The sequence below is a fragment of the Ostrinia nubilalis genome, chromosome 5 (genome assembly GCF_963855985.1).
Source record: "Ostrinia nubilalis chromosome 5, ilOstNubi1.1, whole genome shotgun sequence".
Classification (NCBI taxonomy): domain Eukaryota; kingdom Metazoa; phylum Arthropoda; class Insecta; order Lepidoptera; family Crambidae; genus Ostrinia; species Ostrinia nubilalis.
The window spans coordinates 17,221,560-17,282,507 of NC_087092.1; the positions used below are offsets into that span (position 1 = coordinate 17,221,560).

General features: G+C 39.1%; 1 protein-coding gene across 1 annotated transcript; it reads left to right on the forward strand.

Moving 5' to 3' along the window:
* Positions 1 to 39,483: 39,483 nt before the first annotated feature.
* LOC135072180 (uncharacterized) lies at positions 39,484 to 60,634 on the forward strand. Its single transcript, XM_063966136.1, has 4 exons — positions 39,484 to 39,488; positions 43,259 to 43,708; positions 45,080 to 46,907; positions 60,416 to 60,634. Exons 1-4 carry the CDS (start codon positions 39,484 to 39,486, stop codon positions 60,632 to 60,634), a joined length of 2,502 nt encoding a protein of 833 aa, XP_063822206.1.
* Positions 60,635 to 60,948: the final 314 nt, after the last annotated feature.

The following is a 60,948-nucleotide window of genomic DNA, read 5'->3' on the forward strand; positions in this document are numbered from 1 at the left end:
CTCATTGGAAAATTAATTTTTCGCATTTCAGCTGGCACGCGACGCATTGTCCCGTTGAGGCGACGCAAATGGAAAAATGGACAGCACGAGCGGGACAATTTCCGCGTGGGACGGACTGACGCGTTTGATTCAGGCGTTTTGTGGGATTGCACGTTTTGCGCACCGGCCCTGATCCGTAATGGATGTGACGGTTGAGCTAATTTATAAAGTAACTTAATTTTTAAAATATTTTTTATCTATTGCTGTAACGTAGTACCTACCAATGGAAAGGAGGCGTCAGATCATTTTTGCGGGTTGCTCTTGATTCACGATTTTATGACCATTTGCACGTCAGGAATATTGTAAGGCCCATAAGTGTGGCTTAGTGGCGAGAAAGCTGAACACTTCTAAAGGTTCAGGATTCGATTCCCAGGTGGTTACGTATCACTTTGCTTATTGCACTTTGATCACGATATTTCCAGCTTGAATTAATCTGATTTCCCGAATTAATTAGGATCAATTTTGTGCTTTAGTTAAAATAATTTCAAAGGCTCGGGAACAGAGCCTTTAGAAACCCAATGGAAGGAAGTGTAAAAATTCAATTATAAGCCCCAACACCAATCACAGCATCTAAACGAGCGCTATTTATTCCAGTAAAACCTTGCAAATAAATCTATCACAAAAACTTTCCATTAAACCTCACTTTAGCTAAGACACAAAAAAACATATTCCCAAAAAAGTTCCTCACTTCCACCACACTCACAAATCAAGTTACACTTAACTCAAGAGGGGTACAAAAGACCCGAAAATCGGGCGAAAAAAGGGGGGCGAAAGACGCATAACAGTAACACATTTTCGTCGCAAGGCTAACGATTCGAAGTGAACTGTCCCATAAATCCTGCGCCTGATTGATACATGGCGGTGGGATGACGCCCATTCTGTAATTTAGTGCCCACTCCGCCCCCCAGACTTACAGATACGAAGACTTTTGTTTTGCATTAATTCCTTTTGCTGCTATCCGATTTGTTTTTAAAGCGGGGTTCTGATGGGACTCGCGCTGGGGAGATTGATGGTTTGATGGGAGATATGAAAATTAATGCGGTTGCAATGGAGTGAAAATTATAACTATATTTTTGTACTTCATCTTTCTCAAGGCTCTATATCATGTAGTATGTTCAATTTTGCCATATCACGTGTAAATTCACGTCATTACTAAAGAGTAATATTGTGAAGCGATCATTGAAATCGAATGTCACTTTGTCTACGACGGATAGAGAAACAGAGATTGATTTAAATATTTTGACGTTTAAGAACTTGTGAGCCATTTCATTTTTTATAAAAGTTTTCTTAACTCAAAGGTGACTGACTGACATAGTGATCTATCAACGCACGCACAGCCCAAACCACTCTGGACGGATCGGGCTAAAATTTGGCATGTAGGTAGATGTTATGACGAGGCATCAGCTAAGAAAGGATTTTACGAAACTCCACCGCTAAGGGGGTAAAACGGGATCCACGCGTACAAACTCGCGGGCGGCCGCTAGTGTATTATAATAGTACCATTTGAAGGAACCAAATAAAAAGTAACTCACACCAAACATTAGTGTACATTTTCAGTTCCCACAGCCGTCAAACGAGCTGTCACATAACAAAAGCAAAGATTCGCTACAAAGCCAGGTCCAGCGCAGAAAAGCGCCTAATTTCGCACACAGGGCCGCATTCAGCCTCCTTGAAAGCTAATCTTAGGACAAAAGCTTTATTAAAGCCCGCCCCCGGGTGTGGGACGAAGCAGCATTGTTTATTTTAATTTTTTCGCCTCGCAGAACCACTGTCTGCTGTTTGTTCCGTAAGGAGGTGTGTATAGGGCGCTCTAGAAAGTTTTGTTTATTAAGGTTATTGTTACTAGATGAATTGAGAAAGAAAATTTAATGCCCGTTTTCACCATCAATCCCTAATTTTTAAGTGACCCCTATGGTAACACATAACAGGAATTTTGTTTTCATAGGGGTCACTTAAACATTAGGGATTGATGGTGAAAACGGTCATAAGTCTCTCAAGGAACTGCACTGTAGATGTTTTTCGTCATGTTTAATCGCAGAATGATAATTATGTAGAGATACCATTTAAACTTTAAGTCCACTTTTGCATGCATGCCGTGGTAAACTAAAACTACACTTAATTGATGAGATATACTCGTGAAGTGTAAAACAATATATCGTGTAGGTAGCATTGTACCTACGAGGTAGTTGGTACTACGACTACGACGCATAATGCGTAGTATGTCTGTAGCATCCTATGTTAGCTAAGTAATAAACTACAACTGCAATTTTGTATTCCTTTTATCAGTTTTGTTTGGTAACTAAAAAGAGTACCTATTAATTTATCTATCTACAATTTTATACGCTACTTGAGAACGTATAGCGAAGTGATGACGATCTCGATTCCGAGTCGAATTCCATATTACCGTAGTTTAAAGGCACTTACTGTAGTAGCTCGTATTTTAATACCTTAAGAACTTAAAATACATCTTTATGTAACAAAAAAACTTATGTAACCGTCAACAGCACACCCTGTATCCCAAGTTGCAGTCTCGAAGTGATATGCAGTTCATTTTCAGCGACCGCGGATTAGCAGCGACGCGTGCGCGCAGACGATGCGGTCGCGAGGACTCGGATAATTAATATTTTTACAGCTACAAACATAATTTGTGCACTTGAAACAAAACAATGACCAAACGGACAGTTTTGCAACATCTCCAACTCATTTTCTTTGGCTACTCTTAACAGGGGATTGTACAGTTGAAAACATTAGACTGTATTTTTGTGGCAAAACTGCATCTAAGTACTACAACTACTTGGCTAGATTGCACCATCTTACTTTAACAGTTCGTTTCAGCCGAATGACGTCCACTGCTGGACAAAGGCCTCCTTCAAGGTTTTCCACAATGAACGGTCCTGCGCTGCCCGCATCCAGACTCTTCCCTACTACTTTAACAGTTTAACTATAACAATCACCGGCGTTTTTTGTATGGAATTTGACAGGTTTTTGACGTTTGTTATAATCAAAGTAAGATGGTGCAACTCATCCTTAATATATTACAGTATTTAGCTTGTTATGCTTGTATTGGTACAAAGTAAAATTTACAATATTTTGGTCTGTTTCACAAAAACCGTTCACAAAATAAATTAATTTCCAACCAAAAAATTTACACTAAGTATTAATTTTTAAATCCCAAAGGGCCTTGAGAAACTGTTTTAGATAGGTACCTAATGTTTGGTCAAAAAACTATCGTAAGTTAGGGTTATGAAAGAAAAAAACCAATGCTATGTTATGTTTCTGTAAAAACTTTCTGTAACAGACCGAATCTAACAAAATCTACATAGAAAGAAAGAAAAAAAAACATTTATTTTGCTTCTAACTTAAAAAATATAACACACAGATAATAAAAGTAAGTACAAGTGGTTAGAACCAAAATTGGCCACCGCTCAGCATGGGTCATGCTCTGAAGTATTAAAACATAGCTGAACAAAAAATTATCCATGGCTTATAAACAGACAAAAAGCTAATAACTTTATTTCATGATAAGGTTCCAGCATCATGCAGTAGATAAGCTAAGGGCTTCATTACACCCACGACAATGGATGGGGCGCCAACAAATCAGCGCTTGAGTGATTTGTAGTCGCTCAGCATTCTGTGCTACGCGAACTTGTGCGAAGAAAGTTTCTTTTTCAGCCAAGGAAAATACGATACAATCACAAAAAATTCACTAGCTTTAATGTCACTGGTGAATTTCCACCAGTAAGTTTTCAATTTCAATATTTTCATAAGATTGTGTGTATTTGTGCTGCTTTTTTCAACACTGACCCACATCACATCATGGTCCCTATGCAGTGTAGGAAAATAAATTTTGTACCTATTAGGACCTGAAAAATATCTTTAAAGTATTATGTACTGATGGTAAATAAATGATTGTATTGTATATTGATGATATGTAAGTAAACGATAGTGTGTCCAAAGCCGACATGTAGTGTAGATCTCATTGATAAAGCTTCAAGAAAATTCGTATTTAAGCAGTAAAATCACGATTTAATTGATCAGTTGTATCATAAATTGAAAACATTTCTTGAATCTTTTAATTTTTTTGAATTATAAAGTGTAACTTGCGTATCATATTTTTATTGGTTGTTATTTTCTAATATTGACTCTAGTCTACAAAGTTATACCAAGGATTTAATCATCGTCAATTTTAAATAGAGAATTTTGTATCCGTAACCTTACATCCCAATCCATAATAAATCACGATACAAACAGACAGACAGCCCGTCGACTGATTTTATTCCGGTTAAGTCGGCGGACCGCGTCTGTGTTTTATAACCCTTACTTTATGACATTTACGTAAACGCCTTGCGTAGAGCGTGAGTTAAATCTTCAAAACAACATATTTTTACTAAGGGAACAGGTTTACTTGTAAATAAATTGATGGTTAATTTGGCACAGTGGCTGGATGCTTGTTTGCTATGCCAGGTCCCGGGTTCAATCCTCGTATTGTTTGGTAATTTCTATAAAAATATTAAGTACCTCTATGCTTATTTAACAGTCTAGTATTTAGCTTTACATAATTCAGAAATAGAGCGTTGTCTTAAATGACCAAAATTATTTTTTCATTTATGGGCCTAATATGAGACATTTAGCGAGTGTTCACCATAGCATAAAGAATGTTACTAGTTGATTAATTACTTATTTATTCAGGATACTGATTTATTATGATATAAGGGCATTTCTCTGTAAGCTCGTACAGGTCCCATACAAATTCTGTCCTGGCAATTATTTTTAACATTTTCCAAAAAACCGTGATCCATTTCAAAGAAAATTGACTATTATTTTAGTTAGATAAGGAGTCCCACTGAAATTATTAATATTTTCCGAGTTATTAGCGATTTTCCAAAAAATCATGACAGGGGACTGTTAATTGAGACAGAGGACTGTTATACTTTAAGAAAAAGTCATTTTAAATTGATAAATTACACTGGTCAACAAAAAAAATAAAATTGTTTGTTTCCTGTGATTTTTTTTCTGTTTCTATCTCAAATTGACGCATATTTTTTAAATATGGCAACAGTTTTTCTCTAACAGCTTTTGTTTTTAAGTTATAGCTCTCTACCCTTATTTAATATTTTTACTTAAATTTTTGATTTAATTGGACAAAAAAATATATTTTATTGGTGTTTTCGATATTGCTTCGTTATGAAGATGTTGTGTGCTTAATCCAGATGGCTTCTGCTATGTTTGTGGTAAATATAATATTTGAAAAACATCGAAAACCTCTATCGGACTTGATGAAAACTGCGTAACATCGACACTTTCATATAAATATTTGAAATTAAGTAATCAAGACCACAAATGGATCATTTGTGTTCTGAGAATAGGTAACATCTTTTAGGCCAACAAGGGGCTACACAAAATTCCCGTCCCATGTGTCTCTGGAATAGTCGTAACAAACAATAGCATCGGTTACAAAAAAATTGACCAGTGCGGCTTCCCGAACACACAAAAATTTTATAAACGTTTCTTTAGTTAGCCAAGACCGTATCACCGTACTTCCACCACTTTATATTAAGCTCGGCATCTTGAAACATTTTGTGAAGGCGCTTGACAAAAGTGACGAATGTTTTAAGTTTCTTTCACGCAGTTTTTCAGGATTAAGCACAGAAAACTTAAAAGCTGGTAATTTTTGATGGGACTCACATTAGGCAACTGGTGAATGATCGTAATTTTAAGAAATCAATGAGTGAAGTCCAGTCCTAAGCTTAAAATGTTTTTTTTTTTTATTATAAGTAATTTCCTAAGCAAAAAGAGATTGTTGAGCGCATGTTATCCAACTTGCAAGAGCTAGGGTGCAACATGGGCATAAAAATACACTTCATGTATTCGCATTAACATCGATTTCCACAAAATGTGGGTGATTTTAGTGAGGAGCAGGATAAAAGTTTTCATTGGAATTTTCTGACAGTGGGAGAAGGTTATCAGGGGCGTGGTGCTCATATATGAATGGCAGACCATTGCTGGAGTTTGCAACGAGATCTACTTAAACTTGCCTATTCAAGAAAATCTTAAAAAAGATCATTTGCTAGTGTTCAATAGAAATTTTATTAGCACAATGTATAATTTTTCGTAATTTTTTGTCAAAATAATAAAATTCTATATTTTAAAAAGTAAAGCTGTTGGCGATCTCCCAGTATTTTTTTCATAATCAGGGCCATAGAAATACCCAATAACAGAAAAAAAATTAAAGGAAAAAAAACATGTGTTGACCAGTGTTATTTATTATTTTATAGCAAATCAATAGTTAACAAAATGTCTTTATAAAAAATTAACAGAAATAACAACTTTCCTTAATAAACATTCGTATCAAAAATTAACCTTAACCTCTGAGGCACTGAATTCCGAGTACCACCCGTTCCTGCTATTTCATCATCAAATCTTTGAGGGGAATTTGTGGTCAATTCAGGTTCAGCAGATTAAAGATTTTCCGTTATAATGCTCACAAGAACCACTGTTGCAAAAGCAGCTGATACTTTTCATTGTTAGTCATCAACATCATTTCAGCACTGGACGTCCACTGCTGAATATAGGCCTCCCGCCCTCCCCCAATGACTTCCACATCGCACAGTTGGTAGAGCGGCCTGCATCCAACGCCTTCCTGCTACCTTTATGAGGTCGTCGGTCCACCCACAAGGTGGCTCGGTGTCGCTTGTCTCTCGCTGCGTTTTCCGGTACATGGCCTCTACTCCAGAACCTTGCTGCCTCATTGTTAGTGTTTTATATTTATTTGAAAAGCCGAGGATGGACCAGGAATAAATACTTGCGACCTGATGCACATATTAGTGCAATTTCAGGCAGAGGACTGTTGCCAGGGGACTGTGTATTTCGGCTAGATTTTACAATATTTACGAAAATGATGTTAAATGGTGTTTTAAGAATCTACCGATCAATTGAGACATAAATATTATATCAATTTATACTTTATTTAGAGATTATTAAGTAATTAACATGCATATTATGACTTACCAGAGGACTGTGTGTGGTGGCGATTCAAGCGCGTGTTCACCTCACAAATAACGCTCTGACACAAAAAAAATAGGCATCTCAACGCCGCATTCGGCAAGGTTGCCTATTTTATAGCAATTGCATTTCATTTCACTCAAAAAAAACATCGTAACTATTATAGTTTTTTTATATTATGAATTTAAATTTTTGGCAGGGGACTGTATTAAAATTCTGGGGACAAAGTTTACAGGAGTTTACTAAATAAATAAAATGGTAATGAGAGCTTGTTTTACGAAAATAATATAATTTCATTATTATTCTTTATGCTATGAGCTGCCAGATGTATGTAGTTTCAATATCTTCTTCGTAAATCTCATTTCTAGGCGGAAATGCAGTGATGGGGACAGCCAGGGGACTGTATTTTTCGGGCTTCAATCGAGTCTAGAAAAAAGCTAGAAATAGTTATGGTTCTAAAAACAAAGGGCCCGTAAAGTTTTGGGTATAAAGTTTCATTACAAGTGTGTTTTTTTAAAATATTTTAATTGCTTTTTGAAAAAATCGGCCGGGACAGCCGATTACGAGCTTACAGAGAATCGCCCATATACATATATATGATATATTCAGGATATTAATTTCAACATTATAACACCTTAACACTTGAGGACTCGCGCCTTAATTTGTAACATTCATACTCGCTACCGGGTGCGCTGGACCCAGTATATAAAATCCTATGTATTTTTCAAAAACTCTTAATAAAGTGAAAACTACTTTATTAGAAGGATAATAAGATATAAACAAAGACAAAATAATAAACCAAATAGTCATATTTATTGCCTTTTTCTAAAATAACAACTTATTTAAAAAATGGAAGGTTTTTTTGGCAAAATGAAGGTTATTTATGAAAATTTTGTAATTAATTATTTAAAAAAATACCTTGTTTATTTTCGTAAACTACTATGATTTGCCTACTTATACCAATTAACAATTAATGAGAAATTTGTATAGAACATTAAAAAAAACACTTTGTTTACCGGGTCCAGTGGACTCAAAAACACATTTTTCGTCTGTAGCAATCACATGCAGTGGGCTATTTGACGATTATGACCGCTATTGGCCGTGCTACAATGTCGTGGAAAGGTACTAAGAGCGACAACATCGCAAACGTCAAACTTTAAAAGTTATTACACAAATATTGAAGAACTGGGTCCGTTAGACCCATTAGCGAGTCCTTAAGTGTTAAAGTTAGTACTTCTTGCTTCGAATGCTCCAATCGAACTGCTGTCCGACGGCATGCCAGCGATAAGGCAACTTCCCCTTCCATTCGTCAAAGTCAACCGGCTCAAAACGACTTAGGTTTAAAGAACATTTATTTCTCATTAAAAACATTACAGTCACTTACATGAGAAATTAACAAATTTTATATAGGTAGATAATTATCGACAGCATGCCCCGGAAGTAGTCAAAATCAATACTTAAATAACAATTCGTTCGTTCGTTCGTTCGTTTCAGCCGAAAGACGTCCACTGCTGGACAAAGGCCTCCCCCAAGGATTTCCACAAAGACCGGTCCTGCGCCGCTTGCATCCAGGTACCTCCCGCGACCTTCACCAGATCGTCGGTCCACCTAGTGGGAGACCTGCCCACGCTACGTTATTACATATACGTTATAAATAACAATTACTTGATTTTTATTTCTAAAATACTAAATAAATACTAGGGTTAGATGATCCCTGCAAAAACCATTAAAGCATCAATACAGCCTAATACAATTGATCATACAATAGGGAGATATACATAGATAGAGTTTAAAATGCACTTACATAACCAACAATTTTGACGAGCGAGTAATATTTTCCACAAAACAATGGCGATCATGTTTCAGCAATCACTCATACAAATCAATCTCGTAATGTTGCAACAAAAGATATCAAATTATTATGAAATGATCCGTCAAAATGGACCATTGTTACACATTTTATTACCTTTCGCATAGGTATTTTGAAGCCATCATCGCGTAGTTGTTATTCAATTTTGGACCTAATGGTATGGTAATTTACAGAGGTTTCTCACGGTGTAAGTATGGGCCACTAACGATATATCAAAAAAATTAAGAACAATGACATAATGATACAGGACAGAATTGGAACAAATTAAAAACCACTTAAGAACTCAAATAACTGTTCTGATCTAGATTATTCGAAAACGAAACTCGACTATAACAAAATAAAGTGTCTATTACATATGCTTTCGCTAAACTTAATGATTTGGTATGGAACCAATCCCAAAAGATAGGGTTAAAAAGAGTTTTAGCTTTCATTATGACGATTAACTCCCCTCTAAACGAAGGTATAAGTACAGGAATTCTACCATGAAAACATTCATGAAATGTAATAAACACTTGACTCTTAACTTTTTATTCTTGCAGAAATGGACAAATTACTGTGTCCACTATGCTCTTAAATACGTGACACATTAATATTATTTTAAATATTTTTATTATTACACCAATGGATACCAAAATAGAGTCGCACTCAATCTGACATTTTAGCTTTCAATAATTTAAACTGTAAGTGATGAAGCTCTAGAGATAGAACTTTTGTAAGTTCTAGCAGCTTTGTTGTACACTCTAGTGTCAGACATCAAAATTAATAAATTACACGAGCTCTAATTGACAAATAATAATCAGCAAACTTGGCACAGAGTCTGCCCGTGAGTAGAATGAACTGTAGGCCTCACAGTAGTATAGCTAACATAGAAGAAACGGTTGACTTTGTGGAGATATTTTAAAGATTTCCTATTGAAATAATATGGAAGGCGCTGGATGCAGGCTTCTACCAACCGGCAATTGTTGAACTCATTGGGGGAGGCCTATGTTTAGCAGTGGACGTTCTATGGCTGAAATGATGGTGATGATGATGATTGAAATATCTAACGTGTAACAATGATCCAAAAAGAAAATGTTGTTATTATAGATATATCCAAAGACAATATTCTGATAAAGTCTTGGCTCCTGGGCCACCACAATTCCAAGACCTGTACTTTTCATAGAAATCATTAGTTTAGCAAATACATTTATGTAATTTTTCAGGATAAAATCATTACTGAAAACATCATTAGAGTCGAGGACACTTAATGAAAAATCTTCGCACAGTCAATCATCATCATCATCATTTCAACCATAGGACGTCCACTGCTGAACATAGGCCTCCCCCAATGACTTCCACATCGCACGGTTGGTAGCGGCCTGCATCTAGCACCTTCCTGCTACCTTTATCAAGTCGTCGGTCCACCACAGTCAATATTCTGCCTTAAATTTTCTGTCTTAGCTGTTCTAGCTGGACTGTAGCTGTAGGCTGTGGTTAACAACTAACTGCATTACTTCGCTCGCTTCTTGAATTTTCATTTTAAATCAAACAAGGCGCAGTGTATTGTGAATTGGAATTACTACAACTGATTTTTAATTGAATAAATGGCTTACAGTTTAATCTTTGGACAGAGTTTTAATTGATTTTCAAAATATTTAACTTTTTATAAGAATTTTATGATTTAAATAAGTACTAAAAATATCATTTTATTTATTATAGTTGCAACGGGGCGTCTTAGCTAGCTCAGTCTGACACCCCGCTGTTTAGTACTAAGTCCCAGTTCGCCTTCTGCGATGAGGGATGTGTACCTATCCAGGATGCCTACAGGGATATTTGACCAAGGAAACGCACAATCAATAACACAATGGCACTTTATAATCTAGGTTCCACAATGGTTTACTTATTCTAGTTTCACTGACTCTAAATCGCTATCGTTTAATAATGAGCAAGTTTACAAGTACTTTACAAGTTATATCACAATTTACTAATTACAACAAGAGGAATAACGACGCGCCCGGTTCGCGTCCCGTTAGCTAGCTTTCGTATCCGCGAGAGGGGCGGCGCCCTGTGCGAGGTTTATCGAGTGTTAGTCTGGATACTTATAACTAGGGGGGTAGGATGTGGTCCGATTAGCTCGAGCCAGAGACCGAAGCCTCAATAGTGAGCGCGACCACTGGGGAAAGGCGTTGGACCTACGGGGCGAGGGGGTGTGAAGTTCAGGAAGGGTGGCAGCAGGATTGCTACCGCGGGTTCGGGATGAGTATCTCATGCACTACTCGGTAAGGACGAGAACCGGTTGGCTATCAACGATAGAACGTCTCGACACGACGCTTTATGGCAAGCCGCGGATTAATGACGAGGTATCGGATCAAGCCAAAGTCGAACAGTTAGGGTTAGTAAGGAACAATGTGGATAGCTATTCGCTAGGGACTCTTTGCAATGCAGCCGAGGGAACGATAGACGCGCGCGCGAACGTCTGGCTGTTACAATGGCTCCCGAGCGAATGCTAGGCGCCCGCTTTTTTTTTTTTTTTTTTTTTTTTTTTTTTTTTTTTTTTTTTTTTTTTGAAGGGACGCGCGCTGGTAGCTTGAGGAGCTTTTCCAGCTTCACCGGGCAGAGTGGCGAGTACAGAAGGTACTCTAGCCGTTTGGCGATCGTCGGTGCGCGTGCCGACGAGGCCGAGTGTGGGCTTCGCGAAGCGAAGCCTAGGCTCGTCCGCGTCGGTCGCAGACCGACGTTCGCGATCGGGCCGTATCGAGCGCATAAGGCGCCCGATCAGTGGCGAACCCAACTAGAGGGTTGCCCACCGCGGTGTTGGACCAAAGTCCAGCCTACGGCGGGCTCACTCTAGTGGGCCCGATCGAGGGGACTACGGACGCGGCCTGAGGGCGCCACGGTAGGCTCGGACCTCGGCTCAGGCCGTGTCCGGGGGACGGATAGGGGAGAACCGGCCCGGTACATGTCTGTACCGTCCGAAATGGAAAGCAGGGCCTCGTACTCGCCGGCGAGTACGGTGTAACGAGCTACTGTGTTGTGGAGTAGTTGGCGTGCTTAAGGCAGTGATGTCTGTGTTCAGAAATTCGGTAATAGGATCGTCCGGGTCGTCTAGGACATGCCTAGGTCGTCGGTATTGGGCAGCGACATCTTTCTGGGGTGTATACGTGGCGGCGCTAACGATAAGAGGGTTCTTGTGGTTGATCGCTTTATCAAAGTAGCGGCGAGAGGCTTCTTTCATAAAGTGATCAATCGATGGGATCTCGAAATCTCTATGGAGATTCGTGTTACGCACGAACCACGGGGCATCCGCGGCTCGGCGTAAGAATTTGTTTTGGAGGGTCTGGAATTTCTTAAGGTCTGTGCAGGAAGTGTGAGCAAACACCGGACTGGCGTAAGTCAACACTGGACGGATGCAGGTTTTGTAAATTGTCAACTTATTTCTAAGTGACAATTTACTTTTCCTTCCAACTAGGTGGTAGAGTCGGTGGATGTAGTGGTTCGCACGGCTCAAGACACGTCTGAGGTGCGGAGCGAACGATAATCTCTGGTCGAGAGTGACACCTAAGTATTTGGCCTCACTTTTCCAAGGAATAGTTTGGTCAAATAAGGTGAGATGGGTGGGGACATTAGGACGAGTGCGAACCGGAGGACGTTTCGCAGACAAAGCCCTAGAAAAGTACACTGCTGCACTTTTTTCGGGATTTACCTCGATACGCCACTTCCTGAACCATTCGCCTAATTGTGTGACTGCGCGTTGGAGCGCCAAGATGACGTAATTCCGATTACGTCCGGACTTGTAGAGTGCGGTGTCGTCCGCAAAGAGGGCTAAATCCGTATTCGGATATTTGGGGATGTCATTGACGTACAATGAAAAGAGGATGGGCGAGAGCACGGAGCCCTGGGGGACTCCGGCTCTTATGGGGCGGGGGGAGGAGAGGGAGCCATCTACTCGGTAACGAAAGGTGCGATTCGATAAAAAGTCACGTAAGATGTGCACGAGACTGTCCGGCACACCGAGTTCGTAAAGCTTGTAAATCAAGCCATTGTGCCAGACTTTATCGAATGCCTTCGCTACGTCGAAGAATAGCACTCCTGTCCCTACGGGTGGCTTAGCAGTGAGGCCGCTAAGTATGTGCTCCGTTAAGCGGTGCACCTGTTGTACGCAGGAATGTGAGGCGCGGAAGCCAAACTGTTCGTTTATTAAGAGATTATTAGAAAAAACATAATCTCTTAATCGAGAAACAATTATACGTTCGTATAACTTACCCATGGTCTTTAAGAGACTGATGGGTCTGTAGCTTGTGGGGTCAGCCAGTTTCTTACCGGGCTTCGGGATGCCAATGACTTCTGCCTCTTTCCACGCGTCGGGAAAGATGCAGTGAGACATGGCCGCGTTGAAAATAGCAACTAAGAGGTATACTAGGGGGGCGGGCAGGGCGCGTAAGACTCTATTAGAGATACGGTCCGGGCCGGGGGCTTTGTTGGGACGGAAACCTTTGATTATCGTTCGCACCTCGTCGACGTTGGTCGGGTCTAGGGTTGTGGTCGGAGGGAGGGCGGCTCTACGTTCGACTTCGCTGTCCACCATGCGGAGGTGGGCAGAGTCTACTGGGAGGGTACTGGGGGAGCACTGTGCTTCTAGACTGTCGGCTAGACATTCGGCTTTGGCGTCGTCGTCAAACGCAAGCGTTTGATCGGGACGTAAAAGCGGTGGCGTGGACGCTACGGTGTCGGACTTAAAGGCTCTCGTCAACTTCCAATAGGCTTGGTGAGATGGCGAGATTTCTTTAAGTAGGTCATCCCACTGATTGTTACGGAGTTCCGCGATACGAGCCTTGACAGCGCGCTGTAAGGAACGTAGGCGGGCTCTGTTTTCCTCGGTTGGATAAGCGTCATAATCGCGAGTGGCTGCGTTCTTTGCCCTCAATAGCTCTCGCGCGTCGTCCGGCAGCCTGAGACGGTGGTTAGCCATCGCAGGCACTTGCCTAGACGAGTCGCCGATGGCGACCGAGATGTGACTAGTAAGGGCATCGATCGCGTGAATAGTTTCGTGAGGCGAAACTATATCGTCGGGGATTGAGGACAGTTGTGGGCTCTGACAGTTCCCAAGTTTTACCTTGAGTTTGTCCCAGTCCACAACTGTCTTCATAGTGGGTGTAGACTCAGGAGAGCCTAATTGGAGTACGACCGGGCGATGGTCGGAAGTGAGCGCGTGCATGGTTTCTATAGAGTGTAGGCGGAGGCCTATATTCTTTAGAATTGCCATGTCAAGAATGTCGGGCCGATGCTCGACATTGTAAGGATAGTGAGTGGGCGTCATAGGGACTAAGATGTCAAAAATGAGTTCCTCAGAGAGTTCGCTTAGCATCATGCCGTTGGCAGTGGATGTTACGCAACCCCAATGAGTGTGTTTGCTATTAAAGTCGCCGCCAAGAATGACTGCACTATTCATAGCAAACAGGGCCTCAAAGTCGCTCCTTAAGGGAGTCTTGTTCGGGGAAAGGTAAACCGAGCCGATGAGAATGGGCTCGTGGCCAGTCATGGCTAGCCGACAGAGTGAGACTTCTAGGTTAGAGAGAGAAGGGGGATCGACTAAAGCACAGTGCAGAGAACGCTTATAGTAAATAAGCGTGCCGCCGCCACGTGTGGGCCTATCGTGTCTAATGATATTGTAGTTCGCTATCCTAGGATTGCGAATAGAGGGTGTTAGGAGGGTCTCTTGAACCAGAAAGATGTCGACCTGGTGGTCGGTAAGGAACTGAGTAACCTCGTCCTTCTGCTGTCTAAGACCGTTAGCGTTGAAAAAAGCTAAGGTGATTGACCGGGGTTTGATCCTAGCGGTGGGATTAGCCATTACGGAGCGTGGAAAGAGGAGATAGCGTAGCAAAAGTCTACGTGTTCGGCGAGGATAGATAACCTATCCATAATGTTGCCTTCGCCATTAGTCGCGCGCAGTTTTGCGGCGATCACAAACATCTCGCCGACATTAATTTGGCCAAAGAAGTCTCTGACCAGTTTAATGTCAGCCGCAGGTGAATGTGACGGCTGGGGCTTGGCCTGAGGGGCCGGGACTTTGTGGGCCGGTGCCTTAGGGGCAGGGGGACTTGGGTTAGGCGCCTGATGGGTAGGTGCCTTTGCCGTGGCCTTAGGGGCTGGGTGGGGTTGAGGACCCTGCTGGGGCGCGGGTGGGGCCACAGCTGTTTGGGCGGGTGCGGGAGTAAGGCTGGCTGCCTGGGTGTAGGCCAGAGGCCTAGCCCAAGCATTGGGCCTATTGGGACGGAGGCTAGGAGCCTCATTTGCTACCGCAAAGTTGCGAGTAGCATTGATCTGCCTGGGGGCAGAGGGGATGGGGACACGCGGCTGAGTGCGTGGGGCCCGGGGACAACCGCGATAATTCGCAGGATGACCCTGAGTACCACACAGTATGCAGCTCGGTGGTTCGGTGGCTGTGGCCTTGTCACGGACACAGTCGGCTGTGCCGTGATCGCCTAGGCACTTAACGCACCTAGGACGGGCGTGACAATTACGGGCAGCGTGCCCGTAATGTTGACAGCGGTGGCACTGGCCGGGAGCGCCGCGCTTACGGGGTGGCTCGACTTTGAGCCCGGAGATAAAGCAAACCGATTTCAAATTGAAAATCGATTTAGCTTCATCGGAATAGTCCAAGACAACTTGGACAAGGTCAAATGGTTCACGAGTACGAGTCCTGTACAGACGATGAACCTGTTTGACAGGGAAGTTTTGGGCCTTGAGGTCGGCCAAGATGGAGGCGGAGTCTAGCTCCTTGGGAAGGCCACGGATAACAACCCGCAGCTCCCTTTCCTCCTCGCGGGGGAAAGTATGATAACCGATACGGTTTTCATCTAGGAATCGTGTTAGGGCTCGGTGCTCGTCCGAGGTGGACAAGGACACCTTAATACCTACGTTGCACGACTTAGCGTGCGAGAAGTTAATGTGACGCTCCTTGAGCGCGCCGGAAATCTTGTTCCAGGACGCCTTGTCCTGGACAAAGACTGGGGGGACTCTGACAGTCCGCCCGGTGCTCGACTGCGAGCCGGAGGGCTGGGAAGATTGCGAGGGCTGAGAGAGGCCTGAGTTGGCCTTCAGCGCCTTCGCAGGGGGGGAAGGAGGGGGAGAGGCCGCGGATTTGCGGGTCCTCTTCGGACGACTGACGGTGGTGAAGCCACCGTCGTCGGCGTCTGAGACAGAGTCACATTCCATGTCCCTACTGGGGGCATGGGATTGGTGATCTATCACAATAGAGTGCTCGTTCGTGAGCGGGATTGGTAGCGGGGCCGAGTTAGGATCGCACATGGCGTCCTCGGGACATGACGGGGAAGCAGGCTCCTCATAGACGGAGCTTGCGAGGGATTTTGCCCGTATGTGGGCTTTAAACCCGGAGAGAACCTCCGGGTGAGTGGCCCGGAGGAACTTTAATAGTTCCTCCGTGTCCATGGCATGGAGGGTGTATTCGCGACGCGTGAATCTACGCCGGTTCGCAAGTCGCAACCACCGAGAAGAGCCGGCAAGAAACTCGGTGGTTATAGCGGTGTGTAAGTCCCGCACAGTCGGTGTAAACCGAGCGGGGTGTGTCGGAAAAGTGAGCCCTAACCAATGTAACTACGCCGCAACGTAGCAACGCCGCGACGTAGGGTGAGTACCTACTCCTAGCAGTCCTTCAGGAGGGCCCCGGTCGCAAAAACAACCAGGGATACGCTCCTTCAGGGATGGAAAGTAGGGAGGGGTAGGGGGGGTCACGCCCGGCAGTGAAAAGACTGTGAAACCGAGTGTCTCAAGGGCGAGGAGGAACGCCTCACCCTCTCAAACGTGCCTTCCAGGAGGCCAAGGTTCACAGCCTAATATACCGGCGGCGGCAGGAAATTTCAGCGCCTTGAAAAAGGCACTGTCGGTCGCTCCCAATCGAACCGAACCGCCTTTAGAAAGGCGTTTAACTACGCTTGTTCGTTATCACCGTTAGGTATCCCAAGCGCAGCCGCGGGCAAGCCACGTAATTGTGACAAAACACCACAGAAACAAGACTCGCAGAGCGAAGGCGATAAGCTCGAGGAACTCGGAGCGCAGCGCATGCGAGCGGGCGGGCGAGGCGGAGCGCACGTCCGTACCGTGCGAGCGATGCGAAGCGAATGAAGAGCGATGCGAAGCGAATGTAGGCGCCCGCGGTCGCCGCCGTCTCTTATATTAGCTCGGTCCGTGCGGCGTGCGGCCGCGCAGCCGTAGGGTTGTCAAAATCTCCGTGCACGGTGCTAGGGCTGTCGATGCGTCGCGGGGCGCGTCACATCCTCCCTTGTTTTGGAGATTTTTACCTGGAAAAATCACAAGTCTGGTACATAAAGGTTCTTTAAGAACAACTAAAAGTCATGTTAATAATAAGTTATTTTTGGGTAATTTCATAACGAGTATAAATTAAAATGTAAAACATGACTGAACTTGTACTTGATCATTAGCCCAATAATAACTCTTCATTTAAAACATGACGGAACATTAATTACTTATAACAATATTAGCTAACTTGGTTATGAAACAATGTTATTAAGGTACGCTTAATATTTTTTTTTTTTTTTTTTTTGCTTACAATGAACTAATTAAGTGCTAATTTTATCTAACTTAGTTTTGAAACAATATTATTAAGATACCTTTAATTTTTTTTTGCTTACAATGAACTAATTAACCGCTAATTTTAGTTAACTTAGTTTTGAAACAATGTTATTAAAATACCTTTAATTTTTTTTGCTTACAATGAACTAATTAAACGCTAATTTTAGCTAACTTAGTTTTGAAACAATATTATTAAGATACCTTTGATCTTTTGTTTACAATTAACCAATGAACTAATTACCTAAACTAGTTGTTTACTTTGTTATTACGAGTATTCAATTATTCCTTGAAATATTTCTTTAATACAATAATAGTATGCATGGTACTTGTTATTATTATTTCTAGTTTAAATTATTTAAATTAGTATGCTCAGAATAGGCATCTGATTAATGTTAATAATTTCTATATTAATTATTAAAAGTTATACAAGACAATGGCAGTTAAGGGGTTAAGTTTTAGGTACAATAAACAATATTTCCTAATGTAAATGGAATGCAGCTTGGCGCGGCGCGCAAACATTAGGCAGGTAAAATCTAGTTATGAATCATCTAGCGAGCGAGTGCCGGCCGTGGCGAATAGAAAAAATGCGTTTCACTGATAATATGCAAATGAGTTCGCTCGGTGAATCGTTCTTACAATGTTTGTATACTATTTAAAAGTTATCGAGAAACTGGTAGTACTATTGGTGCGTAACAAACCGGTTTGTTATTTATGTGAGTTTAGGTTGCGAGTTACGAGTAAATAACAATGCGATTTGCGTCAATAGTTATTTAACGAGATTAAATAGAACAATTGAACGATTTAAATTATACAGGGTTACTTTCTAATGATAATTAATACTTATAGGTTATTATGTGGTATTTAACGAGATTAAATTCAAGAACTGGATGATCTAGGTTATACAGGGTTGCTATGTAATGTTAATTAATACTTTTACATTATTGACTTGTTTTTAATATTGATGAATTTACTTTAACGAGAACTGACTAGACATTTACTATGTACTTTTTATCTATCTATTGGAAACGTGACTTAGGTATAAAGTTAAGCTACGAGTAAATGTTACTGGCCTTGTTCAGCTGGATCTGGATTCGGTGGTGTTCGCCTCTTCATGCCGCGCCTCTTCTTTCTCCCCGGCCGCCTCCTGGTCTGGTCCTCAGCTCGGGTCGGCTCCTCTCCAGGGTCGGACTCGCGCCAGTTCAGGTCTTGTGTGTAGTCGACGGTGTCGACATCGAGGATTTCGGTCCAGTCAGTGGACCGGTTCGATGATCTGGACAGTGGTCTACTCGGGTATATAGACACTGCGCTCCAGGGTTTGCGTGCGTTGTTAACTTGACAGGTTTTGCAGTTCTTGACGTACGTTGACACATCTCTATACATACCGGGCCAATAATATCTCTGTGATATTTTGTTCAGTATTTTTGCTGTTCCTAGATGGCCTGCGGTTGGTGTATCGTGGTTTTCCTTCAGAATCTGGTCTTTTTCATTGTTGTTTATGCATAGTTTCCAGTCTGATGATCTTTTTGTTCTTGGTCCGTATGCGTGATTTATTATTTTTCTGTATAATTTGCTGTTTGACATTTTATAGTCCTTGTTTCCGGTTTTTTGTATTTCTTGTATTTTCTTTTGGATCCAGTCTTCTTTTGTTTCTTGTTTTAAGCATGTTACGTGTTTATTTATTACTTCTTGACTTTTAGGGTTCCGTGAATAGTCTTTTTTCTTGATTGGTTTTTCGTGTGCGAGTTTGATCTTGTGTTTTTTCTTACTTGGTGTTTCGGCCATTTCGTATGTAGGTACGATGTTGGCTTCTGTGTTTTTTCTTGACGTTGTTCTCACTTGTTCCGCTTGTTTGATACTATCTTTAGGCCATTCTATTTTGGCTCCTATTCTGTTCAATATGTCCATGCCGATCAGTATAGTCGTGATTTGTGGATGATATAATACTTGGTGGTTAATTGTTTTTCCTTTTATATTAATTTGCAAGTCTAGTGCTTCTTTAATTCGAGTTGTGTGCCCATCTGTCATGCTAGCTGTTATGCTTACTGTTTTCGGTTTCAGGTTTCTTTTTACGATTTTCTTGTACACTTGGTCGTTGATGTATGATCTTGTGGCGCCGGTGTCTACGAGTGCTTGATATTTTTCGCCTAGTATCGATACATCTACGAAGGGACGGTTATCTTTAAGTTGCGGATTTGTGTTCATTGTCATGGACTGTGTGTACTCACTTGTTTTCTTACAACACTGTTTACTCATTTTGCCGATCTTGCCACAACCGTTACAAAATAGTATTTTCTTACTTCTGCAATCTCTCATTGAGTGTCCTTGTTTTCCACAGCTCCAGCAGCAAGTATTTGTGTTGTAATTGTGTATGTATGATGCCGTCTCCTTGTGTCCTTGATTTGTGCTTGTTTCGTGGTCATAATTTCGTGGTTCTTGTTCTGTGAAGCTGGTTTGACGTTCTGCTGTGACATTTTCATAGTCGTTTGCCAGTTGTATTAATTTGCTTACCGAGTTTGCTTCTGATTTCTTGATATAGTACTTGTATTTAGCGTTCATGTTTTCATAGATTCTATTTAGTTCTTCCTCTTTTGACATTTTTGCGTATCTGCGCATGAGTGTTTGTATTTCAATAAGGTAGTCTGTGAATTTTTGGCGGTGATGTTGCCTATAATTCACTATTTTAGCTAGGAGGTCACTGTCACGGTTCACAAATGTCAACTTGAAGAGTTCTATGAATTCGTTCCATGTAGTAAACGAGTTTTTATTATTTCTATACCACAGCACAGCTTTACCTTTCAGGAATCTGGGGAGCACTTTGAGCACTTTATCTGGCTTGACCTCGCCCGATGACATGAGTTCGTCCAGTTGCTCTAGGAACTCCACTGGGTCGTTGTATGTGTCAAAACTTAGGTTCCATCTGGCCGTTATGCTTTCAGTCTGATCTACGGTGTACGACATGTTTGGTTCTTGCTGCATCTCTGTGTCTTCAAAATCGGTTTCTGACTCACTGTTAGACTGTTCTTCGGAGGCTTTACTGGCGGACTGGACGGGTTGACGGGACTGCTTGGTTCTGAGTACTTCTGTGAGGTTCTGTCTCAGTTCTTGTACGGTTCTGTTCTCCGTTTTTATATTTCTTCTTTTGCACTCGTTCTCAAGTTCTGTCTTCTTCAGTTTGTATATCCAAGATGTCGGTTCTGACATGTGTGATTATCAATTTGGTGCGAAGTTTTGCTTTCCTTGTGGTCTTTCGCTTCTCTAGCGATCTGGTGATCCCTGTAGGTTCCGTGGGTTATTCAGTTGGGCGCCATTGCAACGGGGCGTCTTAGCTAGCTCAGTCTGACACCCCGCTGTTTAGTACTAAGTCCCAGTTCGCCTTCTGCGATGAGGGATGTGTACCTATCCAGGATGCCTACAGGGATATTTGACCAAGGAAACGCACAATCAATAACACAATGGCACTTTATAATCTAGGTTCCACAATGGTTTACTTATTCTAGTTTCACTGACTCTAAATCGCTATCGTTTAATAATGAGCAAGTTTACAAGTACTTTACAAGTTATATCACAATTTACTAATTACAACAAGAGGAATAACGACGCGCCCGGTTCGCGTCCCGTTAGCTAGCTTTCGTATCCGCGAGAGGGGCGGCGCCCTGTGCGAGGTTTATCGAGTGTTAGTCTGGATACTTATAACTAGGGGGGTAGGATGTGGTCCGATTAGCTCGAGCCAGAGACCGAAGCCTCAATAGTGAGCGCGACCACTGGGGAAAGGCGTTGGACCTACGGGGCGAGGGGGTGTGAAGTTCAGGAAGGGTGGCAGCAGGATTGCTACCGCGGGTTCGGGATGAGTATCTCATGCACTACTCGGTAAGGACGAGAACCGGTTGGCTATCAACGATAGAACGTCTCGACACGACGCTTTATGGCAAGCCGCGGATTAATGACGAGGTATCGGATCAAGCCAAAGTCGAACAGTTAGGGTTAGTAAGGAACAATGTGGATAGCTATTCGCTAGGGACTCTTTGCAATGCAGCCGAGGGAACGATAGACGCGCGCGCGAACGTCTGGCTGTTACAATGGCTCCCGAGCGAATGCTAGGCGCCCGCGGTCGCCGCCGTCTCTTATATTAGCTCGGTCCGTGCGGCGTGCGGCCGCGCAGCCGTAGGGTTGTCAAAATCTCCGTGCACGGTGCTAGGGCTGTCGATGCGTCGCGGGGCGCGTCACATAGTCGTTCCATTTTATTACCATAGGTACTTATTCATTTGTACCGTTTCTTTCGGTGGACCGACAACCTCATAAAGGTAGCAGGAAGGCGCTGGATGCAGGCCGCTACCAACCGGGCGATGTGGAAGTCATTGGGGGAGCCTATGTTTCAGCAGTGGACGTCCTGTGGCTGAAATGATGATGATCGTTTTTTTTCGTGGTTAGTTTACTACTTATACTACTCGTATGAAGTCTCATTTCGCAACGTTGTAAGTCAGAGTGATGTGGTGCTAACTAATTTTAATCATTAAAATGAATCTCAAACCTTGAAATTATAAAATGCATGCAATAAATCAGCAAATACGAATGATGTCATTGCAACACCAAAATTAAGGTCAAATTTTAAACCAATAATTTCACAGAACTGGGCTAGACTTTCAAGAACTCGACGTCATTGCATGAGTCAACAAGATGCCAGACAAGATAATGTTTTGGTTGCTGATGTATTGGAAAGGGAGATTGATCATCGTCTGCAATCCTCGTTAATTAGGTTCATTGGCTAATAAGATCAAATTCGTAAGTCAGTCTGTCAGTCAATCAAAGTTAAGACAAGTAAAGTAAGTTACAAAAATCACGGTTAAAATGCAGAGGGACATGGAAACACCGTGGCATTTAATAGTTGGGTCATTCCATCGTTTCGGGTGTTACGTTCGTACACACATATTCAACAATTTCTTGTATTTTGAAATAGTATTTTAATAATATTAGTGCCTTAATCTGTCCGTTTTTAGTTGTTTTATCTAAATAATAAAGTTTGTGCAGCTTAGAATGTAGGATAACGAAAATATGAGTCGAAAAGTGTGCGTTTCGGGCGTTACGAGATTTTGCCTCTATGTTCTGACTGTTGCTGCATTTACTCGAAATTTAGCGAATTTTCTTAAGGAATCATACCTAAAACTTACAGGACTTCTAAAGTATGAAATTTGCAAACCATGTAACATACAATCACTGTTACATAAAACGTTTTACTATTTTTTTATAATTTTTTTCTTTGTTTCGGGTGTTACAATGGTTCTGTTTCGGGTGTTACGAGTACGAAAATGCAACGCGTTTTATCGATAAAATCGGTGTTTTATTAGTCTCTAGGTACTACAAAATAAGGAGTACAACAAATAAACACAAATAGAGCGAATTCTGGTTTGAAATTACGAAGCAGCTTTTCTTAAAAAATATACAAAGTTCAAGTTTAATTTTTCCTCAGAATATAGCTTTTTCTATTGTTTTTGGCTTGAAATAGCATTACTTTAATTTCTAATTACGATATTTAATGGAAATGTCAAACATCGAGACTTTTTAGCAATACCTTAATTTTAGTGTTAAGTCGACATTTCAAAAATATCTTAAATAGAGAAATATGCCTCCTTTTCCGACGCCAGCGCTAGTGGGAGGTCGAAGGACACTCACAGTAATACTTTTTGACTTCTCCAAGCAATATACACACATTATCGACATATAAATAAAAATGTAATACCCGAAACGTTTCGGGTGTTACAGTTTTTAATCAAGAAAGAAACATACTAAATTAGTATCATGCTCAGATATTAGTTAGTATTTGAAATCATTACTACCATGACCTTACTTTCACCAAATATTGTTATCCTAATCCATGTGTAAGGTACAATAATAAAACAAATACCTGTTTTTTTGTTTCGGGTGTTACATCGCCGAAATAACAAGAAAACACACTTAAAACTTGATGATTATCAATTTTTTTGGGACTATGGCACTATCTACCAATACTATGATAAATACCCTCAAATCATATAGTGGCAAAACGTTTCACAGATTGATAGTTTTTTTTTTAATCGTATTACCAATAATTAGAGAGAAAATGATCATTAAGACAGTTGACTTAAGTATAGACTTTGAAGACTAATAACTTAAAAATTACTTGTTTCTTGCAGATTTTTTTTGTTGCACATTATAGTTTGGAATGTTTACTTTCAAAATTAATCAGATTTAATGCGAAAAGAACATATTTAGTTTTTTACCCTCGGTAACATTTGTCATGGAATGACCCAGTTGTAAAATTTGTGTGCTTACCATTTTACGATACGTACGCAAAAAACACCGGTTATCGTTATAGTTACGGTTAAAGTAAGTTGGTGCAATGACTTGCACCAACTTACTTTAACAACTTACATTATGGCTGACGCCATAATGTCAATGTAACGAAGTCGCTAGCGAGCACACCAAACGTAAACTCATGGTAAGCACACTGATCTGCTGTGTCAACTTTAATAGTATAAACTATTAAGTCTTTATAAACCCTTTCGACAAGTTCACCTTGTTCTTAAATAGACACAATATAGTGGAACAGGTGTTGCATCATTTGCAGCCACAATATTGCATTTTAAAACCTTACACGTGATGTACATTGCACAAGAATGAAACAACATTCTATTTTTACACTTAATTGTGTAAACAAACAAAATCTTACAGAGTTAATGGGTTAATGACGTCACTTAATTACTTGTTACCGGCGCTAAATCCACGTGTAAATCATACTAGAAGATAATGAGGTATCTTTTGCTCAAATGCAAAAGATGGCAAACTTTCTGTAAAACGTTCACCTTGATTTTTAAACCACAGCGGAATTTAAAAGTTTTTTTATAAAAAAAGCTTTTCCTATCATAGCATCTCACCTAATGGCAGGTTGTAATTGTCATTTTAAACTTTTTGATTGCTTTGAAATCACTAAAATGTCAATTGAGTTAGTAAATACAAATTCAATAAATAATTAATATAGTCAGAGCCCTACTTAATTTACATTTTGAGAGCTTATGAAAAACATGCTTGATTCACAATTAATTACGTTGCTTCAAGTGACTATTTAATTTTGATGGTGTTTTTAATTCAGTGCATTATATTTAGCCGCTTAGTTTTAATAGAATTAAAAGCTAAAAGCTACGTGATTTAGGCTGGGTAGCACCATCTTACTTTGACTTTAACAAACGTCAAAAATCTGTCAAACTCCATAAAAAAACACCGGTTATCTTTATAGTTACGGTCAAAGTTAGGAGGTGCAACTCAGCCTTACTCTAGGGTCTCTATAAAATTTGTCAAAGTCTATAAACTTACTTATACAGACTTGTTGTCTGGTATATTGGGGTTCCCTCGGCAAACACCGGACCCTCTTAAGTTGCCGTCTGTCTGTCATCACAATATGTCTCCCCTTTGATTTGAAGGGGACTTTCAGATGCCTTTGTTCTTGTTTTGATTCGATAACTATTAATTAAAATTATGACGAGTGTTTACAGAATACGCTCTAAGCTAAAAGGTTCAATTTTGACTGTTGTCTAAGTCAATATCGAATTTAAAGAACCTACTGAAATATAAGTATTCATCATAGCAATAATGAGAGTTCTGAAGTTAAGAACTACATTTTTGTGTCTGCTTGTAAGTCAATCAAATCCTTTTATATTGGAAAACAGCAATAAAGAAGATGAGTAGAGGAAACATTTTTTACAAGTACAAGACACTATAAAGAATTCTATCTTGGTATCGGCGGCTTATTTCAAATCAATCATGACGACTTCTACTTTCTATGAGTTTTGACAAAATGTCAAAAGTTGACAACGTATCATGTCGGTGGTTTATATGCAGAGTGCATTAAACGCTTAACAAAATAATTAGGTATTTTACATCCATTTAAGCCACTTAAATACCGCAATCTAAAACAGTTAAAATAGGAGCTATTTTGCGAGAAAACTGTAATAATTTGACTCGCCTGTACCTGCTTATAACAATCCGCAACCCTCGTACGGACGACTAAAACCCGCCTACACGATTTATACAGGGTGTCAACCCGGTTAATTCTTAATCGATCCAACACGGTGCAATCGTAGCTCTTTCCTACACAACACGTCTCGAAAGTGCACGACTGGCGGGAATTCCGGACCGGCTTAATTTAGTGACCGATAATTAAACCCCCCCACCCCCCACTGGACCTCCGAACATGCTGAGACGTGTATTTTTGTCTAATAAGAGGACTGGAGGGTGGCGGGCACAGAGTATGTGACGCAGATGGGTGAGAAGCTTTTTGGGCATAGAGTAAAGAGTTTTTTGGATGAGTTTTTTGCAGCCGAGCTAGTCGAGTTTAACATCTCATTACTGTGTGAAATATCTCGTGTACGGAACAAAATTCGTACTAATTTTCGACAAACTTTTGTATTTTTTATTGAACTCTAAACTTTAGTTAGAGTTTGCGACTTGATTAAACATTATTTCGAAATTAAATGCATCCTTAATCTGTGACATATTTTTGATTTTGTATTTTTGTGCAACAAAAACTAATGGACATAGACAGTTCTATAAAAACGATATTGACAAAAACGCGTCCATTGTATTCAGATGACGTTTGATTTTAAATATTCACTTTTAGTCCGTTTAAAATAGCATTCCATGTGTCAATCACCATTAAAATCTGTGGCAAGCAAAAAATATTTATGAATGCAATCAGCCGTCATAGGCTCGATTGACCCATCGCTGAAAACAGTTTTCGGCTTTTATTTATTTTTGAAAAAATACCACGTCTCGTACCCTATCAGGGGCAATTAAAATGGAACATGCCAGTTTTTCAGTGACCCTGTATTGAGTGAAATGAGGGAACGACTATTTGAAGAGTAGATATCCATTGCTGCTTTGACATTGTGGTTTGCGAGTTACGTCTACAAAAATGGGGGATGGATTGGCCAATGTGAAATAAAACTTATTACTGGGCAGAACACTGTAGTGTAGAGCACTATTTACACAGCGCTTTACAGATTTTTTTTTTATTTTTGAGTTACACAAAGCACACATTTTATTGAAATTACTGGAATATCTCTTGTAAATAAACTATGTCAAGAATAGGATTTAGCTTACATTTAGGTTCGCTTCGTTTATCATAAAACTTACTAAATGACAATTTTGTCTAGAATAGGCACTAATGCAATGCGCTGCTTGGTGTAGGTAAGCGTCCCTTAAATTAATTACACGTATTTATTTAAAACTTTACTAAAATAATAAAATAAGGTACAAAGTGGGATAGAGATCTGGATAACATTCGAAATACTTACAGGTATATCATAGACCATGTTATGTAGATAAATCTCTAAGAATCCCATTGTAAACGAATGTTAAAATATTCACACATAGTTTTGATGATATTAAAATACTACCCCTTATTATTTCAAATGCTCACAGTCAGCATTACAATACGGTGTAAGTGGCAGCTAGTCTACAGATCGACGTGATTGTCATTGTTAATGCCGGAAAAATGTTTCGACGCGGCGGTTTAGACATGACAGACTCGGCACGCGATTCTACAAAAAGTACGCCTGTATGATTTAACTCCAGTTAAATATAATTAAAACGAATGAAATACGTAGCTGTATTGAAAATTGGCAAGCATTACAATTAACACTTTTCGGTTGCTAGTACTTTGTGGCTTGCAGTATCAAAGTCCTTTTTTCACGTAACAAACAAATTACTTTGTTACTAGATGGCGCTGAGATTGTGATATATGGTTTTAGTCAGAGCATATTATTGTACGAATATTATGTGTAAACCGGTACATTTAAAAACACCATAATTAAAATATTGAACAGAACAAACAAACAACTTTTCTATTTTTTTTTTAATATAAAATAGGTACCTTGAAAATGAACTGCCTAAGGTGGGAATCGAACTCTACACGACTCTTGGAATGAATTGAAAGTGTAGTTTTTTGAAGAATAACATATTTATATAGCCTAAAAATAAATAACATGCGGCTAATAAAGTAACAACATAGTTATTAATAGTAGAGACACTAATTATTATCTAGACCGGACCGTGTCGCGGTCATCAAAACCACATTTTCGCCTAAACAATACAATAACGCGAAAATGTAATTAGAAATGTGACGTATTAATTAATTTTAATGAGTACACAAACTTTTAGTCCGCCAGCCCGAAGCTACGGTGTTTTTGAACGCGTTTAATATATTACTATGTGCATCCGATTGCGACATGTTTCAGCTAGCATTTCGTTAAATGTAAATATAAATTATTGTGACAATAATTTATTTATTGGGCTCTCTGTGCTTATGGTGTTTTATATGTATGGAGGAGGTTCTCAGTTTGGTTGGTATGATATTTTAAAATAAATGTTGGTGTTAAATGTACCTATTTAAAAATATTATAGCATATTTTACTGAAAGGTAGACAGAATATACTAAGCACTCTAGATTTCTGTAATATTGGTTCAAGATTACCAATGAAAACCTTCCACTATCGGGAGTAGTCTTTACCTTTCGAAAAATATGCGTATTTTAATATGGCTCATAGAACCCCTTTCTTGGCAATATACTCGTACATATAGGTTAGTGTTTCTTTTCGCATCGTCAGATTGATTCACGCCTGCAATGTAAAAATCATAGTTTTTATCTCAGTTTTGGAACAGCGATAAAGTTCTTCTGTAATAGACAAAGTGACTGACTGACTGACATAATGATCTATCAACGCACAGCCCAAACCACTGGACGGATCGGGCTGAAATTTGGCATGCAGGTAGATGTTATGACGTAGGCATATATTAAGCAAGGATTTTACAAAACTCTACGCATACGAAGTCGCGGGCGGCCGCTAGTTTATTATATGACTATAAAGATCAAGAGTCTCATGCAATATACTTAATAAGCACAGGCACCAAAACCTGTAAGTCACTCCCACAACATAGATTTGTTTTTTCCCTTTTGTGCCTATGTCCGAGAGTCCTCCACCTGGACATGAGCTCCCCTGGCTTACCTGGAAGTCTTTAAATAGACTTCGGACGCAGGTTGGCTGTAGTAAGTACAATCTGGTCAGGTGGGGATTCTTGGATGGCTTAAACATGGAGCATGGTTTTGTTCCCCAGTCGATGAAACACCTGATGTCGTGCCCTGAGTGCCCAAGCAACTGCACTCAGGAGGATTTGATGGTGCTGCTGACAACGCCACTCTTGTGGCGGAGTTTTGGGCTGACACTGTGTAGGTTTGTTGTCGACACGAAAAGAAGAAGAAGAACATAGATTTGTTTATAATTGATTATGCAATAAGTTAACAATAATATGCAATAATATTTCCCGCGGTCGTCTGCATTCCGGTTGGCAGACGAACAATCTATTTTGTTATTTTTAGAACTGCATAAGTTTATGAATTCATCAATATCTGAATTTATTAAGTTCTTATTTTAGACCAGAGGGTCAACGAAACAGATTACAAGTGGAGTCAATTTAGAGGGGATATTAGCTCAGCGGTAGAGCTTCGACTGTAGATGCAATTTCATGCATTTCCTGACGAAAAAATCTCATATATTTGCTTAATGATATATTTTGCTGTTTATTTTACTGTTTCGAAAGAAAACCAACATAGAAATCGATGTAGTGATGTAATTTGTTTAGAATCTATACTTAATTTTATAAATGCGAAAGTAACTCTGTCTGTCTGTCTTGCTTTTACGCCTAAACCAATGAAGTGATTTTGATGAAATTTGGAATATAGTTTGAGTCCCGAGAAAGGACATAGGATAGTTTTTATCCCGGTTTTGGAGACAGGGACGCGCGCGATAAAGTTTTTCTGTGACAGACAAAATTTCACGCGGCCGAAACCGCGGGCGGAAAGCTAGTTTTGTGAATATATTATTTTCTTCGTAAGACAGTCTTGGTCACCACCACCACCAATTCTCAGGTCATATCACCCAGGTGATCAGAGTGAAATAAATCTTATTAATGGTTTATGGTTCAATTCAATCATAAATGACGGAAAAAATGGTGAGGTTTTAGACGGAGTACGCAATACACTAAATACCCACTCCCATGCTATCACCGCAGTCAAATAACAAAACAAACAATAATCCTACTAATATTATAAATGCGAAAGTTTGGATGTCTGGATGGATGTTTGTAACTCTTTCACGCAAAAACTACTGAACAGTTTTGATGAAACTTTACAGTATTATTCTTTATAACCCAGAATAGCATATAGGCTATAATTTATGACGATCTGTGACACTAAATTTCACGCGGGCGAAGCCGCGAGCGGAAAGCTAGTCTGTATAATAAAAGGATGTTCAGTTGACCCTTGCACCCGCCCGCCAATGTCATAATCATTTGACGTGACACGCGACTGTCGTCAGGCACACGGCACACGTCGGGCCCGGGGCGACGTCGGGCCGACTTTGAACCGGCCAATGCATTAGTAAATACTGCGGGGTTAATTTGCAAACCAATTTCTGACAATTTTGTTTGGGAAGAACTCGCTCTATCATGAACGCCTCTATAGGACTTTACACAACAAGCTCGCCGACAGCAAAGCGACTTAGGCTGGGTTGCACCATCTTACTTTGACTTTGAACGTCAAAAATCTGTCAAACTCCATACAAAATACACCGGTTATCGTTATAGCCATGGTTAAAGTTAGGTGGTGCAACTCAGCCTTGGTTTCGGCGGCTTTAATTCAAAGGAACCATATTGACAACTTGAACTTTCTTTGACTATTGACAACAGGGGGTGTAGGTACAATAATTCAGTCATTCCATTCTAAAATATCAATAGTTAGTTAGCTGAACATATTTTAAGCGTTGATGTTAGTACTAAGCATTAGAACAGAAAATTATAACCAACATTACCGCAATGTAACATAACACCTTCAATCCGTCACGGATAAAATATAGAAAAGTGAAATTAGTACACTTGACAAATAGATTTTTAATAGCTCCTACTAGTTTATCTGAGTAGCAACGTGACTGTTTTAAAATGTTTTATTATTTTTAAATGACTACTCCAAAGTCAACAAGCGTAATAACAACAAAAGTATCACTTAGCTCTTTTTACGTCGCCATCAGAACAAATTACGTACAGACCCAATGACGATTAGAATTCACGTTAGAGACAATACGTAATGGGGGCAGAAGAAATCTGTATCAAAACAAAGCAGAAAACACAAAGTAAAATAATAATTATACTACGCACCCGGGGCTAGAGATAACCGCTACCTTTGTGAAGCAAAAGATTTGTTTTTTATTCAATTAGTCATTTAATACGGGAACGTCTAGGTCCGTGATACGGACGTTTCCTTTGAAACGTTAAAACGCATTATAAATTGAATATAATTTATTTGTGATTTTTGTCTGGAACGGAACACCGTTTGATTTCACGTTACATAAAGGAGGAGTTTTCAGAATCCTGTTATTAAACTTGGTGATTGCATTTACTATTATGATTAGATCTTTATAGGGAAAAAACATTATATTTTTTTCAAACGAGATGTAATTAGGGCTCTAACTAAATATACCAATATGCAATAGTGTGTCAGCTTTAGATAATAGTTATGGAAACGTAAAAATATGAGCTGATGTTATATAGTACGTTACTGTTATATCAAATTAAACAAAGTTCAATGCAAAGAATTAAATCCCATAAAATGTGGATCAAGTCAGTGAATAAATAGTTATAACAAAGAAACAGAGCATGGCTTTCAGACTTCATTTACACCAACAGTCGGTGCATGACGTAATAATGAGATAATTCCATAATTCCTTAAAGCTTAAAAGGAAATTACGAACTGTCCATTTCACCTCACATTTAGCCAATTAAGTTAATCTTTAAAAAACAGCGTACATCGTTAATAATTAATTAATATCAGATTTAAAGGCGGTCGGAATGAAAGGCCAAAAACCTCCGTGTAAGGTTAAAGCACAAATGATTGTACTGACATCTCATTAGCTTAGCGTGGAACGATTGGCCCCGGGCACTATTGTTGGTGGCCCAAGTTGGAAGAACATGGCGGTTTTAATCGCCTACATACGACGTATTAAGATACAAATGAGCAGGTTAAAGTGATTTGATTTTACGTAATATGTAAAATTGTCTTGTACTGATTTTACTAATCAAAATCAGTTATAAAAATCTGTAGCGTTTTTAGCGCAATGACGATAATGTAAGTACATACAACTTTTAAGAATGTTTATGCAAAATGTTGAGCAAAAGAGCTTTTGACTCCTATTGCGAACTCTATAGCCTTTATTAACTATTTCAATGTACCTTGTTGTCAATTATAACGTTTAAATAATTTATATTCTACTCTATTTTAATACTAAGTTCAGAAGGGTATTAAAATCGTGCTTGCAACTACAACCACTACACTACGAGTATAGCTATCTAGCACATACGATATAAGTACATGGCATTTTGTTTCTCACGAATAATTACATAGATACTATAGTACCTATGCACCGTGGTATTCCATACCAGTATCCCGTCCAACCGCACACAAGCAAAATGTTAGTAAAACTCGCCACCTCCTTTCAATTGGTCCACAGAAAAAGGTAGAGCACACCACATATCTGTATTTTTGCCGATCAAAGGAACATTGCGGGTGACGTGCTTTTGAGCCGGTAATCAAATTAGCAGTGCTTCCTTTTTGAGCGAAAAATGTGTCTATCAGACCCCCCTATCGGGAGATATGATCTTACGTAATTTTGGGGGGTCTAATAATAACAATTTTGCTAGAAACTTTACTATTGGATGATGTAATTTTTTATAGAAAATACAATTATTCAAGCTAAACAAAACATAGTCTCAAATTGGCAGAGTTTGGAGCCTAGATTTATAAGAGTTATCATATTCATAAAAAACTAAAGAATACGGTCGTAAGTCACTTATTACAACCCTCTGTACTTACGACAATAATATTTGACCACTGTGGGACTTAAAATCTCAGTTACATTAGTGTGGCAACCCAGACTGTTCAGTCTAGTTAGATATTTTAGTGCATTTAAGTAAGTGACTTGAATACGAAACACTACTTATGTGAACTACTTATATCATAAAGCCCATTGGTTTTACCCATTCTCTAACGCAAACAATAAAATTTCAACATCATGTGGTCCAAGAATATAAACGGGTTGATACTTAGCCTAGGCGCAGACCACCGATTTTAGTTGGCCGATAGTTGGGCCCGATTCTGATTTGTATGAAGAATCGGCCGATATCAAATCGGTGTAATGTGCGCACTTTCATACATGTTCTCCTACTGATTAACAGCCCGACCCAACTAGTTATTAGCCAACTAAAAGTCGGTGGTCTGCGTCTAGGCTTAAGCTATAACAAAATTTACCTAACTAAAGACATCGTAAATTTTGAATAGCCTTAGTTACCAAAATTCACCAATACATTGAATGTTTGCGGACTAAACCCACACAAATCATAACCCCTATTACTTTATTACCATAATATACTGCGTCATACCTACAACCCGCGTCGTAAGATCCTTTAAGCCCTAAATTTTGTAGCTTACTGATTTAATGACGTCACACTGTGTCCTCTATCGAATGTCAACTCGTATCATTTTACAACCTCCGGCGAATAACGGCGTAAGTGCCATTTAGGCGTTTTTAAGTTTCAACCCTAAATTAAAGGACATAAAATACAGATTCGCGTGAAAGATTTCCGTTATAGGTATGGCAGGGTGTGGAATACAATACATAGGTTAGATATTTGAGTCACGAATCCATTTTATGACTAATTCCATAACTCGGTATGTGAATGCGGGATCAGGTACGGTACTAGTGTTTACATTCTCGTATCTCCCGGATCTAGGGAGGGCCCGTAGGTCCTTAGGTTTGATTTAATGGAACGATTATGTGTGGGGTGCATTGTGCTGATAGGCTGAGGCTCTTTTTTTGTGTATAACTTGCTTTTACGTGTGGCTTTGTTTGCGTATTTGGAGAATGACCAATGATTGATAGTTTGATAGAAAAATGTAATGACACAGTACAGGGCGTAGGACGTCAAAATCAAAATCAAAAATAGGTATATATAATTTATTCAATTTAGACCACAAGTGGCACTTATGAACGTCAAAATATAGTAAATAGGAAAAAAAGGTAGCCCTTATGGGGCACTTTACATGTATCCTTCTCCTTAACTTTTGGGCCCTACCAATCAATCAATTTGCTAGATAGACCGATGACCTCAAAAAAATGACTAACCAGTACTTAATTTTCATAGGCTGAATGATGATGATAGTTAATCATAAAAGTTCCAAACATTTTACCTCTACACTGGTATACTAAGTATGTAGGGTTATTCCATGACAAATGTTACCGAGGGTGAAAAACTAAATATGTTCTTTTCGCATTAAATCTGATGAATTTTGAAAGTAAACATTCCAAATTATAATGTGCCACAAAAAAAATCTGAAAGAAACAAGTAATTTTTAAGTTATTAGTCTTCAAAGTCTATACTTAAGTCAACTGTCTGAATGATCATTTTCTCTCTAATTATTGGTAATACGATTTAAAAAAAAACTATCAATCTGTGAAACGTTTTGCCACTATATGATTCGAGGGTATTTATCATAGTATTGGGAGATAGCGTCATAGTCCCAAAAAAATGGATAATCATCAAGTTTTAAGTGTGTTTTCTTGTTACTTCGGCGATGTAACACCCGAAACAGAAAAACAGGTATTTGTTTTATTATTGTACCTTACACATGGATTAGGGTAACAATATTTGGTAAAAGTAAGGTCATGGTAGTAATGATTTCAAATAGTAACTAATATCTGAGCATGATACTAATTTAGTATGTTTCTTTCTTGATTAAAAACTGTAACACCCGAAACGTTTCGGGTATTACATTTTTATTTATATGTCGATAATGTGTGTATATTGCTTGGAGAAGTGAAAAAGTATTACTGTGAGGGTCCTTTGACCTCCCACTAGCACTGGCATCGGAAAAGGAGTCATATTTCTTAATTTAAGACTTTTTTGAAATGTCGACTTAACACTAAAATTAAGGTATTGCTAAAAAGTGTCGATGTTTGACATTTCCAATAAATATCGTAATTAGAAATTAAAGTAATGCTATTTCAAGCCAAAAACAATAGAAAAAGCTATATTCTGAGGAAAAATTAAACTTGAACTTTGTATATTTTTTTAAAAAAGCTGCTTCGTAATTTCAAACCAGAATTCGCTCTATTTGTGTTTATTTGTTGTACTCCTTATTTTGTAGTACCTAGAGACTAATAAAACACCGATTTTATCGATAAAACGAGTTGAATTTTCGTACTCGTAACACCCGAAACAGAACCATTGTAACACCCGAAACAAAGAAAAAATTTATAAAAAAATAGTAAAACGTTTTATTTAACAGTGATTGTATGTTACATGGTTTGTAAATGTCATACTTTAGAAGTCCTGTAAGTTTTAGGTACTATTCCTTAAGAAAATTCGCTAAATTTCGAGTAAATGCAGCAACAGTCAGAACATAGAGGCAAAATCTCGTAACGCCCGAAACGCACACTTTTCGACTCATATTTTCGTTATCCTACATTCTAAGCTGTACAAACTTTATTATTAAGATTAAACAACTAAAAACGGACAGATTAAGGCACTAACATTATTAAAATACTATTTCAAAATACATGAAATTGTTGAATATGTGTGTACGAACGTAACACCCGAAACGATGGAATGACCCTGTAGTTTCTTTTGTATTTATTTCGTGAAATCGTGGCAAGGTGTTTTAAAATAAGTTCAATGGGTTAATTTTGGCGTTAACATTTTACGACTTCTTAAACAATAACAAACAATGGACAATGACATTGTAAATTGCTGTAAGTATTACGAAATTTCTTTTATTATGTTGTGCTGATGATGTAACGAAATGATAGCTTTCAATATTTAAAAAAATATCAAACTCGTCATACAAAATACTAAGATTGTATTGTGAAGTAAAAAAACATTTTCTTTTATTAGGATTTATTATAGGTATTCATAATAGGCAAGTATTTATTAAAACTTCTTTTTGGTAATTTTATTAATGTCATACTTATTTTAAAAAATCGTCTATGGAATTTCATATAATTATTAACCTATTTGATTTAAAGCAAATTACCATAATTATCCAGGCTCTTCCCGCGACCTTCACCAGATCGTCCGTCCACCTAGTGGGAGGCCTGTCTACACTACGTCTTCCAGCCCGTAGCTGCGAGCAGCTCAGGACCGGTCGTTATGGAAATCTTTGGCGAAGGCCTTTGTCCAGCAGTGGACGTCATTTGGCTGAAACGAACGAACGAGCCATAATTACCCGATGATCAATCAATTTAGAACGAAAATTAACCTTGATTCAGCTTTATTTATTTGTATAACTTTTTACATTCAATAATACTTAAACGAGTTAAGTCACGATAAAATAGAGCCTAGTTCTGAACAAAGCTGTTATGTAACCTGATCATTGCGTGCGAACTCATCATTTTTTTCATAAGTGCGGAATGCTAGACTCTTTTATAGCTAAGTGCGAGTTCACTTTCACCGGACCTCACTTCGGGTGTGGTCAGAAATATAATATCTTTAGAGCGCCAATATTCGTGAGATTAAACAAAATATTATGAGATTTTATTCCTTCGTTTCAGCCGAATGACGTCCACAGCTGGACAAAGGCCTCCCCCAAGGATTTCCACAAAGACCAGTCCCGCGCCGCTCGCATCCAGGCACCTTCCGCGACCTTCACCAGATCTTCAGTCCACGATTTATTATTCGTGGATTAGATGGAGAGGATTTAAGATAGTAGTAGTTACAATATTTTAAAAATTTTAGGTACACTATTGTTTTTGAATTATTTTCAGTACTAATTACCTAAATCCTCTTCACACTGAAACTATGTCTGAAAGTACCCTGGCTGAACCCGTAAGAGTATTTGTGAGCTAAGTTAAATGATTTTTATTTAAATTATTAAAGTTTTTCGCTTTTTGACAATAACTAATCATATCTTAAACCACACAATTGTATTGCACTGTTCAGGAGTCAGCCAAAAGAAACTTATTAATATTTTATGTAAAGGACTATAAAATACAGCACATTTATTTAAAACACAGTTGATGATAATTAGCTAATGTCGACTTTCTATTGTCGAGCACTAGTGCTAAATACAAAATCAAAAAAGTCTCACAAGTAATCCGGTATTATCATCTCTTTACAATCTATAAAAAGGCGTCCGCATCTCTGCGCGCGCGCACTTCACTCGCCGTCTCCGTTCTCTCAACTTTGACCTTTACGTCACTTGCAGTCGAGCACATTCGCACTTTCGTTCAATTGCCTTAACTACTAATTATACGCTACCGGAAACGATGCAATAGTGATTAGTAGGCAATACGTATTATGTCACGTGAAAGGAGATGGATAATATTTTTAGTTATTATGCCTTACGATAGCATCCGTTCTACATTCGACATCAGTCAGTCAGACTTCCTAGAGCATTGCGTAGAATTAATTAAATATTTTAATAATACACAATTTCAATACGAGTAATATAAAACATTGGACCCTTCCGTAAATAAGGCTTAAATGTCTGAGAATTATTCAACTCTCTAGTTTCAGAGTCACTTTATTTTCTTCTTAGTTAACGGCAAGTTTAAATCAAAAACTTTGGCTAGTTAAAAAAAATGTAACTACTGGTGCGTGTGTGTTCATAGAGTCTAAACATCAAGGCTGTGATACTTACCAGATGATATATCGCTCTTGAATAAAAAAGTACAGTATGAAATTCTTTTTTATTCCCGATTTAATTTTCATACCTTTCCGTTATCAATAGTTTATGCTAACTTACCTAATCACCATCATCAACTAGTATAATAGCATTTGCTTGATTTAATGAAAACATTGAGTTAAGTTTCAGGAAAGAGGTTTTGAGAGATTAACATACTGAGCTTAATTGGCACGAATTAACATGTTCAAGATTGTCTTGGTCTAGTTTACAGATTGACTTAAATATCGTATTACCAAATAAAACATGCTAATGACTCAATTCACACGAATTCCTCGCAAATTAGTTGTAGCTATCATGCTGACTTGAAAAAATACAAAACTGAAACCACAATTCAATGTTTTTCATTTTATATAACTTAACTAACTGTGCCTGTGACTTTGTGCGCGTGAAAATAGTTTGAATAATACTTCTCATTTTGCAACATTTTTCTTTACTGCTCCGCCCCTATAGCTGTAGGGTGAGGTTTTATAGCCTAAAATCTTCCTCGATAAATGGGCTATCCAACACAAAAATATTTTTTCAAATCGGACCAGTAGTTCCTGAGATTAGCGCGTTCAAGCAAACAAACAACAATCGTGTAGATTAACCTACATCGTATTTAACAAATGCTTAACTTCTGCAAGAATAAAACTTCTTTAAGATAGATACTCGTATGTGTGATACAAAGTGTATTACAGTACTGAGCATTGCCGGTCACTTCACTGTTAGACTACTTACTTTTTATAGTATTGGGAAATATATGAGTGCTTGAAAGCGTTGCAATCATTTTGGACTGCACTGCCACTGGTCAGTAAGCTAGATGCCTATCTGCACTTGCGACTATTTACGCTGGACCGATTAAGCGCAATCCTATCACTGAAATATCAGAGAACAGGTGAAGTCAGTAGGCTCACATATTGTATAAATTACTTTTTTTCAACTATTGCACTAGAAATATGCAAGATTTGTAATCAGATTCTGTCTCTATCACAGAGACAGACTATTAACATCACGGAGTCAGTTATTATGAAATGGTCATGGCAGTCATCTCATAAAAATTGTTTTGTCTATGGGTTTAGAACCCAGTTGAACAGGCGCATCATGACCGGATGAATGAAGACTAGTCAGTCATCTACCATGGATTGTTCTCATTGAAATATTATCAGGTGATCTGTTGGCTCGTTTGCCTTCTGTCACATAAAAAAAATATGTGTCTCCATGTTGAGTAGTGTTTCTATGAAGCTTTTTATTCAAGGAATCTACTCTATGCTACTCAATTACGCCAATATAGTGCATAAAGCAAAGTCCTTTCGACACCGTATCAGTATGTTCCTCGTTGAGCAAGCAGAAAGATCTTTTACACTCTACTTGGTTTCAAGGTCGGTCCATTGTTTAAATTGTCTGATAAACGCATTACAAAACCGATATTTCGGTGAAGATCTTAAAAGCACTTACGACATTATGCGGACAATAAAAGAAATGAAAAGTGAGGCGTACATTTCGAAAGTATCGGTTTGGTGATGAGTGGTTTGAGTTCGGGAATCTTTACCCGAAGGGTTTAGGTTTGGTTCCCATGTAAAAATATGATAAAAAATATTCATTTATCGATAATTTTAATATTAGATTTGACATTAGTACGAGTTATTCTATCAATAATATTTTACTTTTCCCTGGTGGAAATTGTAGAGCTACCAGTTTATACGTACTTATATGGGTACGATTTCTTTCAACATCGGATCGAAATATTTATTTTATTGTTTATTGAAAAAGTGTTACGCTAATTTATCTTCACTCGCAATTTTCATGTAAAGACTTTTCAGTCGACTCTAGTTTTTTATAACGAAAGTTTTTTGCCTATTTATTTTTATTTAGATATTCATAATAATGCTTTAGATACAAAAGTGTATTATAAAAGCATTTTACCCAATACCACCTATCAACAGCACAATGAACGTCCCAACAAAGGAATACCGTTAATGAGTACTGCAAAAATTAATCACGGCGATAAATTAAAATAGTTGATTAAATACACATTAACACATGCCGCGGACACGGGTTTGATATAATTAATTTATTTCTATCGTACGCGGTAATAATTAACAAAAATATGCGGCTGAAAGCTTTTACGCGATTGTGGTAATTTGATTGCATGAGAGCAATTAAAAATTGCGGCATTACGAGTGCTAAGATGAGGTTTGTGTTTATTACATAACATTAAATTTTGACAGGTGCTAAATCAAATTACTATCCAAAAAAAAACTAAAACTATGTAGTCCGCAGTGTGTGACCTGACATAATTTGAAAAAATCACGGGCCTTCGGATGTCATGTTGTTTAATTATCTTATGTATTTTTGATTACGTATGGTTAATTTAATCAGCTTAGTTATAAATACAATAATTATTATTCTCTTTGCAGGTTTTGATAATCTGCAAATCGACCCATGAGCGACGAGCTTCGCAATTAACGTGTGATGTGAACGCAGCGTGGGTACTACCCACAAGGTGGACCGACGACCTCATAAAGCTAGCAGGAATGCGCAGGCCGCTACCAACCGGGCAACATGGAAAGCATTGGGGGAGGCCTATGGTCAGCAGTGGACGTCCTATGGCTGAGATGATGATGAAATCGGCTTATTAATCACAATTATTCTCTTTGCAGGTTTGAATAATCTGCAAATCGACCCATGTGCGTCGACGTGTATTGTGAACGCAGCGTGGGGACTACCAACAAGGTGGACTGAAGACCTCATAAAGGTAGCAGGAAGGCACTGGATGCAGGCCGCTACAAACCGGGCGATGTGGAAATCATTGGGGGAGGCCTATGTTCAGCAGTGGACGTCCTGTGGCTGAAATGATGATTGACGTGGTAGTTTAGAACTGAGCCATACCCTAGAGGGTGCGGGTTCGATCCCTGCACTGTACCTTACCTACAAATACATTTCTGTGCGTAAGTACATAATTGAATACTAATTCTCTGTTCACCTAACAGAAAAATGATATTAGGTAAGTTTAAATTCACTGATGGCACTGCGCTAGTTGCTTCCTAAGTTAAAAAAGAAGGTCCCTATAAATAGTTGCTCACAATGTGGTATTTAACATTCGACACCAGCACGTTCACTTGCTTAGCATCTTAGATCATCGGTACCGGTACCGGTACCAGTGGTTACGTAACCAAAGCAAGAACTCTCGATATTTGGTATTTTATCTAAGGAGAGCACAAATCAATTTCGCTGTAGAAATAGATCGATTTGATAATAAGCTGTTGTTCAGGTTGCTAGATGCTTTAAGTGTCACTTTAGATTTATTTGAACATGACTTTTAACGAAGAACTACTTATGCCCGTTTTCACCATCAATCCCTAATTTTTAAGTGACCTATGGTAACACTTAACAAAAATTTAGTTTTCACCTATAAAATCACTTAAGAAATAGGGATTAATGGTGAAAACGGGCATTAGTCAAATATAGAGACTCAATCTCTAGATTTCTCAATATTAAGGCTGAGTTCCACCTAACTTACTTTAACCGTAACTATATAACAATAACCGGTGGTTTTTGTGTGGAGTTTGACAGATTTTTGACATTTTTTAAAGTAAAGTAAGATGGAGCAACTCAGCCTAACAGTCTTATCAAAATTTTTGAAATATTATATTAGACTTGTTTTGCAGAGAAATTGCTAGAATGAAGTTAATAAGATTTATATTACTAACAACTAAGAGCTGGAACTTGACCTATATTTAAGTAGGTATCCTGGGTTTCATCTAGGACTAAGAAAATTTTACAATCATGACTGAGATGCTAATACTGAGTTTGTTTAGCATAACAAAAAACTTGAGATCCTACTGAGTTTGCTCAGCTTAACAAACCCCTTTTGAAAGACTCCCCATAATTTTAAACCATCAATAAAATATCAATTAACAATGTATATCAATATCAAATACACGTGACATGTGAATTCGCAAAAACAATGAAGTGTTAACCGCTAATGTCACGCCATAAAAACGCCATAAACATTCCGCGGACGCCATGGGACATAAACCCACTGCCGAAGCGGGTCAATGGCACAAGCGGCGCACATACTAACACCACTGCTTTTCCCATGTGCCATGGTCCATGGTGTAGAGAAGAAGCGATGCGGTGTGAAACGAAATTATGTAAATTTTACTAATTTAAAACAAAACACAGTCGAAAAACGAATAAAAATGAAACTTTTTTGTGACCATGATTAACGATGGCTTACTTAAAATCTAGTATTAAGCCTACTTATTCTATTTTACCTAAAATGAAAAAATGCAATAAAGAAGACAAATTGTAAGTTTTGCTATGACCTTTCTGATGGTTGTAGACACTTTTCTATACAAATAAATAAAAATAAGTATAAAAAAAATCGCTCAGTCTGTCTGTGAGCTTAGTTTTTAATGAAGTTTTTAGTAAGTTTTTTCAAGATAGAGAAGAGAGTGATACAATTTCTATAACAACCTGTCGTGTTAGCTCTTTTGTAGGCCATAGCACATTAATATTTTTCTTATTTTTCAATATAGAGCTTAGTATAGGTAACTATAAAGATTCCACAGTATGTGTCGCCCTTACATACCAAAATATGAAAAGTTCCAGTTAGATGGACGTGGGTCAAATTCGACTTGTAACTTTCGATTACCCTTGAGACGTCGGGACAGGTGATGGTAAACAAGATTGCAATAAAAAGAAAAATATAACTTTCCTAGATTTTCCACGTACAACATCATACGAAGTAGGTAGATTTGTTTTGATTTAACAACAAAGCTACTGGCATATAATAAGCTCTGAATGTGTTCCTTCAAACCAAGAAATAAAAAAAAATAAACAAAAAGGTCACTTACCAGTGTTGATACAGCTACCAAATGCAATGCTGAAATCACATCAATCGTCTTGAACAAAACTGAAAACCTAATTTAACACACACATTGCACCACACAACACTTTAATTACTTACTATCACACAAATAATCACGATAATTGATATTTTTAAAGAAAATATCCGCAGCGCATCAAAAAATGTCGCCGCAACGCGAAACATTTGACACTGCCAGACATGATTGACTCACGCGTCGATAAAATTCAAATTTGGAACGTTGTCGACATTGTTCGAGCTGTCAAGTTTTCATTCCTTCGCTTTGTTTTTTAAATTTTGAATTTCGAACGTAGGCAGAGCAGTTTTCTTTGCAGTTTTTTATGCAAGGAATCAGTCAAAGGCATTAAGCTGTGCAGCCTAGTGGAGACGTGAATATTTTTTTAAAACTTTTGACTTTCTTAATACTTATTTGGTTTAGTCAAGGCAATTGACAAAACATAACTTTAAAATTGATTTCTTACTCGTAGTTTCTGTTTTAACTTCAAAGTTTTCAATTGTGGTTTTAACTGGTTTTCTTCTAACTTGGCCCACACCAGCCGCATCTGATATTATGATCTTAGATTACATAACGAAGCAAATGATCTAGTTAACAAAACACGTACGGCGACACCTTGTGTAAGCCCAAGATGTGTTAATCTGGTTTGAAATAAAGAAATGGCCGCGGTAATCATGGCGATATAACTTGTATGTAATGGTTTGCAAAATGTAAGGTTTAATGGGACATTAAGCTTATGGGTGTTGACGTCGGTTTAAGGTTTACCGATAGATGTCACCGCGCGCTAGATGACAGGTAGTTCACGTAGTTTGGCCGATAGATGGCACCTCTTAGATAAAGGGAAAATATTAGCGCGCGGTGTCCAGATTTTTTGACCGCCCTTTATATATAACCGAGGAAAGAATAAAGTTGAATTCAGTGGACCTCAAGACGGTGTTTGATTCACTAGTTAGTAGTACCCCTAGTCAGTGTAGGAGTGAGTGATAGGAGTGATAACGGCTAGGAGTGCTCAGGGTGAGGGAATTCCACCCTCTCACTACGGGAGGGTTAAACATGGTCCTTCGAGCCGGATGCTAGCGAGGAAGTACTAGCGTCCGAAGGAGTGGACTCCTCCTCCACGAGCAGTGGACTGCTGCTGTGGGGCACCCCAGAGGTCCGCAGGAGGACTTCAGACGGCGCTGAGCGTAGCCAGCGTACGTCAGGATTTGTGCCATCGGAGGACGGAGGAGGGTCCTCGGGCAGCCCTCAGAGGCTGCAACGGGAGTACCCCACGTTCAACTCAGAGGCCCAGAAGAGGACCTCAGACGGCGCTTGGCTTGCTGCTCGGCGCGCGTCAGGATCCAGTAACGTGGGAGGACATAGGGGAGTTCTGCAGCCCTACCACAGAGGCTGCAGCTGGAGGAGGAAGACGGTCACATCAGAGGTCGGGAGGACCTCAGACAGCGCAACAAGTCGGCGCGTCAGGTTTGGTGACCAGAGGACGGAGGAACGCCCTCAGAGCAGCCCTCCTGCCAGAGGGAGAAGGAGGTTCGTCATCTCTACGTAGCAATTTGGCATAATTCGTGTGAAGTTGTCACTGTAAGTAAAATTTTAATTGTCAGTGTGTGTCAAGTGTCAAGTGTCAGTGCGTTTCGAATTTATTTTGACAAGCGATTTACTTTTTTAAAGACTTTATTTTTAAATTTAGATTTATTTTGTTTATTGCTTATTGTTTTTTAAATTTCGTAAAATGGCGAAACGCAGGGAATTCAAAACTGAAATAGAAAACGTAATGCGCTTTCAGTATGACGTTTATAAACGTCTTGAGAAAAATAAAGTAAATTTCAATAAATTATCAGCAAATCAAATTTCAAAGGAATACATAGAAAATATAATAGAGTTGGTGGAACAGTTATGGGCTGAATTCTCATCAGGCCACCGGGAATTAATGCGTGGTGCAGGGTCTGATGAATTAACTGATTCCTCTTATGTGAAAGATGATTTATATGATAAAATGGAAGAAATGTATACATGGTATAAATGTGAGTTAAAAACCAGTTTACTGAAATTTACTTCGCATTTGAATCCCTGCTGTTCACAAGATGGTGCTTCTCAAGTTGTTTCGAAACCGAGTCATCTTAATTTGCCCAAAATTGTAATACCATTATTTACTGGCAAATATTCGGAATGGCCAACATTTTTTGATTTGTTTACTTCATTGGTGCATCATAATGATGACTTAACAAAGGTTGAAAAGTTCCATTACTTAAAAAGTTATCTCAAAGGCGAAGCGGAACAGCTTGTGAAGCACATTTCGATCGCAGAATGTAACTATGACAGATGTTGGGAATTACTGGAGGAGCGATACAATAATAAGAAGTACATATGCCAACAAACGTTGATTAGATTTTTCAATCAGAAAACCATGGTTAATGAGTCCGCACCCATACTGAAAGAACTGATTGACACCACGAATGATTGTATGTCCACTTTACTGAACATTGGTGTCAACGTGGGGAGCTGGGACGTGATTGTTGTACATATTTTGAGTCAGAAATTGGACACAGAAACCAAACGTAGTTGGGAGTTTTACGTGAATAGTCATAGCTCGGCGGATCAACTACCAACATATTCAATGTTTCAGGAGTTTTTGACAAATAGATACCGCGCAATCGAATTTTTGGTTTCTGGATCCAACACACCTAGGAAAAACGTGACTCAAAATTCAAATAAGTTGAAAGCCCTCCATGTAAATAACCATAGTTGTGTTTTATGTAAGGAAGCACACACACTTGCATTTTGCCCGGGTTTTGCGAAAGAAACAGTTGACAGACGTAGAGATTTCGTGCAGGACAATAATATTTGTTTCAATTGCTTAGGTAGAAGTCACCCAGCTAAGTATTGTCGTATCAAAACAAGGTGTCAGATCTGCAAAAGGAAGCACCACTCACTGCTTCATTCTAATGGGAAATTTATTTCAGAGGCCAGTGAGGATAAGGAGCAAAGGTCTTCAGCAGTAGTCAGTTGTACGCTTACTGAAGAAGCAGGAGGTGCAGAAGGAAATATTACTTCGTGTTTTTCGGCGGATAAAACGGGAAAACAGGTACTATTAGCTACAGCTGTGGTAAATATTGAAGCTAATAACGGAACACGGAGAACGGTACGCGCTTTGCTCGATCAAGGATCGCAGGCGTCATTTGTGACCGAAGCGACGATACAAGGTTTGGGTTTAAAGAAGACAAAGACGAAAAACGTTGTATCTGGTCTGGGAGGAGATAAAAAGGTCATCATCAACTCGACGGTTAACATCAACTTGCAGTCACGGGTCAATCCTGAAATCAAGTTCAAGGTCAAGGCGTACGTGTTAAGAAAGATCACAGCTTTTCTTCCAGCGAAAAAGGTTGGTGACCTGGAAGGTTTGGATTTAACGGGACTTACCTTGGCTGACCCTGAGTACCACACGCCCAACAAAGTGGATATTTTGTTAGGTGCAGATGTGTATGGGCAGATTCTGCAAGAAGGATTAAGGAAGGGTATCCAGGGTGGAGTGATTGCACAATCTACAGCTTTAGGCTGGATCATTTCGGGCACGGTTATGGATTCACAGCAGCAGCCAAAGAGTATGATAGTAATGCATTCACTGATTGATGAAAATGATCTCCTTAAGAAGTTCTGGGAACTGGAAGCGGAACCTGAAATAAAAAGAGAAAAAATGTTTACAGAGGAAGAAAAAAGATGTGAGGAGATATTCACAAAGACAACTTCAAGAGACGAGGAAGGGAGATATGTAGTTCGACTTCCCTTGAAGAATGATCCTCCTTGTGTAGACAACTCCAGGGAGATATCTGAAAGGAGATTTCTTTCGTTGGAACGGAAATTTATGAAGAATGAAGCCTTGAGAGAGAAGTACTCTGAAGTGATGCAAGAATACATAGATCTGAATCACATGGAACTTGTACCTGATGATCAAGTTGACAATCCATTGGCGATATACTTACCCCATCATGCAGTCATACGAGAAGACAGGGAAACGACGAAGGTACGGGTAGTGTACGATGCCTCCTGTAAAGGTAAGAATAATATGTCTCTAAATGATAACCTGCTAGTGGGACCTACCTTACAGTCAGAGCTACGGCACTTGGTGATGCGATGGCGTACGTACCCCGTTTGTCTCACGTCTGACATAGCCAAAATGTATCGGCAAGCGAAGATCTCGGAATCAGATGTGGATTATCAACGGGTACTCTGGAGAGATGACCCTGAAACTGAGATAAAGCACTATAGAATGCTAAGAGTGACGTTTGGAACTGCATCTGCGCCATACTTGGCTGTCAAGACATTGCAACAAGTGGCTATTGATGAGGGTGGGAGTTATCCTATGGCAGCGGAGAGAGTCTTAAGAGATTTTTACATGGATGACCTATTGACGGGATGTCAAACTAGAGAAGAAGGATTCCAGATATTTAAGGAAATGAATGAATTACTAGAAAAAGGAGGATTCGAGTTAATGAAATGGACGAGTAACTGTGACGAATTAATAGAAGAGATGAAAAGAGAAACAGGGATGAAAGATGTTCAAGAGGGATTGAAGATTAAGTTAGATGAAACAATGAAGATAGTTGGACTTACCTGGGACCGCAGTGAAGATTCATTCCGTTACGCTGTCAAACTCCCGACGCTGGAACAACCTGTAACTAAAAGGAAAATGATTAGTGATATTTCACGATTTTATGATCCATTGGGCTGGGTAGGACCAAGCATCATAAAGTCAAAAATACTAACTCGGAAGCTATGGTTAGCAGGGATGGAATGGGATGAAGCTGTACCGACAAATATACTAGATGAGTGGTTTACTTACCGGGAGGAGCTGAAACTGTTGGAGTCAATTAACATACCAAGATGGGATTTCTGTTTTGACTCCTGGTCATTTCCTTGTGGGAGAGCCTATTGTTACGGCTCCTGATAAGAGTTACGAGTCTCATAATGTGAGTTCTTTAAGGCGGTGTGGCAGTACACTCAGAAAATGCTGCAAGATTTTTGGAAGGTATGGTCTCGTGAGTACTTAACAAAGTTTTATAATCGGTACAGGTGGTCATCACAGCAGCCTCAACCACAGGTGGGCGATGTCGGGTTGGTGAAGGAGGACGGATTACCTCCCTGCCGCTAGCTATATGGTAGAGTTCGTGCTGTCCATCCGGGACAGGACAATTTAGTTAGGGTAATAACGCTTAAAACAAAAAATGGGACAATTAAGCGCCAAAATATCTAAGTTGTGTCTGCTTCCAATAGAGACTGATGTGTAAATAGGTATAAGACAAATACTCTAAGGTAGTTGAATAGTTTGTTTTTTAAGTTAGCAGTTATCGGGTAGATACGTTGTTTGTTTTGTAAGTAAAGGAAGGACAAATTGCATATTTTGTCCTTGGTGGGCGATTATGTTGACGTCGGTTTAAGGTTTACCGATAGATGTCACCGCGCGCTAGATGACAGGTAGTTCACGTAGTTTGGCCGATAGATGGCACCTCTTAGATAAAGGGAAAATATTAGCGCGCGGTGTCCAGATTTTTTGACCGCCCTTTATATATAACCGAGGAAAGAATAAAGTTGAATTCAGTTGACCTCAAGACGGTGTTTGATTCACTAGTTAGTAGTACCCCTAGTCAGTGTAGGAGTGAGTGATAGGAGTGATAACGGCTAGGAGTGCTCAGGGTGAGGGAATTCCACCCTCTCACTACGGGAGGGTTAAACAATGGGTTACAAGTTTATACGATGTTTCTTTGTTTTAACCAACTTCATTTGTTTTGTCTACACAAAATAAAAGATTTGACTGTATGTTTGTGTTGAATAGGCTCCGAAACTACTGAACCAAGATAAAAAAATCTTTTACCATTAGAATCCTACATTATTTTTGATGAATATAAGCGGTACGAAGTTCGCCGGGTCAGCCTGTTTATTTAAATTTTGTACAAAAGAAAGTGCAGTGTTATATGACTTTGTATAGGCCGATAACCTGTTGTCAGTCTTTATAAGTCAATTTTATGATAGGTGTCTGACATGATTGGACTGACAGTTTGACATGCGAACTTTGTTATCAGATACGATTGTCAGATTGAATCACGCCGCAATTTCCTTGCCATTTCATAAAAAAAAAATCGTACAAACGTAGATGTCAAGCCATAAGCTGCCAAACTACCGGCATATCTTCGGTATTACCGCCTTTTACTTTATTGTAGTTTCTATAGGTAAGGTATCTTGCTGTCATCTCTGAAGCTAATCCCAAATCTAGTACTTTATCTAAAAAGTTCAGATTCAGTAAATTAATTTATTCAGCTGAAAGTGATGTAGTCAATATTAACGCCCGTATTCACAAACATTACTATGAGGTCTCACAGTGCGCGTGGACGCACAGGGTGACACACGAACCAATCACAGAGCTCGTTCAATTTGCTGCTTCACTTAAGCAAGCATCGTTTGTGAATACGGGCGTAAGTCATTCGTGTAAGTATTTTCATTATCAGGAATCAAACTCATATACCTTCGAATCGAAAGTCCAACCAGACAGTTTTGCTAGCCATTTCAGAGTCGTTGACCAATTGACCAGTGCAATAATCGATCATTGTTTGTCGTGGGTAGTCGAATCATTATTATAATGAGGATAATGCTGCTCCCATCTTCAAGAACGCCGTGAAAGTTAAATATCAAGTCAACTGAGAATATCTATTACCGAATCGTACATTCACTCGGTCTATAAATATCTGTCCTAAACCTGGTCTCTGAGTCTATGAATAGACTCCATCTTAGATCTAAGCATCTCATATCAAAAGGTTAAGTGTTGGTTTAAGGTTGAAGGACATACAATCGTAAGGATATTTATCAAATTGAAGCGTTCTAAAGAAAACGCTGCCCAGGTTAAAATAAAGGATGGCACTGGATTAACATTGGTGGTATAGGCACTTATTCCATGAAAGCTAAACTTTTCCTCAAGAAACTAACCCTTCTTTCAGGCTTGACTACTATCAAGTTGTAGATCTAACGATGGGAACGAGATATGCAAACAATCTGGTACCTAAGTACCTACTCTCCATGGTACAAACTTGACCTTCACTGGTCGGGTTTTTATTGGCGGTACAGCTGTAGATCCTGGCTACACAGGAGTTGCAGCGGTGGGAATGAGAGGTGCAAGTAATTTGGTACCTAAGTACTGTCCCCCGGGACAAACTTAACCTTCACTGGTTGTTTTTTATGGCGGTCAAGCTGTAGATCCTGGCTACACCGGGGCTGCTACGATGGGAACAAGAAATGAAAATAATCTGATACCTAAGTACTCTCCATGGTACAAACTTAACCTTCACTGGTTGGGTTCTATGGCGGTCAAGCTGTAGATCCTGGCTACACAGGAGTTGCAGCGGTGGAAACGAGAGATGAAAATAATCTGATACCTAAGTACTCTCCATGGTACAAACTTAACCTTCACTGGTTGGGTTCTATGGCGGTCAAGCTGTAGATCCTGGCTACACAGGAGTTGCAGCGGTGGAAACGAGAGATGAAAATAATCTGATACCTAAGTACTCTCCATGGTACAAACTTAACCTTCACTGGTTGGGTTCTATGGCGGTCAAGCTGTAGATCCTGGCTACACAGGAGTTGCAGCGGTGGAAACGAGAGATGAAAATAATCTGATACCTAAGTACTCTCCATGGTACAAACTTAACCTTCACTGGTTGGGTTCTATGGCGGTCAAGCTGTAGATCCTGGCTACACAGGAGTTGCAGCGGTGGAAACGAGAGATGAAAATAATCTGATACCTAAATACTTTCTACCGGGACAAACTTAACCTTCACTGGTTGTGTTTTTATTGCCGGTCAAGCTGTAGATCCTGGCTACACAGGAGTTGCAGTGGTGGGAACGAGAGGTGGGAATAGTCCCATAGCTAAGTACTTTGAGTTACACACCATCAGTCGATCAGGCGCTATCATACTGTCAAAGCAAGATGAACGGCCTGACTGCTCTACAGGCATAGCAAAGTCTTTATATAATGAGATGTGAATGTAATTTATGTAAGCGATAGTAAAACACGGACAGGTTATTAGTAAGTAATATACGACAATAATTACTGTCGTATATTCGGCTACTATTCGGTATTCGGCCTATTCGGCCACTTTTTTTGGTATTCGATATTCGGCCGAATAATAGGTACTATTCGGCCGAATACCGAATACCAAATCATGGAAAAAAAAGACATCATAATAATCAAGATTTGTCTTTATTATCAAATTACAATACTTTAATAAGTAAAATTAATCAGCGGTAAGTTGTGATGGATAAAAACAAGCTTTTCAGCATTTGACGGTAGCAAGCGATTACGCTTTTCATCATAAATGATACCAGCTTCAGAAAACAACCTCTCACTATACACGCTACTCCCGGGAGAAGAAAGATAAACTTTAGCAAATTTCGAGAGGTTTGGGTATTGTTTTTCATTAGCTGACCACCACTTGTAAGGATCAGCTTTCCGATCTAATCGATTTGATTTCAAATAAAAATCCATCTCATTTGCCACAGTATTCTTCTCCACGTTCTCCTCATCATTACTATTTCGCATAATTATCTTTAGCGACTTCCTCAAAGCAGTTCCAGAAACTGTCGTGTATTTCAAGAGGACACGACAGACAGGTCGCAACCTGTCGTGTTATTATTTACGCACTCGACTAGCATGTACTTTGTGCCGAATATTCGGCGCTTCGGCCGACAGCGTTGCCGAATATTCGGTATTCGGTATTCGGCCAAATCACTATTCGTGGCAACTCTAGTAATTATGTCTGTCTGTTTGAGTTTGAACTAATTTTGATGAATTTTGGTTAGATTGGACCGGACAAGACTACAATTTTTAGCAAATATACCTGCTAGATAAGAAACGAATGTTTGTAATGAATCATCTCTTCTTGCTTATGTTCGCTAAAATGTTTTGTAAAAATATGACGTAAAATTTAGATTTTATATCTGTTAAAAATGCGCGATAAAGTTTGTCCATGACAAGAAACATCGACGCGGGCGAAGTCGCGGGCAAAAGTTAATAAAATAAATAGTTAACGATGTTGACTAATGATGCTTCAAATGTTATCAATCATAATTAAACGAGTGATTAGATCAACTAGCGATGAAAGTATTTTGATGAAATCTTGACTACGAGATAAAGATAGTAGGTAGCTAAAAAACTTATATTTTTAAAGTTTTGGTATACTTTTGTTCATGATAAAAGATTAAGTAGGTATTTAACTATACTAACTTGTACTTAGGTTTATTATTTAAATGTCACAACCTTTTCTGACCTCTTTTTACATGAATACCACCTACAAGTGAATCGATACAGTTTCTCAAGAACTATAAAGAACGATCTTTACAACAAGCAATATGAGATGGCTGAACCGATGCTCTGAAATATATTCAAGTTTTTGCGTCTTGTTGCGAAATACTCGTACGTTTCTCAATATGAAAGGATGTTACGGGGATTGAATCATTAAATTAACAAGACGAAAAAAAGTTTGAAGATTATTTTAAACTGCGGCTTCACTTGCGTGGTTTTTGCACACCATCTCTATTATAGGTCTAGCTTAAAAAACTCAGTCAGTGCCTGGGGTAAGGGATCGGCACGGGGGTGACATTGACATTTATGTCGTGACACGGCATACACATCTGAAGTTTTGATGACGTTTCCATCACCGTCACAAACTGACCCTCCCGTGCAAACAAATCATTTATTTTTTCTCTACAATGAAGAGCCTTAGCTAACCGTCATATTTTCTGTTTGAAATTTTACCTTAGTACTCGTAGCAGCGTACAGGCAGACCTCCCACTTGGTGGACCGACGATCTGATGATGGTCTTGGGAAGTACCTGGATGCGGGAGGCGCAGTATGGGTCGTTATGGTAGTCCTTGGGGAAGCATATTTTGTCCAGCAGTGGACTCTAAATTGAAACGAACGAACACATATCAAAACAAAACGAATTGTATGTGGGCCTCGAAAGACTAACGCTCGTATTCACAAACAGTACTTTGAGGTCTCACAGTGCTGTGGATGCACAGTGTGACACACGATCCAATCACAGAGCTCTATTCTACGCTGTGCGTTCGATTTGCTGCTTCATTTAAGCAAGCATCGTTTGTGAATACGGGCGTAAATTAGGACACAAAAATATTTAAGACCAGCGGCCGCCCGCGACTTCGTACGCGTGAATCCCGTTTTACTCCCTTAGGGGTAGAGTTTCGTAAAATCCTATCTTAGCGGATGCCTACGTCATAACATCTGCATGCTCAATTTCAGCCCGATCCATCCAGTGGTTTGGGCTGTGCGTTGATAGATCACTATGTCAGTCAGTCACCTTTGAGTTATATATATTTTAGACTAGCTTTCCGCCCGCGGCTTCGCCCGCGTGGAATTTTGTCTGTCACAGAAAAACTTTATCGCGCGCGTCCCTGTTTCAAAAACCGGGATAAAAACTATCCTATGTTCTTTCCCGGGACTCAAACTATCTCTATGCCAAATTTCATCAAAATCGGTTGCGAGGTTTAAGCGGGAAAGCGTAACAGACAGACAGACAGACAGACAGACAGACAGACAGAGTTACTTTCGCATTTATAATATTAGTTGGGATGTGTAAAAAGACTTAATTCAAAGTTTAATTGAGTTCACAGCAATAAACACTGGCAGTTAAAGACAAAAAGTGTTGCATGCAAGTGCAAGAGCAGTCATTACAAGTCATAATTGAATGCAATCGACTCTATCTTGCATCTTTTATGCAACGCGGGTCGTTTAGGTCACTTTGTCGTCCATTTTATAACCGTGTAAACGGTTCGCAATGAGAATGTATGTTGACTTACCTATTGTGATGAAATTAATTTACTTTGTGAAATTATCCCAACTAATATTATAAATGCGAAAGTAACTCTGTCTGTCTGTCTGTCTGTCTGTCTGTTACGCTTTCCCGCTTAAACCTCGCAACCGATTTTGATGAAATTTGGCATAGAGATAGTTTGAGTCCCGGGAAAGAACATAGGATAGTTTTTATCCCGGTTTTTGAAACAGGGACGCGCGCGATAATGTTTTTCTGTGACAGACAAAATTCCACGCGGGCGAAGCCGCGGGCGGAAAGCTAGTTTTAAAATTCATGATTGAAAAATCAGCCCGAAGCGATTCATTATCATAGAGTAGGCTTTACAGTAAATTACTATGGCTCAATAGTTATTAGGTTTTAATGATAATGATTAAATGTAATTATTGTCGAAGGCTCTTACAGACTGTAGGGCTTAGAAAAGCGCTATAATGGACGTATAGTTGTAGGTTTATAGCAAACAGAGCCATCATTTTGAATCTCGCATTGTTTCCGTGAGGTTCTGGAGGGGAGGCTACTTATTGGAAAACGCAGCGTGGGACTTCCACCCACAAGGTGAACCGACGACCTCATAAAGGTAGCAGGAAGGCATCCAGGCAGGCTGCTACCAACCGGGTAATATGGAAATTATTGAGGACGCCTATGTTCAGCAGTGGACGTCCTGTAACTGAAATGATAATAATGATCATTGTCAACGTGATACATTTTAAAGAATTACTCATCACTTGATGTGAGAATGGACTACAAAATAAATGTAGCCACTCATTAGATAGTTTGTTCAATACAGACAAAGTCGCGGGCATCGACTAACTCATACTTGCATAACAGATCTAGAGTAAAGGGCTTACCGATTCATGACGTAACGTTACGATGCTATTCGGCCCGATGCATCAATCGATGACGTAATCAACCAGGTGGCCGTGTTATTATTGGCGCCATTATTTTTATAAGCACTATCTATTAGGATTAAATTAGATTTATTGAGCTATTATTGTATTTTGAAGCGAAGGTAGGCTATAATATCGTAGACCAATCTCTATATAGAACTACCTTAGGACTTTACGCCTTTAAACATTACTATGAGGTCTCACAGTGCGCGTGGACGCACGAACCAATCTCAGAGCTCTATTCAACGCTGTGTGTTCGATTTGCTGCTTCACTTAAGCAAGCATCGTTTGTAAATACGGGCGTTACATTATTACTAAACCAAACCTTTTCGTCCGAAATCTAAAGACCTCTATTATGAATAAACTCTCGAAACTGGAATCAAACTCAAGTACAGACTCAAGTCTAGTAAAATAGTATTTAAGTTTACAATCACTAGTCACGGATTTCTTTGAAAGGTAAATAATGTCTGCGGAATGCGTACATAGGTACATAGCTAACTTTGAGCGTAACTTTAACGATAACTGGAGTTTTTGTACGAAGTTTGACAGATTTTTGACGTTTGTTAAAGTCAAAGTAAGATGGTACAACGCAGTCTTAGTTTCTTTAATGAATTCCGATAAAACCGAGTAATAAATACACTGTATCTAATATACCTAAGTATTATTTATAAGAGAACAAAATCTAAAGTTATAAATGCTTTCAACATGATCATAAAACGTACTAGTCCATGAGATCATAAGTTGTTCTACATACAAGTATGTTTGAGTAACCTAACGAATCACATTTCAACCTGTATGGTCAAAAGTGCTCATTTGAACACTTGATAGGACCCTTACGACCGTTTCAAAGGCATTTGACCTGGACACTGTTTGCGTCTTTATGGTCGATGAAGGTACCTGACCTGGTTAGGTGGTGGCCCAGGATATACTTGATAAGGACATGATACTGGTATTGTTATGACACAATTTATGACGATGTGATGAAAAAAGGAATGTGCGGTATGACATATTAAGATAGAGTCAACGTGGTGCTTTTGGTCTAGTTTTCCTCGGTGCACCTTGCGAGTGGACCAACGACCTCATAAAGGTAGCAGGAAGGCTCTGGATGCAGGCCGCTACCAACCGGGCGATGTGGAAATCATTGGTGGAGGTCCTTTAGCTGAAGTGATAATGATGATGATGATGATGGTGGTGGTCTAGTTTTATGCGTTTCAGATTAGAGATAAGGTTTCTGTTATTGAAGAACTCTATTGAGCAAGAATATAATTTGACGTTGTAAAATGATACCTAAAAGGATTTAAAAGCTATCTCGACCTTGAGAACTGTTTTATTGATAAATTGCAGTCCAATTATAAAGATTAGATCGTCTGGTAGTATTTTGTAACAATAATATCTATCATCTGACTTTATAAAAAGAAAAGTATTCACAAAACAGCATGATCGGTTGGTGAACTTTAAAATGTAGTGTAAGATTTGAACCTTAGCTTATATTAAGGACATTTTATGGCTAAATAAAAACATGTATAAAAATAGTAAGTTATTAAGTTACAGTCAGCGTCTGGCTGGAAGACGTAGCGTGGGCAGGCCTCCTACTAGGTGGACCGACGATCTGGTAAAGGTCGCGGGAAGAGCCTGGATGCGGGCAGCGCAGGACCGTTCATTGTGGAAAACCTTGGGGGAGGCCTTTGTCCAGCAGTGGACGTCATTTGGCTGAAACGAACGAACGAACGAACAGCGTCAAATAGGTAGCGTGACACCCAAAGTAGCCAAAAAGTTCGCAACACGTCTTTGTCACATTTGGAATAAGGTAGTGTTGTCGACTTTTTGACCATTTTGGGTGTCATGAATTATTTAACGCTGACTGTACAATTATTTTCTGTGAAGTTAAGCTACTATTCCGACCCTTGATTTGAACTATCCTCTTATCCGATGGATAGCTACTTAATACACAAAATAAGCTATTGAAATGTCTTATTAAGGATATACCTTAAGGCAGGTAAACACAAGCTTTTTTACCTTAATTTGCTCGTATGCTAGTTTCAAACGGCAGCCATGTCAAGTGGGCTTAACTTTTTGCATCTGCCAATATGCGGTCAGCCGCAGGCGCCTAAACTCAGGGTTGCCAGGGACTTAGTTTTTCCATAATTAATCAGGAATGGAACTGTACATAATTTGGTTAATAAGTTCTTCAAGGTGTGTAAGTCAACAAACCTAAGGAAATAATTTATATTTATTTAACTACATTTCCAGGTTAAGAACCAGTAATTTATGTTTTTTTTTTATCCACAACGAGGAAACTCTTGGCCTGTATCTCACCTGATGGTAAGTGATGATCAGGCCGAAGGTGGAAGCGAGCTTTACCCGGAATCCTTACCTCTAACTGCTGTTGATTTGATTAAAATTTGATTGATTATGAAGACCTTTAGAAATCATAAAGATCCTTGATAGGGTTAAAAGGTATTAATATTTCTGGCAGGGTTCGAACTCGCGGACACAGCTGGCATAGCAATCACCAGACAACCAAACTCAAGATATTATTATGAGTGTGCGCTTATTCAATAATTCTTAATTTTGGTAACGGTTTCTAAATGTTTAGTTTCTAAGAATAAACTCTGCCTAATTTGGAGCCAGGTGAATGGAAAAAAATGCAAAAAGTCATTTCAAAATTCTTCTTAAAACCTATCATTAGATTCCCCCAAACACTTACTTTCCTCAGGCACCATTAAAAAGTTGTTAGTTCAAAATAGAAACACTGCATTTTTAAAGTTTATTACGCCAATGCTGATTCATATACCTATCTCCACATCAAATTTAAATTCCCGCGGATTGTGCAATAAGTGCATGATGTGGCAACCCTATTAGTGCACTCGGTGTATCACAGTTGCGCCACAGTAATGCATCAGTTACAATATGACTCGAGCCTTTTTATTGTACTACTAAATCTGACCAATATTGCTACATAGAGAATGGACTCGTAAAGTACATTGTTTCATCTTTGACGATGATTGTAATTTGTAATGAGGTAAGTATTGATTTCAGGCTGTAAGTAGGTACCCATTTTAGTTTGTATTTTGAAATTGAGATCACTCTCATAATGTTCTTCTCTATCTGACTGTTGATTACAAATACAACCTTATATTTTTATTTTTATTTAATCGAACCTGTATTCGTTTCTTTAGTTAATATAACAGTAAGTAGGTGACTTCTGGATAAGCTCGCTCTATCCTACAAAAAGCATGCACCGCTCCCGCTGCAACCCCATAGTCTAGCAAATCGCCAACTAATCGAAAATCGTTGTAAAAATATTAATTTTACAAGTTTCATTTTATTTATTACATAAATAAGGGGCTATAAAATCGATGACACTTTGAATTAAAAAGAAATTTGAAGATCATCATCAAAAAACACTTGTCAAAAAGTTATTTCCATACGGAACTCTAAGTGCGGACTCCGGTTTACATAATGGCTCGGTGAACGGATGCGCCCGCGCCGGTCAACTACTTATCTCAGCTGGACTGATGCCAGACGGGACACGGCTCCACTATACGATACGATACGGTAGTAGGTAAGTAAACTAAGTATAATACAGGAATGTACAGTTCCGCAAAAAAAGTTGAAAGTAGTTTATGTATTCTCGTAATTAGTCTATGAAAATAATATAAGAAAAAGCTCAAAAAATACTAGATATTTAAGTAGGATATCAATTCGCAAATTAATTTAGAAATATCACATATTTAGTTAATTAACTGCCCTTAGAAAAAAAAATAATATCACAAATTACAGAATGTGCATGTGATAGAGACATTTTTAAAAAATTCAAAAAGCTCTCCAATTTAATTTTCAGTTAGAACAATAATCATTACCGAAGAGTCAAAGCTGGTTTTCCATTTAAGGTAGTCACATTTCTGATAAAATATCAACAATAATACTCATACAAAAATCCCATACATCAATGGAAACGCGCAAAATAAGCTCATGAATCTAATGCCTTTCTCTGTTTGCAATGACCGATGTCTTTACACGTTCGCATTACCTCTCATACAAGCCATACACGCGATGATGCGCCGGATGAAAGTCATACATAATTGGACCACATGGGTGCGGCTCTACGGTGATGTTACGCAAATTTAGATTTTGACAGCTGTTGCAATTTTATAAAACCAGATTTTATGGCTCATCATTTATACTTGATGGAGAACGGAAAACATAAAATTGTAGATTACTCTGGATACTTATATTTAATGTAGGTAGCGTAATAGTTTATAGAAGTTGACAGAAAGATAAATGTTTCATTTGTTTCATAACAAAACTATCAAGATTTAGTAAGACTTAAACTTTAAGTATATGCAACTTTACAGTAATATTGGTAATAAGAAGTTTAAGATATGACGTATGCACTCTTCTGTATGTACATGCACCCTTCTTCTTCTTTGATCGTGTGGGTTGTAACAACCAGTATTTCTTTTCAGACAACCAGGATTCGGCCCTTATTATAACGTGGAAAAATCTAACCCATAATTACTTTACTTACAAGTTAATTGTAATGTAATGTCCAAAATACTTCTATACTTTTCTCGTACACCAGGTTGATGTCAGGTCGTAATATTAGTTACAGTTTCTATATGATGAAAGTGATTTACACTCTAAATCCTTCTAGGCGTCCATTAAAATCTTATTCAATTATTCCACTTATGTGAAACAAATAATTACATAATTTATCTCAACTAAGACATACCTATGTAGAATTATTATATAGAAAGTCAGTAAGTAAAACAAGTAATACCTATGTAGTCGTATAAGAACGTTTGATAATAATACTGAAATAAACTTTAAACCAACGACTTCTTTTTGCTAAAATACTTACGTTTGTATTGTAGATTTTTAAATATAAACAGTCGTAAAACGTATTGCTATGAACACAAAATCTATTAAACGTAATGGTTTTAGCACCATTAACACACATTTCCTAAAACTATGACCCTGGCCAAACAAAAGTATTCAAAGATGGATGGTTATAACCACGCTAAACAATTAGCATAGTGTTGCGCCGATCGATAACCGAATGTCGATGGTATTCAAAAACAATATCGATTCTACCGACTCTATAAAAATAGTAACACAATAGTTATAGTAACCCCCAAAGTACAATCGTAAGTCCGAGCTCGATCAACTGAGCCATGTAGAAAGCAGACACTTGCTATAAACTATGCTACCTTTCAATGAAGAAGTAAGAGAAGCATCTTTTTATGTAAAAATTGCATAAATTTAATTTACGTTCGAGTTAAAAATATTTTTTTTTTAAGTAGAGCAAGAGAAAACCATATTAAATATAAGTACTAGTCTAATACTGACTAAACTGTGGCAGTCGATATGCCTCGACATTATGTTTTCGATAAAAACTATTAAAGTAAGGCTACCGATAGTCCAGCAACACTAAATCATAACGGCAAATGTCAGTGACCTGATGACATCGCGTGGTCAGGGACGCAGCAGAGGTCAACACTTGACATTGTAATGATCATGACGTTTACCGTTTAAGTCATAAGTGCATGTACACATTGCATCGCGCGTTTGATTTCAATTTGAAGATAATGATAGATACTAAATAGATGACAAGTATTTGTAGGTACTTCTCAACTAGTCAACATACAAAATGAGTGCACGATGATTCAAATGAGGTATAGAGCTGCTAAAATGATTTTGTGACTAGTTTCTCTTTTGTTATGTCTTATCCTATAACTGATTAGTAAAAACAAATAGGCAAATTGCAAATTGATACACAATATTCGTACAGGCGAGGCTCATAGCTCGTAGAGCTGATGGCCGTTGAGGTAGATAAGTTCTCTAGTGGCGACCAAGGTTTCTAAGACGTAGTGTGGGCAGGCCTTCCATTAGTTGGATCGATGATCTGGTGAAGGTTGCGGGGGATACAGGACCAGTCATTATTGAAATCCTTGGGGGAGGCCTTTGTCCAGCAGTGGACGGAATTTGGTTGAAACGAACGAACGAACCCAACCCAACATTATCTCAGATGTACTTTAGTTCACTGCCTTATTTTGTTTATGAAGTTCGATACAAATTAACAGCTGGTTCGATAACAGTATTTATTAAATAATAAGCTTTCCATGTAAGGCTGATCGCAATGTCAATCGAGGACCTTGCCATCCTGTTTCCGCGAATATGTTTGTAATCTGTGAACATGTTGATTCTACGTCACAACAAGTTCGCCTTACGAATGTAGGTCTCCGTTAATTTCGTATTGTTATTGTGTAATAGAGGGGGATAGAGAAGTCTCACTTTATCTAGGAGAGCATAAAGTTCATTTGTATAACACAGGCAATCTTACTACTCACGGTACCTTTGGGTACGCAGATGACACGACAGTGACAGCCAAATATATATCCAACGCAAAAGCCGACAGGCGTGAGGTCGAGTCTTGTCGTGAGTCCCTAATTGAACGCTTAAATTTGGCCCTTCAGGATGTCTCTGATTGGGGCGATGCCAACCTGGTCCAATTTAACGCGTCAAAAACACAGGCGTGTCTGTTCTCCGCCAAACGAAGTCCATTTCTTATGGCTCCAACATTCCGAGGTGTGCCTGTCAAAATCACCGAGCGACTGCAACTCTTGGGCATTGAAATGTCCAGCAAGCTGAACTTTGGCGAGTACATCGAATCCATAGCGAAAACTGCTGCCTAAAAGCTTGGTATCCTCTCGAGGGCAAGGCAGTACTTCTCCAAGAAGCAAAGGCTGCAGCTTTATAAAGCACAGATCCGACCTTGCATGGAATACTGCTGCCACCTCTGGGACGGCTCTGCCAAGAAACATTTGGCTGCTTTGGATTCGGTGGAAAGGCGTGCCAGAAGACTTATCGACAGCCCTACCCTTGTTGAAGCGGCGCTCCAGGAACTTGACCATCGCCGTAAGGTAGCATCCCTATCGGTTTTCTACAGGCTACACTTCGGAGAATGTGCGAAAGAATTACATGAATTAATTCCACCAGCCCCCTTCCA

Excerpts from the sequence above, each read along its gene's own strand:
- LOC135072180 (XM_063966136.1), top strand. Across the intron at positions 43,709-45,079 it reads CCTGCCAGAGGGAGAAGGAG|GTGTCAGATCTGCAAAAGGA; the intron begins GTTCGTCATCTC and ends TATCAAAACAAG. Across the intron at positions 46,908-60,415 it reads TTTATGATCCATTGGGCTGG|GATGTCTCTGATTGGGGCGA; the intron begins GTAGGACCAAGC and ends TTGGCCCTTCAG.